The 72089-nt window shown below is 40.4% G+C and overlaps 2 protein-coding genes across 3 annotated transcripts; both read right to left on the reverse strand.

Moving 5' to 3' along the window:
• Positions 1-24597: 24597 nt before the first annotated feature.
• LOC141948644 (DGAT1/2-independent enzyme synthesizing storage lipids-like) lies at positions 24598-46595 on the reverse strand. 2 transcript variants are annotated; one of them, XM_074881371.1, is made up of 7 exons: positions 46343-46595; positions 41581-41911; positions 39031-39195; positions 32973-33166; positions 30820-30880; positions 28878-29017; positions 24598-26857 (listed from the first exon to the last, which is right to left on the reverse strand). In XM_074881371.1, the coding sequence occupies exons 2-7, from the start codon at positions 41906-41908 to the stop codon at positions 26753-26755; spliced, it is 993 nt and encodes a 330-aa protein (XP_074737472.1). In that variant the 5' UTR covers positions 41909-41911; positions 46343-46595; the 3' UTR covers positions 24598-26752. The 2 variants fall into 2 exon arrangements, with proteins under 2 accessions (XP_074737472.1, XP_074737482.1); XM_074881381.1 differs by lacking the exon at positions 46343-46595 and adding an exon at positions 43382-45779.
• Positions 46596-50858: 4263 nt separating this feature from the next.
• Positions 50859-64100, reverse strand: LOC141954322 (DGAT1/2-independent enzyme synthesizing storage lipids-like). The gene is made up of 6 exons (XM_074893713.1): positions 63776-64100; positions 62062-62226; positions 58686-58879; positions 53707-53767; positions 53168-53307; positions 50859-51295 (listed from the first exon to the last, which is right to left on the reverse strand). The coding sequence occupies exons 1-6, from the start codon at positions 64059-64061 to the stop codon at positions 51191-51193; spliced, it is 951 nt and encodes a 316-aa protein (XP_074749814.1). The 5' UTR covers positions 64062-64100; the 3' UTR covers positions 50859-51190.
• Between the last annotated feature and the right edge of the window lie 7989 nt (positions 64101-72089).

Genomic DNA, 72089 nt, shown 5'->3' on the forward strand with positions numbered 1-72089 from the left:
CAAGATGCTGAGGAAAAAGTCCTCTTCGGCACATTTATGGGGTGATTTGCATGAGCTAGAGAGGTAAAAGAGAAGCTTGTGTATAATTACAACAGAGTTATGGATGCTGTATTCATTGGCAGAGATTTACAAGAAATTGTGAGATACGCGGCCAACTATTAGAAAGATCAAACCTAAACTTCTACATGCAAGGCACCATAAAATAAAAACAGCCAAGAAACTTCAAAGTGTAGCCAAAAACATTGTTTCCAGGAATGGTTGGGTTAAACATAAAAATGTAATGGATTTGTCAATGTAACTAGATGCTACGTTCATAGAAAGAAAGACATGACTGCTATGAAAACAAACATTTTTTGTATCTATAGATTTCAGCGTCTTATTTCGGATATCTTTGGAAGCAATTGCTTCTGGATCTTACTTCTGAGCATGCTTTAGCTGTAGGCATGCTAGCAGGCTTTTCTACACAAGATCTGTTCTGCTGTAGGAAAGTCCACATCCTTTTAACAAAATGTTGGGTTTGGGTCTTTTTTGCACTGAACTAAACCTCACAAAAGCATATCTAGTGTGAAATAGGTGTGTCCATTCAGCCACCTAGTGTGTAAAAGGTACTGCAAAACAGAATTTCACCAATAAGTTATTTCCTTGAGGTAAAAAAGCTGCTAGTTGAATGTCTAGAAAAGCTGTCAAAGTGGTGACATAGTGCTAAGGCAAGATGTAGGCTGTGTTTGGGTGCTATGAGTCCGCTCAGGGCAAGGCCTGGTCATAGTCCAGCAATCTCTCCCCCACTTCATGCACCAAAGAGCCCACAGAGAGGAAAACAACGTGCATGGGCTGGACAAAAGCCACAGCACACGGGGACCAGATACCTGGCATGCTGCAGCACACATGCAGAGGTCAGCGCAGACACATCAGGGTCCTCAGGCTAATACTGTGATCCTCCAAACTGCACTAACCAGGAGCTCCTGAACTTTCTATGCTAGACGTCCAAGCACCGAAAATTCGGCTCCTGGACTTGGTGAGAAGCACCTCGGTCTTCACAGCACAGAGTAGCTCAGCTCCTATCTCCCACCTAAGCCTGCCATGACCTCCTGAGCAAGTATTCTTCTGCCCATCTTACCTGAAGGACTTGAGTCCTCTGGGGTGCTATCAGATGGAGCTTTGCGCAGAAACACTCATGACTGCTTTTCCAGCAGTAGATTTGTGGTAATCAGAGACCAAGGGGAGAACCAGGCTCAGTTATCAATTCAGCTAGCAATGATTCATATCTCTAGCTACTATCTCTCAGGGGAAGGCTATAGGGCTGCACACTACTGAGGAGAAGGGCATGCTCCCTCCCTCTTATTTTGAGGCTGTTCTTCCTCTATGTGGAAAACATAAAGGTTATCCTGTGCAATGTGAACATACTTCTAGTATTTTGATGTATTCGGTCCCCTTAGTGTTGAGGACTCTGAAGTTGTTGCACATGTCCAGTGCCATTGCTGTGTCCAGCCAGAGTAATGTCTACAGTAAAAATGTGGGGCAGATGCAAAATCACTCTGCTCACCTTCCAACCTGACCAAAAGCTGTATGAACATGGTTAGCACTGTGACAAAGCCTGAATCTCTACGCACTGCCTTGAATCAGGTCTATTAATGCACTGTGTGCTACTCTGGCCACGCTCACCTGGTTTCTCGTTGGAGCTCAGGCAGACTTTGTGTGTGCACCAGAGCTACACCATGCAGCTTATCCATAGTTCCCTGAGCCCATGGTGCACTCCCTTTGTGACCCCAGTTCTTTTTGCCAAACAAAGATCAATTTGGGCTGAACAAAGGGCAAACAGGCTCTATGCTGTGTAGTGAAGCAAATGGTGCAGACAGGGTTTCTCTGGACAGTGCATTTGAGCCACAGTTGTGTGCAAATTGCCCAGGTTATGGTGAATGCAAGAAGTTCAGTGCCCACAGTTTGAAGCATGCTATAAAGAATAATCTTCATGACAGTGTTTGTTTTTCTCATGATAAAAATAGTAGGGTCATGTCTCATATTTGGGAGCAAGATTACAGTATCAAATGCATTTCTATATATATATATATGTGTGTGTGTATGTGTGTGTGTGTATACACATGACAATGAGTCCTGAGATTCTATTAGGATTTAATCTTATAGTTCATTTAAATTCTAAGCCTAAAAAAAAAAGCATCAGGAGCATCATCATCAAAGATAATCAAGTGATGACTGCAAAAAAAGAACATTATTGGAAAACACATTCCGGTCATTATTAGAGACAGCTTTGCAATGTATTATGCCAGTACTTTAATGAAAAGTCATGGAGAAAATATGTCTAATGCTTTATTTCATTATCTTAAATATTTTGGTAAAAGAATAGAGTGGGAAAGAAAAAAAAGGTTTGTACAAAATAAATAAGGATTTAGCACATTTAGTTAATCAAGGAAAAAATAGACAAATAGCAAAGGGATCAATTAAACCTTTGTTTCACTTAATGTTGTTTGTATTTGTTTCACTGACTATCAGTTATTAATGTCAGTAGTTTATGAAGTAAATAGCCTGCAATAATTAGGATGGTTTACTTGAATTTTGACTGAAGAACACTAGAGTATTATCAAACACATATGTGGTTGCCTGATACAGGAAAGATTTGCCAGTTCATGGATTATGTACTGAAGATAAATTTCGAATGCATGTATGTGAAAACAATACCCTTGTCAATTTAAATGTACCATGCAAACACAGTAGCTATTTCTGAAATTTTAACTACTGCTGCTTTTTTCAGTATGTGTTCTGCATTATTATCTGTGTATCCCAGATTGTTTGTTAGACAATGTTTGATAAGAATTCATTTTAAATTTTATGAAGTTGAGGAAAAGATTACTAGCCAGTGAAGACACTTGCTGCACTGAATTTCAGGTATATGTCTTGAGTTCCTGACCTAAGTCACCATTTGGCATTAAGGATAATGTTTAAAAAATATAGTGACTTTCCAACAGGATCTGACTGATGGACAGATATATATTGTTGCAGTGATTAGGTCAGACAACAGCAGTAGCTACAGAAGCTAAAATTCAAAAGTAGTCACTAATGACTCCTAACATCGTTCCCTGCATTTCCATTTTGGGACACACATAGCCCTTCCTGTCGGCCAGCATCTGCACATGCTGCGGATCGGTCCCGGTGCCAGCTTAGTGGGCATTCACTCTTGCTTAAAGGGAAGACAAAGTAGGCAGTTTGTTTCCAGCCCCAGTTTCCCCTGGGTTATCGGGCTAGCCCACAGCAGATATTTCTCTGAGAATACTTTAGCCATCAGTGAGACTGCCACACCAATCTGCGCAGAATTTAGCCTTTAAACAACACTGTATGGACAATGAAAAATTTTCCTTTGTCAGCAGAGAGGGCAGCTGTCACTATTTATAGTCACAAAGTGCCAGCATATTGTCATGTATTTGTGGCTGCTATCGATTCCTCCTTTTTTATTTTATTGGAACAGCTTGGAACTTGTCAAGCTTTGCTTAGGTTGATTTGCAGCTAATTAATTCAACAGACATTTTTAATCTTGCAAATTTGTGACTTGTAATACAGTAATCAAGCTCCCGTGAGCAAACATTAATCAGTTAGGGAGAAAAAAAGAAAGCCGTTGTTAGCTGTGTTCTGCATGGTGCCCACACTGGAAAGAGAGATTTAGAAGAAATGCAACATTAGTAAATTCATCCTAGCTAAGCTTTCATCATTCATCTTATGAATCATTCATCTATTTGATTTGTTTTGTACGTGCAAGGAGTTGTATTTAAAAGAGGATTGCTGGGATTGAGACAGCACTAGTTACTGTCAGTGGAGAACTGGCCAGATTTCCTTCTGGTCCTCTATTTCCTTATTAACCAAAAAGTCATTCTACCCAGCAGCAGTGCAAATTCATTTTTGGTTGTGGAACAGTTTATCCTGGAGAAATGACTGTAACAAAACACATACTGCATTTAGCAACAGTACTAAGAACTGCGTGAATGAGTGGAGAAAATATTTTATTCATTGCTTTTAACACACCGGTGGACTCTAGCTACTTTGACATGAAGCAAAAGGGAAAAAAAAATATAATATTGCCCATATCGAACCTGATCTCTGAATAAAGAAAGGCTTGTGATCAGCAAAGCATTTAAGTCCTTTCATAAGCAGGAAGGATGTAGGTTAGTACACTTGCAGTTTACAAAAATCAGTGGGAATGAGTGGGTGGTTTAATATTTAACCTAAGTCTGGTACTTGGAGGAACACAGTCACAGCAACATGGGACTCAGCAAGAGCTCACAGCTTGTCTGTATCCCCTCCTGGTACAGAGTTTTCAAGCAGGGTGCTGTCACAGCCCCCTCCGGACCATCTGCACAGGGTGCACATGTATGTGCGTCAATGAGTAATCTGTACATACGTCTTATTGTGGAAGCATCTCCACTGGTAACCTTAGCAGGGAGGCCAGAGATCAAAAACACATGAAAGCAAAGAAATGATTCCTCTAGTCAGGATTAAGACATGTTTGTGAAACACTGTGGAAAAGCTGCCCCTGCTGTTTCAGTGGATAAAGGGAGGAGCAGAGTCTTTTAACAGCAAAAAAAAAAAAAAAGCAACAAACCTTAATGCCAAAATACTATTTATGGTGCAATTACTCTCTCCTCTAGGAAAGATGTTGACTGAGAAAATTCTAGATATGTTACAAACTAACTGGAACACACAGGGAGACAGTGAAAGATACTTCTTAGATATAACTTCGTTGCTATTGACAGGAGTTGTTTATTAGCAATAAGATACAAAGGTGTCTCAAACTAAGGCCTGGGAGACAAGGATTTTGTATGGCTGTTATGCCAGTGATTGTTACATTTTGAAATCATAGATCTTTATAATATATTATAGATCAAAGAACTGTTTTTTTATTATTTTCTTTACAGAGGATAAATCTCAAATGGCTTCCACAGAAAACATAAGGTTTAAAATGGCTCAGTAGATGGGCTTTTCTGTATATGAAATATTATAGGCTTGGTGTTGTTCAAGTGCTTGTGCATTTTCTCATGCTCTCAGTTTCTCATGCAGTACATCCATAAGCAAATAGTGGATCTGCAGGTACATGATCCTTTAGTGCTAATAGTCCTCACATCAACTTGTTCATGCACAGCTGAAGAGCACATACACGAGGAGGTGTGCACTTGTAAAGGTGTAGAGCAGGAAAAAAATAGAGAAGATGAAGATCAGTAGATTATGTGGTAGAAGCCTTTTTATAATTAGGGAACAGCTGTGAATCTTTAGAGTAAGTGAGCCCTCATAGTATTTGTCCATGCTCAGGTATTCTGTCATTCAGCTAATCATGGAAACTAATGCTGAAGGACTTTCCAGTGTATTAGAAGTTATCATCAATTCTTGCTCGTTTAGAAGCAAGAACAGTATCATCCTGATGTCAGCAGAAATCACTATGGAGTCATCCATAGCCTCATGCATGATCTGTTAAGTGTAGCATGTCATGACAGGTCTGTTTTCTTCAAAGATTCGCTCAAACAAGTTTGGAAAATTTACTAGATACTGTTCCGATCTTTTTCTTTGCTTACATTTTCCTTCTGTGCTTGAGTCTCATATGCAAACCCCACAAATGAGAGAAGACAACACTCGGGTTATCTGACAGACTTTCTTTTCTCACCTCATAGTATAAAACTCAAAAATTCCTTTGCGTAACACCTGGCTATTGAGATAATTTCTATGGTTAGAGAAGGAAAAACAAGTTAAAGATGCAAATACTGAAGTAATTTTATCTAGTGCAAAGCAGGAACATTTTTAAAGATAGTTGTCATATTTTGCTGCTTAACTGATCTTACTTCATAATTCCAAAGATTTGTTATATGCCTATAACAACCAAGAAATAGCTATCTTTTGTTTCTGAGATTATTTCTGATTCCCAGAACAGCCACTAACTGGAGATCACATGGCATTAGCAAGCAAAGACCCACCATCCCACTGCAGTTCTTTAACAGGACTGCAGATCCTTTAAATCAATTTCCATTTGATTCTCAAGGGCAGAAACTGTCCCCTGCATAATTTGTTCTACTTGAGGGGACAGATATTTTGCTGTCTATTCTTTGAGTTGTGTATTATTAACAAGCTAATGTTTATTCTAACAAATGAGCATCACTATTTTCCTGCAGGTGCCATTCCATGCATAAGGCTGTCTCAACAGTGGAACCTGGCTCTGTTCTTCTTTCCATGCTTGCTTACCTTCCTCTTTAATCAAGTGCTAACTTAACAATTGCTATTTCTTATGATGCAGAGCCATGCAAAACCCAGTTTGACTTCTGGATTTGACCCGTAGCACTAGCAAATGGGAGACTCATCTTCTCACTGTAAGCTGAGTGCATTGAAAATGGTACCCACTGGGACGCAATAACCATGGTTCCTTACCATGCTGATTTTATAGTAATTTTCCAGAGTACAGCTGTGCTTTAAAACTTTGTGCAGCTCTCTGTAATCTTCTTGTATTAAAAAAAAAAAAAAAAAGGGAAAGAAAAAGAGACAATAAAATCAACTTTAATTGTTCTTCCTCAGTATACATTGTTCTCTTGAAATTTGCGATGTGCAGGGAGCATGTCAGTTAATTCACATTGGACATTCCAAATGGATGGATTCCTACAAAAACTATTGATAAACCCAATAGTAATTAAAAAGAGCATATTCTCCAATCATTACAGCAAAATGTATACTCAGATAAGGCTAACTAATTTCTGTGTGCTTCCACCCTTCATCTCTTGAAATAAAGAACTCAAAGTTTGTTTTCAGATTGACTGGTGAATTTGATTTCTTTTTGGGAAATGTGTGCAAAAGTGTTTCTAGGCTATTAGTAAAACAGATGAGCCTTCCAAAGCAACTTCATGTGAGGCAAGTGATCCTAAAATACAGACTTGATAACAGTCATGCTTACAAAACCTTCTTGAATGATCTACAGCTAAGCAAAAAAAAAAAAAAAAAAAAAAACAAACCAAAAGACACTCTTAAAAGGCTGATAGAGAAATTCTGCGTGGTGAACGTGTCAATAAGTCATACTTACACCAGCACTCTGGACAGAAGCGTTTATTATACTGGGATTTGCTTTGATTACAGGCAGTTTATAATCATAAAGGGCTTCCCTGAAGGTCCACCGTAGCAAATGGATTACTTTCTTTTGACTTTAATGGAGTCCAGTAGGCCCCAGGAGTAAGCATGTGGGCATTTTGCTTTTAAATTTCACAATGCCTCTCTAAGTAAAATTTATTTTTAAGGAATCTCTTTAATAACTATTTTACAGCTCACTTGAACATTACTATCAAGAGAAACTGTCAGTCATTGTGCACCCAATACCGATTAGGCTAAGTCAATGAAAATGTCTGCAGAAGGAATATCAGGCTTTGTATCAAAAAACAGTCCACTGGAAACAATACTAAAGCGTTTCTAGGTCTTCCAGTTCTGTTAGTCACTGGATGAGGCCAAGATAGCAGGCTAGATTGCAGGATAAATTAAATTAGCTGTTTAAATTTTCAGATGACTTAATATATTAATTATATCTTAATATTTTCTATTGCAAAAAGTATCCTTTAAGTGATACATTTCAATTTCAAGAAAAATCTACATCTCTCTATAAAGCCTAAGTTACTGGGCTCTAGGACAGCAGGGGAAAAATTGGACAAGTTGAGGAGGTGAAATTTTACCCTAAGCTCAAGCAAGAGTCCTCCTGCTTTCCCTGCTAGCCTGCCACCCCAGCCCTCCATGATACTTGCCTGCCATGCTTCACCACTGAAACCCCTGAAAATGGATCTAGGATTTGGATCCTGAGAAACCTCATCTCAGTATTTAGTGCTGGGTCACACAGGAAGGGGGTGGAGGCACCTCGATGGCACAAGGGGAGGATCATGCAGGTGCAGGTACATCTTTTCTTCCAGTTCCTCCAATGGCTACCACTGACACAGCTGAACTGGTGATGAGGAGAGGGACTGCTTCTTCTTGGGGCAGATGTTGTCTGTGAGTACTGAGACTCGGGGGTATTATTTGTAGCGTGCCTCTGTGAAAAGAAAAGGTGGCGAATAAAAGTTATGATGTGGTGAAGAGGACGCCTACGTATGTCAAATACCCACAATGCCAAAACACTGAAACCTCAAGCTGGATGCGTAGGCCATGGAGGTTACTGCTATGAACACATACAAGTTTATTAGCTGGTGCAGTGCTGTCCTCAGAGATGCAGTTTGTAGTTTTCTGTCCTTTGCAAACTGATATGCATAGGGAAAAACAAAGGATTGCCTTTACTGTTGTTTCACATGAAGAAAAAGGTTTTTACATCCATTTCAAAGGTGTGCCTTTTAGCATCTTTGTGTTTTATGAAATAAGGCCTGAAAAATACTTCTCTCCCCATCAAAATCAGAATATCTTTTTCTGCTTAGGTTTACATAAAACTATAAAGCCTTGACTTCTCTGAGAAACTGAGATTCTCACAGCCCCACTCCCTCCCTGCCCAGACAAGTATTTTGGGGAAAGCTGCAATACTGCACCATGCCAAGAAATCTTACACTCCAGTTTTCTAGTTTTCCACTTAGTTCTGTGGCAAGAGCAAGAAAAATTAAAGACCACGGCATGCAGGATGTGCAAGTGCAATTGGCAATTACCAGTGGCTCTGCCACCATAGATTCAGCACACTCTGAATATGAGTGACTCCTCATTTTAGGCTGCCAGAAATGAAGTTGGTCGAAACCACACATAACTTTTGAAGATCATAATCAAAATACAAGGAGCTTAAAAAGGTAAAATTAAGCAAAAAAAAAAAAAAAAGAACTTCAGGATTTCCTTGTTTGATAGAAAACAAAACTGAAAGAAGGCACAAATACATTTTTCTCTTTCATAAATTATATGTAAACCATATGCACACACTTCAGAAGTACAAAACCTATGTTTTCACAGGCCAATCAAAAAAAACAAATCACCAAAACCATTTCAGTTTATGATGCTCCCTGCTGTGATTTCTTCAAGCCACGTGTCTAGTGAAGAAGTCATGATACCAAATTGCATGTACTCATGTTGTGACCATCAGTAGTGGGATCTAACAGTAGGAGTCAGAAGAGCCAGCACATTGCACATTCAGTAATGGGATGTATTAGGTTGTTGCTACTGAGGACAGGAGCACATCTCCAAATTTGTCTGTCTCCTAGGAGTAGGCTTTTTTTGTGGAATTCATTCCAGAACCTGAAGTCTTTTATTGCACCTGCGTACTCAAGTTGTGCATTTTGATAGAATAAAATGCCTGCTCCTCTTCCTAGGCAGGAATGGAAGGGAAAGCTGGGGCTGCCTCTGTGCCAGGGGCTGTTAGCTGGAGCTCTGGGACCATGATATGAGCCCAAATCCCAGCTCATCCTGAGTGGACTCAAGCCAACACTTTCTTGGAGACTGCCCTGTCTGCAGGAGGAGGAACATCATCCCTCTCTCCAGATGAGAAAAGGTCACCTGAGGTCTGAAATGCAATGGTGCTGGGTGCAGGCAGGAAGGCCCAAGAGGAGCTGTGTCTCTGTGGTCCAAGGTGGAGGCTGATCCTCTCTTTGGGGACTGCTCAGTATGCAGAGCCTATGCCTGGGCTGGGTGTGTACACACAGGCTCTACAGGAACATCATGTGGGGGATCCCCACCACATGGGCACATCCCGCATGGATCAAGATGTGTGGGTACATCCCAGGTTGGCCCCCAGGACATCTGTCCAATCAGTCCCCAGGAGACATAGGCACAGGACCTCTGGCCCTGTGACTCTCAGGTGGCCTTGGGGAAGGATGGGTGTGTAGAAGTTCACCCAAGCAGAGATGGTGGTGCCTCTGGGCACACGTGATGGTGCATCTTCAGGCACTTGCAGTGTATTTCTGCCTTCTAGGAGCTGCAGTCCCAGAGGGCAACCATATCTCATGTGATGCCTGATAAAAAATAAATGACTTCCTAATACTATAAAAAGTCTGTAAAAAAATGCACATGCAAATAGACTCAAATACTTGAAATTCAAATTCCAGTAGTATATTCTGTGTTGATTCCTATGTTATTGTTACTAATTTTTTTTTTTCAGAAATCATAAAGTTTCCTGCTTTAAGTTGTTGCATGATATGAAATTAATTCCAAACAAGTGGATTTTTACTGTATATGTCCTGGGTTTAGTTTTTCAGTTATTTTTCATAAATACATTTTACATCTAACTACCTCAGCTGCCTTTTGTTTTGTTTTGGCGCATATGAAGTCATGCACTTTCTATATTTGGGGATTTGAGGGGGGGGTTCTTTCCATTTTGAATAACCAGGTTCAAAGCCATGTTGATCAATTTATAGAGGAGATCAATTTAACAAGACATAATTGTTGACAGTTGCAGAACATACATTTTATTTTTAGGTTCTGTTGGGGTACAGTTTAACAAAAAACACCATAAGCTGCTTATTAATTTGCCTTAAAAAATGTGTGCTCTTTCCTATTCAAGTTGTGTTATTTAACTCTTCTCTTGTACACAATTTATGTGACAAAGACTAACGTAACAGTTGGCAGTTAAACAGCAAATTGAACAGAATGGACCAATAGTTTCTCAGTTCTCTGTTGTAAACTGTTGCATTATACACTGATTGTGCTAAAATAATTGTTACTGTGCTTATACTCCTTAGTCACCATTGCAGAAATAAAGTGATGGAAGGTCACATTTGTGTTTATGGAACAGTGTAGATATCCCCCCAGTACAAGCACAGTGACTTGAGGTGAATGATAATCATTGCAGAACTTGTGCTTTGACTTGTAAACATTGTAAAAATGTATTTGGTATTTTATTTAAAATGAAGAATCAAAATAGTTATTAAAAAAAAGAAATCTTCCTGTAAATATATATATTCTGAATCCATGTATACAAACATTCCTTTAGAGTTCAGATTGTGAAGAGTGTCTTTATTGGCTAGAAACCGCTGCCTCCCGCGGCAGAGGTTACATGTGCTATAGTAAAGAACACAGTGTGTGAAGTATTTGATGTACTGCAGTACCATAGTTCTTTTGGTCTGTTAAGTAAGTTGCAATTTGTGATGAAATGAAGTTGAAAGTAGTGCTTCATACTAACAAATTTCCTTGGTTACAACTTGATTTTTCTTGTAAAACTTAAAAGGAAAACTTGAAAATTTTATATATTTGGATTTTGTAGATTTTTTTTATTTTATTGCAACACAAGGTACCAAAATCATTAAATAAAGTACACTGTGGTCATTTTACCATGGCTCTAGAGTTTTTTCTAAAACTCTTTTATTCTGGTGGATCAGCAAAAGATGTTAACTTTTGAGCTTCTGAAATTATTATTGAACAAGGCAAAAGTTGCCCATCTTAGACAGCAGTTTGGGACAGATGATCTCCAGAGATCCTTTCCACCATTTTATGATTCTAGGCAGTATTATCACAGGAGCTCCCATCCTCAAGCACAGGAGTGATGCAAGTGCCTCCCAGGCTACCCCTGTGACTGGGAGAAGACTTGACCTGGGACTTGAACAACCTTACAAGTGTTGTCCCTGTAGGGACCACCAGGAAACCACCAGATACCCCAACAGGGACCTCACCCAGAACAGCAGAACAGGGTGCTCTGGCCACCATGGCTGAGGCCCTGAGTGCTGTCTTGAATGGAGACCTCCAAAAAAGCTGCCTTTGCCCATGGAGCAGGCCAGCAGATCCTCCCTGCTACTTGGCCCTCAGAGCCAAAGTGCTCTCTGACATGGGGCCACACTCCCCATCTGCCCACACAGCCAGCACACAGCACCAAGGAGAGCAGAAGCAAGAGGAGCCTGACCCTGCCACCAGAAAGTGGGTTTTCTGGGCTCTGCTCTCAGGGCTGTCAGGGGAGTGCAGAAGCCCAGCACTCCTCCATCACCTGAGAAGGACCCTGCTCGCAGGGGACAGAAGAAGGTGCTTTGTTGCTTTTCCCCCTTCAGACTCCTGAAAACATCTCCATTCAGTGATCCCCACTGAGTAGTGGGGAAGGAAGAGCTGAGCCTCACCCCAGTCTTGTCCTGAGCCCAATAATTAGGAAAAACTCCAGGGAAGATGCAGCTGCTTCTTTGATCGTACTGTGTTCAATACCCCTCTGGTTGAGGAGGGTTTTGTTTCTTCTACTTCTGCCTCCTGGGCAAGTGCTTTAATCATTAAACTATTACACAAGATGTTGCTGTCTTTGGCAGCATCTCCAGTGGCCTTAGTAGCCCTCTTGGACTGCATTGGCACATTTGTGTATGCAATGTCATTCCAAGCAGCACCCAAAGTTTGTGCAACGAAGACCAGTGCCCAGATCTCTCAGCCTTTCTGTCCCATAGCCATGCTTCCACTTCTTCTTAGATGTTGCTTCTTGGCCTCTCTCAGGTGATCAAGAAAGGGGAAAACAACACCCCAAACAACTAAATAATTAGCCTGAGTTCAAAGAGAGGAAAGAATATATATCTATATATCTTGGCTAAGTGAATTTGACTGCAAATAGGAATGATACGTGACTGATAGATTCTTCAAAATTTGGTATTTCACATGTATCTTGTTCTTTGGCTAAGGGAACGACAGGAGAAGTTTGTTATTGTAGCTTGACAAAGCGTAATGGAGGGAGCAGCAGCCCAGCAACATGAGTCGTAAATCCTCAGTCCCTGTAACCCTGTGACTCCCCAGCAAAGGCTCAGAAACCAAAAAGCAAGTGACAGAAGCACTCTAATTTTCTTAATCATTCATGTGAATCAGGGAACAGAAGATATCAAAGCCACAATCTTGAGCACGATAAAGTCATTTGATGACACCCCATAAGTAGATAATCTGTGAGGTGAAACATCATCGCCCAGAAAGGCAGCACAAGGAGCATTTCTGATCTTTGCTGAGCTGGACAGTCCCATACCCCTAGAGGAACACTTGCTTTGAGCAAAATGGGACGACTGGGGTGACCAGCCTTTACGAAGCCAGGAGTCTCCACCTTAAGGTCTTGTCCTTGCGTTTAGGTATCTCTGAAAGGAGCTGGAGACTTCTAACACAGCTTCCTACTCCTCTCCCCGAATGTGTAGGTTCATGGGACACATAAACTGGGTGGGTACCTACCACAGTGTGGGACTAGCTATCTTGGGGTAAAAGGGATTTACTTTGCACGTTTTTAGGCAAATTATTAACCTCTGGAACAAGAGCTTTCTTCAGGAGGCTTTTAATGTAAACTTTCTGCATGAAAGAAAGAAAGCAGTTTCCTTTTAGTCTGAACTAAGGCAGCAGGCAGTTTAATTAGATTCTTAACAAAGGAGTGAGAGAAAATTTTTGCAAGTGGTTTGAAAAGTGTTTCTTGTCAGAGCACTTCTTGTCTCTCTTGCTTTAAAAGAAGACAGAAATATGTATAGTTCCAGAAAAAACATGCTGAAAAACTAAATACAGGGACTTGGTAATACAAGCCCCAAGTGTCTTGGCAAAATTATTCAAGCAGGGTTTTTCTCCTACTTTACTTAGCTTGGGAGCTGGTAAGAGGCTTGATTTAATACTGCTAATAATGCACCTAGAGACCTGTGTGCATGGGAAGGAGCAGTGTCTTCCTTCCACAGCAATGGGAAACTTGGAAAGGGAGATTAGAGATGAGAAGTTATTCCTCTTCTCCTGAATGTGGCACAGGTATAAAAATGCATTTGTTCAGTGACTTCAGAAATGAAGCTGAAAAGTAGGAAAGTATTGTATAGTATTTTTGCTGTGGGAGCATTTCAGACCCATGGTCAAGGACAAAACCACAGGTGAATTTGATGTGAAGATGGGTTGGAAACCTTCGCTCTTGCATGTTTTTGGCTGAGTGAACTGTAAAGTACACTATGTTGTCCACAGAATAATGAATATTTTAACCAGTTTACATTAACGTTATTCTCATGTGCTCATGTGCTCTTCTTTTCACTGGGCAAGGGGGAGAGAGCTCAATTTGCTGACAAAAGTTCCAGAGTATGTAGAGCCAGACTGACTGGAAGAAGTGGTTTTAGCTGCTTTTGCTGTCACCTAGCACACGGGGCCATGCATATCATAGGCTTCACATCTGTTCTTAAGCAGTAGGTTTTTCCAAGATGGAAAGATTTCTCATTCACAGGAGGCTACACAAAAAAACTAAGGAAGGGATGCTCATACTTATTGTGTCTTCCAGTAACCAAGTAATTTATTTTTAATTGGGTTCTTGTTAACTGCTGTGAGCATGAACTGTTCTGCCACGATCACACCCAAGAAATACACGGTGTTTCCTGCTGCTGTGTGGCTGTTACATGCGCTCATAGGACTCACATTATTAACCAAGTAGACCAGTTTATGGAAAGCAAGATCACTGATAATGTCCCAAAACATAGAATCACAGAATCATAGAATGGTTCGGGTTGGAAGGGACCTTAAAGATCACCTAGTTCCTACCCCCCCACCATGGGCAGGGATACCTTCCACTAGATCAGGTTGCCCAAAGCTCAATCTAACTTGGTCTTGAACATGTCCAGGGAGGGAGTATCCACAACCTCTTTGGGTAAACTGTTCCAGTGTCTCATCACCCTCACAGTAAAGAATTTCTTCCTTGTATCTAATCTAAATCTACTCTTTCAGTTTAAAACCATTACTCCTTGTTCTATCACTGCGTGCCCTTGTAAAAAGTCCCTCCCCAACTTTCCTGTAGGTCCCTTTTAAGTACTGGAAGGCCGCTATAAGGTCTCCCTGGAGCCTTCTCTTCTCCAGGCTGAACAACCCCAACTCTCTCAGCCTGTCCTCATAAGGGAGGTGATCCAGCCCCCTGATCATCTTTGTGGCCCTCCTCTTCACTTGCTCCAACAGGTCCGTGTCCTTCTTATGTTGGGGGCTCCAAAGCTGAATGCAGTACTCCAGGTGGGGTCTCACCACATGGAAAGATAAGCTTAAGTACATTACCATTATAAATATTGGAATTGAGCTAATGGATTATTACTGATATTGTGGACTGCTGCAGATCATCTCCAACATATCTCATAGTTTTAAACAAGTTAATCTCATATTAACTTTAAATTTCCTGTGCCTGTAAAGACTATAGCAGTCCAGATTTGGAATTTGATCAATTCATTAAACTCCAAAGGTCATTTAGGTGCTGACCTAACTTCATTTTTAACATCTGTGACTAGTGGGGTTCTGGCAGTATTCACTATTAGCAGTTCCTCTGTATCTTCACTAGCATTGGCCCTACTTTATCCCATCTGTTAGCTTTGTGCACTCTTTTGCCATGTCAGTGGATCCACCATTAGAGTGAGATGAATACAGTTTATCTTTCCTGGGCCAGTGTGAGACAAGAGGCACCATGATCAGCTTCAGCTTAGTCACCTACTGCAAACCAGCTATTTCACAACATGTAGTTGCATGAGAGTAAGCGGGAATATCTGGAGGCTCCTTCTGACTGAGGAGGCAGCATTATGCAACTCAGCCCTTCCTTATTGCACATTTGTCCCTACTGATGTTTTTTTCTCTTGTCTGATGATTTTGTAACTCTTCCAAGAGTCTCCCTTTAAGGCATTTTCTTTTTGTGTTTATTTGTGCATTTATTTTAAACACCCATTTGTCTCTGATACTTGTTTTTGTGCTTTCCTTTGGGGATTTGTTTTTGCTTTAGGCTGTGCTTGCTATCTGTGATGTTTGAGGCTACATTTCAAATTCTGTCACCTTTTTGTGCCAGTTTTGATTCCAGCCAACCATGTTGGTGCAGCAGTGGGAGACAAGCTGTGTGGTTACGTTACAGGTATGTGACATTTTGTCAGAGGTCTGATGTCCTGAGGAATGTCCTAACAATACCCTGGTAAAAGCAGGAAAATTAACTCATCTCTCAAGGTCTCTGACTGATAAGTGTTCTGTTAGGTACCCTGTGCCATCTCCTGCCTACAGTTTCACCCCAGGATCCATTGTGCTGACTTGGAATTTCTTTGACGTCTATGTGTGACTCCACCTAGCCCATATTTTAAAATCTAAACACACACCTTCCCCCCCCAAAATAAGGACACCCTGCCTTAGCTGGGCCATAATGTCCCAGAGCACTCATCATTTCCAAGGAATGCAAATAATTGCCATGTGCTTAAACTCTGCTCTAGCATAAAGCATATAGCATGCCTTAATCATTTCCTTTAATGAACATCTCCAAATACCACACTCATGTGAGCAGCATACATGGTGCAGTGTATTCTGTGTTTATAAAGGAAAAATGAGGTTGAAGCTTAAGTTCCGTGTTACGGTATAAAGACAGAAATGGGCTGGTTTGCCTGCCGTGAGAAGCACTGGTGCTCACACAGGTGTTACAGCTCCCCCCTCTCTGCCCCAACTGATAGCAAGCAGGACATTATTGGCAATTAAGAATAAATATGCCTCATGGTTATATCTTTCTTTAAAGTGACATGAACTCCTACATGTAACTTGTAACTAATAATGAATCAAGTTTTGCCTTTAGATGGACTTTTGCTTCTGTATCTGATCCATCTGATCTTTAAAGTTATAATTATCCAACTCTATTCTATTTATGTAGTTAGCAGTATTTTACATTTGGGCATATCACCTTATCCCAAACTGTTACTCCATGATGGTAAGTCATGAGATTTTAGTGTTAATGGCTTCTTCAGCTCCCTAATGGGACAAGATTTCATTAAAGTCGTGTATTATCTAGCTTATAAAATTAATTTACCTTGCCTATAGGGCACCTCTGTGAGGTTTTGTTTCAGAAAGAATTACAGAATGAAACTTCTGTCTTTGATTTCCATGTACAGATTTCTAGAATCAGACATCTTCAGAAAATATGCAATTAAATGAGAAATGTTCTTGGAAATTTGGGGATCCAAAGACTGCTCTCCTCATGATTCATTCTCTGTGCTGAGCTGGACCTCTGACACACCATTTGCTTTTCCTCATCATGGTGAGACTTTAAAACGTGAGCTGAGGAGCAGGGAACTGAAAGGACTATTTCTGCTCCTGCCCAATCCTGTTACCCAGCCATCTACATGATGTCACCTGTGGCTTCTGCCCGTTTAAAAGTTTCTTGTGCCTCCTTCTCAGTACAGGGGCATTGCCGCTTGGTCTGGATTGGTCTCACCCGTCACATAGCCCTGTGGATTTGCACAAGGGCAAGCTGGCAGAAATTTGCCAGCCTCACCAGTGCATGCCTTGGTTTAGATGGCAATATGGGCTAATGATCTGATCCAGTATGGCACATCCTCTCACTGAGTGGTGGCTGAGAAGTAACTGCACTGTATTGCCAATCAGGTATGCCATTCCCCCGACAGTGCATGCAAGTAGGACATGAGAAACCTCAATTTTAAATTTAATTTCTTTCACCATTGTTTTGAATACAGATCTTATAAAACTTTTTCTTTAATTAACTTTTCCTGCACAGATAATTCATTTTTGCCAGCATCCTATGCCACAGGATGCTTCTGACTGTGCGTAGAGATGATATACGCTTTTTCTATTTCTGCCTGAAGCAGAATTAAAATAGGAAGGGAAGTGTTTGGTTGCACTTTTATCCTTCGGAGTACTTTTACTTGTGTGCACACGTGCAACATCTTTTGAGATCATAGCTCTCATATTTCCTAAAGGAAGAGGAGGAAAAAACAGGGCGGCCTTAGAGAAAAACAAAAAATCTTGGAAGAACATAAAAGCCTTGTGTTCATTACAGTGTGCCTTGAAGACTTTATCTGACATTTCTCTGAAACCTGAGTTATCAGAAGCAGTAATTTGCTCTGCATTATCTACTACCTCAATTCAAAAGAAGTACTAAAGAGGTGCCATTGGAATTCATACAGGAAGCCAGATCTCAAGGGAGATGCTCTGCCTCTTATGAAGGCAGCCGGTATAAGGGGAAGAAAGCAGAGAAGCTTCTGGGCTCAGTTATCTTGCAACTGCCTGGGACAAATATAGAAAGATGCTGTGCCTAGGTGTCAAGGTGTAAGTGTACACATCAGATCGTGTAGCAGGAGCAGGCAGAGCCAGTGAGAAGATACAGACAGTCAGACATGGTAGGGACAGCGAGTAACGGAGCCGGGCACTGTTGCCTGCTGCCTTGCCGGAGCTGAGCTTTTATCCATGGTAGGGCAGCGCTTCACATCCTGGCACTTTCCAGGTCCCACATGTCTACTTTATAAGCAGAGGCTGCAAAGAGGACTTTTTCATACTGGCTTTTTCGGCCCACATCAGGCTACATGAATAACTCGCTCCCTATGTGCTGTCTTGCATTGCTGCTGTTTTAGACAGTACACAGCGCTGAGCTGAGCTCTGCCTGCAGGCTGTCAGGATGTGGATGCAGGATTTGGTGTGAGTGCTCAGAGATGCTCAGCTGAAGTGTTCAGAGGTACCACCTCTGCTTCAGCAATGTGGTTTTCCACTTGTGCCAAGGCAGCAGTGCTTTTGAATTCCCTATGCCCTTATTGATTCTGACATCAGAAACACTGGCTTCAAACTTCCAGCCAATATGCCTGGGGGGAAAAAATGAAAAACACAGGCCAAAATGTTAGCAAACCATCCCTTTCCACACTGTAATTTCCCCATGCAAAGATCCTTCCTTCACTTGCCCTCAGATGCCAGCAGAGGTGATGCAATATTTGACTTTTTCCACACTATGTGCTATGGCATCTGTAAGCATAAAACAAGCAGACCTAACTCCAAGGGGTGGGCAGGCAGGGCTCCTTTCAGGCTGGCCAGGGCAAACATCCTTGGGGATCAGGCATCTAAAAAATTTTCATCTTAAAAATGGGAATAACTGCACTATCTGAGCCATGCTGAGCCACCTTGCATTTTGACAGCTTTTCTAACTTAAGACAATCTGCCTTGCTAAATATTAATCCATCTCTGTCCTGAAGGCAGTTAAATTGGTGATTTTTTAATTAGGATGGTTGTAATGGAGCAGCACTGCTCACTAAACAAAGGGGCAAAATGTGTATAATGAAAAGGGAAAAAAAGAAAACAGCCCAGCACCCTGTGCAGGATCAAATGTTTCCATTCCAGATGGGCTGTTATAAAAGAAGTGGATTCCTGGGAGAAATAAACCTTCAGCTTTTCTCCTGAAATATAAGGTAAATCTAGCACACACACAGAGAAGTATGGGATGCCAGGAAGGGAAACTTGTGTCCTGGGCCTATGAATTACCTGGAGCCAGTCATGTTTTCTTCATCTGATTTATTCATTTCTTTCACCCAGATGCCAACACTTGCTGCACCTCTTAAAATTGACTTTGCCCCACCCCAGCAGTGGCACATTTACCTTGGGATGAATCACCACCACCTTCTCCCTACGCAGCCTGCCTGTGCTCAGCCAAATGTCTTTTCCTCTCCCCAGTTGCAAAATAGTAGCTGTTGCCAGCACCTGAGTATTAAATCTGATTAAATTTGATGGAAGCAGGTCTTCATTCTGTCCCAAAAGAGCCAATACTACAGGCTTATGTGTCTCTTGCCTGGCGAGCTGCCAGGACAGGTGGAGGGACCGTCGAAACAGGACAGCTTGCCAAAAAATAAAACTCCTTCCGAAGGACAGCCCCAATATTTCAGTCTTTTTCAGGAGGTCCCCCCTCTACAGGTGAAATTCCACCTTTATATTTGAGTGTATCAGTTTCCCTCATCATCAAACCTGCTAGTCCTCTGTGTTTTACTCTGGAGCTCAGGAATATTGGTTTGCAAATATTTGTTCAGGTGGCAATGCTATTCTAGAACTTGAGCTTTCTGGCTTTATTTGCCCCTATGTGAGCATGCTGCTAACACAGATGGTGTCTCCTATTTTAGGCATTAGAAATCCTCAGAGGTGGGCAAATTCCTCGTTGATGAAAATGTTCCTATTGACTTAGTTCCTACATTTAGAGAAATCTGCATTAAAATCAGGAGCTCGGGCTCCGGAAATCATTATTTGCTTTCTGTCCATGTTTTACTTCATGATTTGAAGACACGATCTGTTAGAAATCAGCACATCTACAGAAACTACTTGGTTCACCAGCTAATAAAAAATGATTAAGCATAATAATGACAAAGCAAGCATGAACGATATCATCTTGACATTTATAAAGCTCAGGTGTATTGAATAATAATGGTCTGCTATTTGCCTTGCAACAGCCGCTGAAGTAGGTTCCATGCTCCTGTTTATGGCAAAGAAACGGCATCATGCATACACACACGTACACACACCTATGCTGCTGTGTAAATAATAGTCAGATGGTATCTGGTCCTGTAGCCATTAATGGTCAGAAGGTGTTAAGAAACTAAAGAAAGATGGATTAATGCATTCCAACGACTGAGATTTTCCAGTTGCCTTTTTAGGTCAGCTCTCTACTCCTATTGCTCCTTGGAGTGTTTTTGGGCACTCATGGGTGCTTAGCCACGCACATGCCAAGTTCTCCTGACTCACCTTGCTGCAGACAGCAACAAAAGCCATCCTCCAATTTTAAATGCTTGCCAAACTGTACATCCACTGGCTCATGAGGAGAGCTTTGCAAATGAGGCACTGGGCATGGAGTAACCAAATCAACTTGGAAGTGGTGTGTTCAACCACAACTTCGGATCTATGTACAACCCAGTTGCTGCACCAGAAGGGTGGAATAAATTGCATAGTATAAGAGTGTCTGTTGGTTCATTTATTACAGCTGCTATGCAGAAAGCTTATTGCCTCCCAGAAATGGTATTTGTGGATACTGTACATATGACAGAAAAATACCAGAGGCTCTTTATATAAAGCTTTCTCACCTGTTAGAACAGCAGTTTGCTCTCTATAGGGATCTTAAAGGTGGTGGTCAGATGTGCACAAAGACCAGAACTTAATCATGTTAGCTCCTCAGCTCTAACTTCTTGTGTCTCTGGCCACGCCTGAGACAGCCCTGGGCTGAACAAGATATTTCAGGGCACTTGAGGCACTGAAAACAGGGTGGCTGGGCCAGCCCGACTGCTGCTCCTGCCTCTGCCTGCCCTGCAAAGGCAGCCCTGCCGCAGCACAGCACCAAGCACTGCCCTTACTGCACGGTGAACCTCAGCATTGCATCTGCAGGTGCTCGAGCTTGCTTCACTCCCCTGCAAAGGCAAAGCTGTGATTAAAGCCTTGTCCTGAACGATCCTGGGTATCATCATGGGGACCAGGGGAGTCTGCAGGAAAGAATACAGACAAGACTAGTGACAGAGAGAGGAACTGGGTAGCAAGCATGATTGCTAACTTGCTTTTGAAAGGAAATAGCAACCCTTAATGTGCTGCTACCTGATGAGCAAGTCTACTAGAGTTGACTACTAGATACCTTCCACTAGTCTACTGGCTTATAGTTTGCTACAGACAAGCCCCAAAGGCTGTTGAGGCCTTCTGAGGCTGCTGCGCGCAAACAAGCACCCCGCCGCTGCCCAACTCAGATGGCAACTTTGGTCCTGGAAACACCATCAGAGCTGCTATGCTTCTGCACTGGTGCTAGGTCTTTGCAAGGAGAAAAAGGAGCCAGGAAGTTTTTTTGTTTCTAAAAACATGACTCAAGATTGTCCAGAACTAGGATTCCAAAACTAGTTTGAGGTTTGTGTGTGCTTGTTTTGGTTGTGGGGCTTGGTTTATATTTTTATTAATGCCCTCAGGGACTGAGTCAAGTTGCAGGCAGCCTTTTCCCTCAATCTTGTTCGCATAAAGCAAGATCAAGATACCAAAAACTCTGTCCGGAATGTGGAAATCTATGGCAAAAAATCAACCAGGAAAGTCTGCAACTGCTGTGCCAGCTAGTTAAGAAAATTAATCCACTGCATGATGGGCAAAAGAAAATTAATCCACTTCCAAATGGACAGGACACTTCAAAAGCTTTGGTGGATCTGTCAGGAGAGTAGATTTTATATGGTAAGGAGAAATCTGATCATTAAAGAAGTGTCTGCAGAGGTGGCAGCTCCATCACAGCAGTTGAAATAGGAGCTCAGAAATGTTTCTAGGTAGCTTTGGTAGACTTCAAATCGATCAAAGAGAATCAATGTTTATTGGAGTCTCCATTTCTGTTACAACTTAAGAAGTAACTGAAGGAAGACTGGAGCTGCTTTGAGCACAGTGTAGACCTGACCATAAGAAAACACCATTGGAAGAAAAAGAAAAGCAAACCCCAGTCTGGAATATATGAAGATCAGCCACATCTACCACAGGATTCATCCCTATTCATCTGCCACAAATTCCCTGTAAAGATGACACAAAATTGTAAGTTCCTACTCTCCCTGATGCATATTCTGTTTTCCATTAAAAGGAATTAGGTAAAAATGGTTCCATTTCTTCCCTTTTTTTTTTTTAAAGATCTTCTCTGAACAATACAATACTTCCCTCTGTATTTTGTTAGAACTTTGGCATCTCATGTTTACAGAGCACACAGTGGGTTTAGCTAGAAAACAGGAGCCAAAGGTGATTTGAAGAATCATGCTGCGCTCTCTCATTATAGTAACTAGTATGGACAGCAGGGAGTGGTGGGCTTTCTCTCGTGTGATGGCTGCAACACAAGACCTGGTAGAATATGATCTGCTTTACAATAGCTGACTCAGCTCTATGGTGGGGAAAAAAATATTGGGTCTGCCTTATATAAGCAGCATAATGTTAACTCCAAATGGTATCTTACCTTCTTGTAAGGTTTCAGACACATACACACACACAAGCGAAAAGTATGAGCAAACACTTCTGTTTTTAAAAAAATTATCCCTACAGTTCAAAAGTTTATTACACTTTTGTAACCAATCTTCTGACATGAAGAGATTATAACAATTTAAAAATGTTTCAGGAAGCAACATATGGGTATGCACTCACTGTATGTTGTGACAAAATTCAAGGTAGTAAGTGGTAAATTTGCAACCATCTGTGCAGAACAAAATTACCCAAAAAAAGCAGACAAGCAAATACTGCAAATAACCCATGATGAGAAAAGTATCATAGGATCATAGAATGGTTTGGGTTGGAAGGGATCTTAAAGATCATCTCATTCTAACCCCACCCCTGCCATGGGCAGGGACACCTTCCACTAGACCAGGTTTCTCAAAGCCCCATCCAACCTGGCCTTGAACACTTCCAGGGAGGGGGCACCCACAGCTTCTCTGGGCAACCTGTGGCAGTGCCTCACCACCCTCACAGTAAAGAATTTCTTCCTTATATCTAATTTAAATCTACCCTCTTCCAGTTTAAAACTGTTACTCCTTGTCCTATCACTACATTCCCCGACAAAAAGTCCCTCCCCACCTTTCCTGTAGGCCCCCTTTAAGCACTGGAAGGCTGCTATGAGGTCTCCCTGGAGCCTTCTCTTCTCCAGGCTGAACAACCCCAACTCTCTCAGCCTGTCCTCACAGGAGAGGTGCTCCAGCCCCCTGATCATCTTCATAATTTGTGTTGAGACTACCATTCATTTTGCCTATCTGTGAATTAATATATATATATACACAAACAGGCATTAGCATCATTGATCTGTATTGTAGAAACACATTTTGTTGCTGGCAAGGACCTTCACAGACATGAAGTGAAGTGGATAGAACTAAGAAAGTGACATCAGATTGCCTCATAAAGTTTCAGCAGACATGTTTTAGAGGATTATCTTACTTAACATGTATTTTCCATGCTACTACACTCATGTAGCAATTCCATGCACTTCCGTGTTTACTTCTGGTACCGTAATTTTTTGGTGCAAAAATAACACACAAAAAAGCAGTCTAGTGTCTATGACGGGCTTAATAGGGATTAAGCACCGTAGAGCTAACACATTAAGTGTCACCATAGCTGTATCTTTCTCTACAGTAATAGGATGAAGCAACGTAATGGCATACTTGTACAGCAAACTCAATACCGGATGAACCACACAATTGTGTTGACAATGCTGATTAACTGCTCTACCTTGCATTTGCAGTGATTAATTTCATATGAAAGCATCCTAATAATAGATGTTCAGACTGAGCTCTGCTATTACACAACAGGACAGTAAATTGGCCAGTAGGAGGTTTGGGTCTTGCTGAGAGATAATGACAAATATCTGTCAGTACAGCAGTCGGTCCATTTCTACTTCCAAACAACCTAAAATTGCATATCCTGGTTATGCTCTTCGCATGGAGAAACCTGGAATGTCTTCAGCGAACCCAAAGGCTAACCTTTGGATTAATCAGTGGTCTAGTCTAATGCCGCTAAAATTTCCTTTAAATACTTCTGTTTGATGCACGGTAAACCAAATCAGCTAAAGCCTGGTCTATAGCCTTACTTGTAATAGTCTCTCTCCAGGCCTGCCCCCTTTTTCAATGAAACAAAGTAGGTAATCATTCACACACCAAATATGTATAAACCTTACTAGTCAGACATATTTTCTGTTGTGGAATCTTAAATGTAACTGAAGTGGTATTGCAGTGCCTGTTAAGGCCTCCTGCAGCGCTGATTACAACTCTTAAAACTTGGACCTTATGGTTTATGTGACTTTTGTCCTCTATTCCACTGTTGTCTGAATTATTTTTCCTTTAATTCATTCCTTCTGGGGCTTTGATCCCTCCACTCCTATTCAGACACTAGGCAAGAGCTTCTCAAGGGTATTATGTGCTGCTCAAAACCACTGAAGGTTCAGCAGGGCAGGCCATGTATAATTTCATTTAGCTCAAACACAACACAAAACTTCAGAAGCCTGTTCCAGTTGTCAATTTTATTCTAAAGGTGTCTTCTATACATTGTTTTATATAGAGAAATAAATATGAAAGGCCTATACAAATATGAACACTTGAAGAATACCAACACTGCCCTTCATTTTTTTTTTATACTCATCTTTCAATACTTAAAGGGACAAAACTGCATCAAACAGCCCACATATTTAGTAAAATAAATTTTACAAACTCTCAGATCACAAATGTCTGTTCATGTTTAACGAACATTTTTAACGAACACTTTTAGACTGAGTTTTCTTTTACATATACGCAACCTCAACACAAAATATGTTCAGCTGCCTTTGAGAATGTCACAATATAGACTGATGCACATTTTCCTCACAATGGACAGTAAAAACAAAGCCATACTTAAGTTAATACTCCAATGTAAGAATTTGGCATTATCGCTTTTAATGACATAGTGTTAACATAATATTTTTTAAAAACATTCTGATAAATTAAAAAGAACACAATCTTGCCTTGAAATAAAACCCAAGTAATTTAAAAAAACTTCAGAATGGGAATTTGCTTTTATATGTTTCTTCCCCAAGCTTTAAAAGATTTAATTCAACACCACATAAAATGCTTTTGATATAAAATAACTTCATAAAATGAGCTTTTTGCAAGCCATAATTTATAGACTCTTTCCCATAAAGTGATATTTTTCTAACATAGGGAATCATCCCCATTCATTTACATAATCTCACTAATTTACACATTTAAAAGAGTATAAAGCAAAGCATGTGCTTAAACAGTGGGAGAAATGGATACTAAATTAAATAAAACTGCTCCTTCAAAAGTTGGGGGGGGTTTGTTGTTTTGGGGGTTTTTTTAAAGGTCAAACCCCAACAATACTGAAAGGAGATCACATAATACAGCAAAAACCTCTTTTGTCTTTCCTTAAGGAATTTGTCCTCATCCCAAAACTAAAGAGGTCCCAGATGTTAATCTAAGAACTGTAGATTAAACTTGCTGGCATTCAGAAGAAATATTTCAGACATTTCCTATTTGGACAATAAAAGCATAGGCTTTAGTTCAGAAAAAATATAAGAATATAATTTACTGTAAGTGCACAAAAGCCCAATCCTGCAACTCTTTCCTGTTCATTCAATCATTTTCACTTAAGGAAAGCATATAGGATTTCCCTCTCACCCCCAATTTAGTAACTTACGTAAATAACTGTGTTTGAAGAATATGGATGTTTAACAGTTTACACATATACTAGATTTAAAGGGTATTTGGGAATGTCTATCCTGTTTTTCAAAAGAACTACTACTTTTAAAAGGAGTGTTGTACTATTTTTTTTTTCTTTCCTTCAAAATAAACCTTTATGAGCTCATTACTAAAACAATACTTTCATTTCCACATCTTAAAGTTCAAATGCTTGGCTAATTCTTTTAAAGGAAATTTGCAGATTCACTGAGAAGTATACGGGACAGCTTTCTACTCAAGGGCAGATACGCAAAATGGCTTGGCTTGGCATAGCAGCTGTGTTGTAGGGCATCAGAGTGGTTTCCATAACAAACTTCCTTGGTTCACTGCAGTTCTCTAATAAATTTTGACTCCTCCAAACTTCTTCTGAGCTTACCCAGTAAAACTAAACACCATAGGTTTTGCAGGCATAGCTGGAGGTTCTGCAGGCCACAGAATGTGTTTTCCAGCAGGGCAAGAGTAACAACCTAAAGAAAGCTTTCATAAATGCTGAACAGCATTAATCTTGCCTGCAAAATCTAGTTACAGCGATGATGATCAAGACAGTAAGACTCTAGCTCTAACATTCATGTTAAAGAGCAACCAGGGGGTAGTGGGGGTAGGAAGAACAAAACAAACAAACAAACAAACAAACAAGAGACCATGTACATAAACACTTGCAGTGTCATTTTTTGAAAAAAAAAAAAAAAAACACTTTCAAGGTAGGAATGCATTTATCAAAAACTAAGCTTTGCCCCATCATGGATTATTTGAAGTATGGGTTCCTGAGCTTGATACTGGACAGGGGGAAGGGCAAGGGAAAGTGTCTTAAATTACACAGCAGTATCATTAGGACCGTATTTAAAAACCTATTATTAGAAGAATTAATAAATTACAAACATGACTTTAAGAATATTGTAACTAAATAGTAGTTTATTCAGAAGACCTTAATCTTCTTTCTTTTGTGTTTGAAATCGTTCCATTAAAGCCCTAAATATATTTCCTGGTATTTTCTGATGTTTTTCTATTAGAGCTTGGAGTGCTGCTTTTGTCTGTAGGGAAAGAGAAAAGTTTTTGGTCAGATTAAGTCATCTTTATATTGTTCATACATTAACACAATTTCTAGGCTCTTTTTCATCCTTTTAAAATGTTGCAGAACTACTGCAAGTTCAAACTACTATTTTCCCATGTTTAAGCCCACAGGAGTGTTTGTGGGATCACTGCCAAGAAACAGACCAATAAACTAGTATCTTTTATCTCTGGTAGCTGTGTTCACAAGCTCTATTAGTGATACGCAATAGTAAAATGACAATGGAGTAAATTAATGAAGAGACCTAGATCTATAAAGCATGTCAGCGCCTGCACACTGTACTGCAACTCAGAAACTTCTGCCTATGCCCAGGTTTGCATCAGTAACACTCTTCCAGCACGCAAGAGCTTTGCTTCTACACATGCTCAGAAGCAACACTGGAACAACACAATTGTGTCTCAGCACGTTTGGCTCGTACAAAGTAATTATCCGGGCACCCAAGTCCCCTAAAGGATCTGGTCCTGTAAAGCACACTTAGACCACACCTAAAATACTGCATATGACAGCAGCATTCACTTTCACTCAAAAACACAGCAGGCCAAGAAGTTAATAGCAGCCATTCTTATTATATAAAAGCTCTTTGGGGAACATTCAAAACCAGAGCAATATGCAAAAGCTATGGTGAGGACATGCTGTAACCTTGCTATTCTGCCTAGAGAAGCACAGGCTGCTGAATTCTTAAGGCCAGAGACAGAACACAGAACTATTTGCCTTTGTAAACCAGTGGTCAGCAAGGGGAAACGTGATTCTTGGTTCAGTTCCCACTGTTTATATGAAGTGTGATTAATTGTTAAGTCCTGGAAGAAGGTTCCTGCCCACATCTCTTTATAGATCTAGTCCTAAGTGTCTCTACAGATCTAAAATTTCTATTAGGTAAAAAATTTGAGCTTCATTTTTAATTAATTTCAATGGGAAAATGCATACTGTGCCATAGGCCGAAACATGAGATACAACTTTAAAATCACTCTAACTAGGATTCTAGGGGATTCACATTCTAGAGCCTTTATCTAGCAGAATTTGCACTTAAGCCAGAAGCAAGTGAGGGCTGGCACTAATGTAGATGCCAAAGCATGTTTGAAAGTCATTTAAACAGACATTCTCTCCTGAAAGCAAACAGTTCTGAAGTCCTGGCAGACTGAACCCCCAAAAGAAACAATCAGTTTTCCATAACCAGGGCATAAGAAAATGCAGATCAACATTTTAAGATGTCATTTTGCAGAGATCTAATCAGAAGGTAAACAGATGAGGAGAGACAACCAAAATGACACCTGCACGGTCAAGAAGAAAAATGTCTTTCTCTCAAGTGAAGTTTTCAGAATGCTAAAAGTGACCATCTGTGGAGCTTTCAGAAATGGCTATTTCAGCTCCCTCCATCTGACTGCTCCATCACTTAACTGTTTTATGTCTCTGCACTGTGAAACCTATTAATAAACTGAATGAACATGAGGACCTGACAATCCTTTCTATAAACCACCTAAATCTGAACTAGGGGAACATTCAGAAGTTAATTTGTTGGGTGAGAAGCTAGAGGAAATAGAAATGGAAACACACTGTACAAAGCAGTGAAATGATTTACCTTATTTTTTTATGGTATGGAATTTCAATAGTTTGTAAACACAGATGTGCTATATTTGAAAGGCTTCATTAGTATCTTTCTGAAAAGACCAAGAACCAGAACAATTTCTCTGGGTGAAGTGCTTATGTCTTTATCAACCCAGGGCAGTCTTATCTGACTGAATTTCTTCAGTCCCTAAAGCAAATAATAGGGTGTAGTACTGACTTTAAAAGGCCTAGAACATCTGCAAGTAGTAATAAAAAGACAGCACTTAAGAAGGGCATTCAGTTAAGCAAGTCCAAAGCTTACCATGATTCCACCAACTTCTGTAACTAGCCCCAAGGCAGAAATCACTTAATAAGAATATTCCAGTGTTTTCTATCACAACAGTCAATATATTAAATATATATATGAATATCTATCTTACCTTTGCAGTTAGTTCCTCAGCAGTTATATTTGGTTCGTATGGAATGGGTTCTCCAATAAATGTACGAAGCTTAACTGGAAATCCACCGTACATAGGAACTACTGGCAACCTAATACGTTCATATAGTGACCTAAATATTTCTAATGTGAAAAAATTTAGGGGGAAAGGGGAAAGCAGCAGAAGGAGAGAGAGGGTGGGGAGGAGAGAAAGAGAAAAAAAAAAAAGAGAGACTGAGATTATTCTGTAAATTTTTTTCACCGCTAAGTCTTAAAACTAAAACTATCTTGTCAAGTAATCCAGCCCCTGACCCAGATTCTCAAACAATGTGTCATCTCAAGTGCTATTCTACCCTCAACTTTCATTTCCTAAAAGCTGTGTTAATGCTAACATCAGACTTGTTTCCACCCTAACTTGGTGTGAAATCTCTCCTCCAAAGAGTAGCTGCAAAGAGAAGGAAGAAGAGGAAAAAAATCCAGTAGCTGCCTCTCTGGAGAGGAAGGGAATGCTACACAATACAGGTTATAGTTCAGCTAATTTTACAGGTTAGCATAAGAAACTAGTACTGGAAGACTGTTCTGTTCAGTCCTGCTGAGGTCTGGAGGATCAGAAATAGCATGACTGGCCTTTAGACAGATAAAACTAAAACACTGAATTGCTCTTTCAGATCACACACTGGTTGCAGTGAAACGGTATGAAGAGAGAGAAAAAACAGCTATTTCTATCAGCTCTAAGAGGACTCATCTTCCCCACATGCCACCTTCTAAGCATCTAGCCCAAACGCAACCAGAAAAATTCCTTGCAGAATGGGTGCTAATATTCTCTCTCTCAATTTTAGAGAAGAAATTCCTTTAATTGAGGTGTGGGCATAAGAAAATCCTTACTGACCAAGATATGGAATTTTCTGTACACAACCTGTAAGAACAAAGAATATTCCAAAACTATTGAAATTAGAGTAACACCTCCAGTGATCAACAGAATTCAATTCCTCTAGCAGCTCTGCTGTAGAATATAAGTAGCATGAATGATTTTGGCTTAAATTTCTGCTTGTTTGGGAAGATTCTCCTGAACACAGCACCAATTAATTGCTGTTTATTTTTGTACAACCTGACGAATGTGTGAATTATTCTGCATGTCTACATCAGATGCCTTGGCTTTCTCAGTGCAATATATAGCTTTTAATCAGAGGGGGAGAGAAACACAATTGTTTTGCCTGCAATCCTCTGATGAAGATGATGATGCCATACTTGAGGCAGAACATGCAGCATGGAGAAGACTCTTCAGGCCCTTTCTGCTAGATAGTAAATTGGAGAATATAAAAAAAGGGGGTTTAACACTAGCAGATCAGCGGAAATGTGGGCATCATCCCAGAGGTGGACCCTTCAGGCATACCCCCATCTATTCATGTGCTGGCTCCGAGTCCCACAAAGATGAGAAAAGAGACCAGGCAAATGCAAGGTACTGTGAAGAACCACAGGTTTAGTGCTGAATAGTAAACCAACTACAGATTAAATATATTTCAAACTATTCGAAGTTTAAGTACAGGTAAAGGTGTAAGCACAGAGTTTTAGGAGGACATTTAAAGAAATTACATGTCAGTTGCAAACCTCTGTGGTACTTTGCTTCTTAACAGACAGAAAACCTAGAGTTGGCCTAGCAGATATAAGCAGAGAAAAAAAGTGCTCTAAATCTATCTGCCTTTTTCTGGCTCCTTTCTCCTACTGCTTCTGTGAAGGCACACTGTCATGTGGAGAATAACTTAGACGAGCCACTACCACATCTAATGCTGATATTAAATCCTCATAACACCTCTGAACTTTACTGGAGAACAAAGCTCCAGAAATAACGCTGTGTCAAATCTCAAATTTATATGGGGATTATTTCTACAGAGATAGGCTAAACACATATGGAAAAATAAACTACAAAAAAATAGAAAATATCTTACTTATTCCTCCTAATGTCCTAATGCCTTCTCGAACATTTTGTGTAAACATAGGAATGATGGGCTAGGAGGGAAAAAAAATAATTAAGAATTTAATGAAGATAGCACTATCTAAAAAACTTCTACCTCACTTAAATCCAACAATTAATTTCAGAAGTGTTTCTCAGACAAGGACATATAGAGAGCAAAACAAGTATTCTTAAGTTCTTCTGCAAACTCCTGCTATAAGGTTTTAAGCTGGAGAATACCACGAAACTTCAGTATCACTGTTTTAGCAAGTCCATTTTCCTCAAAACAGTCCAGGATTTCATAACCTATGGAGCATTTAAGCCTCCCCTCAACTAGCAGCGTTTGCACAGTTGTGACTTAAGCTATTAAACCTCTTAGCTAATTTGTAGTTATGCTTAAAGGGAAGAATTCACAGGATTGGGACACTAAACTCATCTGATTCGTCTCTGCTATGCTGATTGTATTAGTTCACACATGATGGGTCATATTCAATACATGTCCATGATTTATTTCTGCTGATGAATATTTGGAACGGTGTCGAATATTTCAAGTTTTTATTGCTGTGTTTGAACTTGCAAACAGCTGTCGGGGGTTGACTACTACATAAAGCTTTTTAATATCACTCTATAGTATGTACTCACTGCACAGAGTATCCATCAGAAATACAGAACTCTTCATGGGATTTTCAAATGTTCAGATTTTTTTTTTTTTTTTTTTTAAACAAGCATGGAGATGACCTAGTAAATGAAACTTTTCAGACAGGTATCAAGTTTTAGGTTTTGGGGGCTGGGGTGGGGAGTCTGTAAATAATCCAGTGCAACTACAGAGAATGAAAAGAAGTGCAGTTGCCTAAACTGAATGGCAACAAACTTCTTTATTTTAGAACCATCTTATTTGGAACATCTTACTTTTGACATAGAGGTAGAGATTTTTGTATGTACCAAGTTGATTTATATGACAAAAATTCTGGCAAACTGCTGAAATGAGACAACTTCAAGAAGTTGAAAGTCCCAGTTTTAGACACATTTTTCTTTCCATGAGGAGTTCTGCTCATGATTAAAGGTGACTTAAAGGTAATCTTTAATCTAAAGAGATTTTCCCCACTTTCAGACTGCCTAGGACACTATTCCTTTTCTACTGCACCTCTCAGGTTTTTTTTGAAGGGGGGGATGAACCTGCAAGACCTGTGTGAGTGCGTAAAGGGAACTGAACACACATTCAATAAAGTAAATATAATTAGTACAACCATCGTTGAATCCCAAGTATGGCCTTTCATATGCTATTACAATACATTAGTAAAATCTAAACCTCTCAAAAATATCCTGTTTAAACAGTGTTATTTTCCTCTTGAGAAAAGTGACGTACACTTAAAATTGGGTCTTAAAAGCATTCTATTTCTGTATAAAATCAGAGATTTTTAACTAGTCTTTGACAGTACCTAAATATAAAACTCTTGGTGTAAGACTTCCCTTCAAATTAGGTATATGCAGACCTATGGACATATGCACACATCTTTCAAGTACAAATATAGAATGAGAGGGACTCTGAAATGATTATTAAAATAGTTACAATTCAAATATATCATACACTTATGCACCTTTCAATAATTACCTGCCTGCTGACCAAGCACAATGATATATATTAGAATTGAAGAGACAGTTCACACTAGTGAACAGCATCTCCTGCTGCTGCTGTATGCCCCAGGCATTCCTTACTACCATAAAATGCCAATGCAGTACATATTGCCAGTGAGACTATACTGTGCTGGATACTTGAGCGATAGGGGAAACAGAAATATTGATGCACGGTTGCTTCTGAACCATTCTGATCAGGGGTTGGGCCATCACAATCCTGACCAGGTATGTGCAAAACAGCACAAGCTTGTAATGTAGAAACCATCCTGGATTTCACCTCTCATTCTTTTAAACGCTGGATTTTCTGACCACACTATTCTTAGCTGACTCCAAAGCCTTCTTATCGAAAGGAACAAAAAGAGTCTTGAAATGTAGGTATGAGAGCAAGTAGACCACACTCACAACATTCACCAATGTAACACCAAATACATAATAACCAAAAGAGATTTCCCTGGAAGAAAGTACTAATAAGTTAGCATTCTTTGTTTCTCTTCTGTGATCTGTCATACTTACCACTTTTGCATCAATGGCCACCTGAGCAAAGCCCTTCCGATTACCCCAGATAATTGTATACATTTCATCACTAAAGAGTGCTTCCCGAACTCCACCTGGGGCAATGGCTATCAGGTAGCCCTTCTTCAGAGCCGTGACACATTCTTCTTTTGGTCCATGCATAACTCCATGTACATCAAGCAATATTTTAAAACCTGTAGGGTAAGATAATATTAATTGAGAAAATGTTAATTCATACTACCACTGAGTACAGATTCCCAACACAGAACAGAATGGCTAAAACTTACTTGTTTAATAACCTGTAACCCCAAATCAAAGATGTTTCTAGAGAGACTGAAGCATTAAGTCCTGCTTATAAATTTTGGTCTAAGTAGGTGAAGATTTAGGGTTTTCAGTGGCTTTTTGTCATAGTAAAGTCAGGTGCTATCTCACAATCAGGACTAAACTGGAAAAAACTGGCAAGCACTCTGTGACATGTGTCCCTTCAAAGGAGTTGTCAAGTCGGCCCCAGGACACTGGCTCTTTGCCCAAGCTCTACTTTTCAAATGTAGTACAGTCCTAATAAAGGGCAACAAGAGAAAATACCAGCAAATTGTTGTGATTGGCAAACAAAGAGCAGTCTGTGCACAAGAAGGAGAATGACAAAGAAAATGCAGCATTCTCTGTGTTACAGATCACTGCAGGAATTGACTCCCTGGTTCAGTCTGTGAGTACCTGGACAGCTGTCACACAGAGAATCATCAGGAAAGACTGGATTGGGTATATTCATCTTCGGTTAAGATTTTTCATTTACTGAAGTTTTTAACTGTAAAGTTATGTAAACTCCTCATATCAACTTGAATTTGAAATGTCACACTGACCCTACTCTTCAAGAAACAGCAGAACATCAAAAATTTGCTTACAAGCACCAAATGGGCGCGTATCCAATCCATTTAGCCAACTAGTCTAATATGAAAGAACATAACTAGCATAAACCTCCGTTTGCAGGAAATCAATCATGTTCACTTGATTCAATAAATCTTAAATTTATACAGTATTTATGAATACTGCATACCAAAATAGGAACTTTAGATGACTGAGCAGTATGGGAAAGATTACTTCTCTTTCCTGAAGTTTCCCATTGAGGCAAACAACCTTATCAGTCATAGACAAGGACACAGAACTGCTCTAGTGAAGTTTGCCCCTGAATAACAGATCTTAATATTTTAACCTCATATTAACAAATGAATAGTTGTTACTATGAACACACATTTGTTACATACACGCACGCACACACACGCAGAAGAGGTGTCCAAATATAATCAAGATGACAGAGATCTGTCTTCTCTTACAGCCCGCATAAACTAAGGTCTTGGGAAGGAGACCATGAGACAGCCTATCATTAGTTTATTCTTGACTAAACTCTGATTTCTAACTAGTCTTTGTAGGTGGTGTGAGTATAATTACTCCTGATTTGTATCTATACACAATAAGGAAGGATCTGTCCATAAACATGACAACAGAACACAAGCTGCCTTACACCTGTCTCATTCTGCTGTGCCTGCCTTGCACACTGCTGACAACCCTAGCAGTCTTCATCTAGTAGCATTTGCACAGAGGACAGCTGAAATAGAGTTTTCCTAAAGTAATTTAATTTCTGTCATGTGCTTTGTGGGATCTTCAATAGCTGGTTTTTACGTTTTACATTCCCAAACTAATTAAAGCTCTCTGTAATGTACCTGGTGGTAGGAAGCTGCCTGTCTCTAAGACCTTTCTGTCAGTGAGTTCAGGAGAGAGAGAGACAAGAGTCATGAGAGGGGTTGAGCCAAGCAGGAAAGGAGACTTGAAGGAAGCAGAAGCTGTTAAAGTAGTTTTCCTTTCTGCGTTTGAGATGCTGAGGAAGGGGGGAGTGTGTGACAGAGCAACACCATAAGTCCAGTTCATAGGTCAGAAAAAAAAAAAAAAAAAAGAACAGACTATAGACAGCATACAGGCAAAAATTTGTAATACAGAATAGTGGTGGGGTTTCAAGTCTTCACAAAATTTCTCAGCCGTATTTCCCCCCTTGACTTTTAGTATAAGTCTGATATTCTGAGCTGTATCTCATATCCTAGCCAGCAGATCACACATTACTATCAATATCTCTAATCCAGTAGTAAAGAGGAAGAATCTGGCTCCGTTGGAGCAGCAGAGAGACAGGAACTAGTGTAGTGGTCCTGAAGGGACAGCCAAGGTACTCTGTGCTCAAGGCAAAGATCATCATGGAGTCAAAAGAAACACTGGGGTAGTACCTGACTGATGCATGAAATGACCAAGAATCTATTTTTCCACTTTAAACAACAAAACAACTCTCAAAACTACCTAAACACAGGTTTTTCACCTTCCAGACCATGAAGGAATGCTAATTTTTCCAAATACCAAGAAGTCCAAAACTAATTTTATTCCACAGTTCAATCTGAACTCTGCCCTTTGCCCCAGAACACTCTTTTCTATTTTCCACATCAATGTGTCCACAACAATGTTTGAAAATGGAGAGTACCCAGTAATGCATTTAACACTTATCTCAATAAGTGCTCTATATACATTTCTCTAACTTAGTCCCAGTGACTCTAATATAGAGGCTGTCAACTACCAGGTAGCAAGATGGCAAGGATGTCATCTTTTTCCTATGGTTGACCTTTAGGACCAGAGAGGAATAATTTTAGACCACTGAATCCAACCTTCCACAATTGTAGGTAACTGTATGCTAGGTAATACGTATGTTATGTAGGTATCTGTATCTGCAGAACATCTAGTCCACAAGACACTCTGCAATGCCTTTTGTACGTAACAGACAAGAAGCCACAGCTCCTTTCCTCTGGGGCGTTACAGGAGATGGACTGTCTTAGATCCCTAAAATAGCAGGCAACCTTTTAAAGAGGAGTCCCAGATGACACTAGGAAGCAGACATGGCCTATACTATATAGGAGAGGTTGATGGAGAAGAACACAAGTGAAATCTCAGTCCTCACTGCACTTTTTGAGAAAAGATTTTCTCTTAATTCAACCTGAGAGAAATCAATGTATACCTGAGCATTACACAGCTAAGAATCTAAAAGAACCAGAAACCATTGGAATTTTGAGACTAACCTCTCTTAATTGAAAGAAAAAGGAAAAAAAGAAGCCACAGGACTACATTTCATATGCTTCTGCCCCAAAATGCAAGCAACAGAAGCATACATAGTATTGATACAGTATAAATTGAGACAGTGAAACAATTTCCTTTTGCACTGATGTGAAAGAAAGATGCATTAGGCAATGTTCAGTAGGAATCTCCTGATATCTGTAGAACTCCTATTAGGTTAGATTCCCTTCCATAAGTTATCAAGCTGTATCTTTCAAGACTAAGCAGTAGGGAGAGGCACATTTGACCCCTTGCAGGCTCATGCATCCCTTAAGAGGCACAGCAACATTTTACAAACACACTCCAGTTAATTGCAGTTAATCCAGGACAGCAGTGCCCAACACAGAGGATGCAATGAGCCTGCGTACTGGCAACTGCATACTGTCATGGACCTGAGATGCAGATTCACGGGACAAGCCATTCCTCGCAGCTATTCATAGTAAGTTCAGTAATCATAAAAACAGAAGGATCATTAAATCATCTAATCTAAGTGTGTCTAACAGCCTACAGACTCCTCAAACACACCCCCCACCCACCCTGACATTTCTCCTGCATTGAGGAGAATGACTTTTGGTTAACTAAAACATCTTCTGAAAAGGCAACCAATTTAATCTGAAGACTTAATCAAGATCTTAGTACTAGGATAAAATTACAGCGGTCTTTCTGGTTTGATTCACAAGAGAAGTGGCATCTATCTGGGTTGCCAGTCATAGATTATTGTGCAGATTTTGAAACATAATCCGAAACATTATCTGGGCTCTTTGGGTTTGTCTTCCCTGAATAGCCTTAATTCATTCACAGAACCAGAGAATTATGTAGGTTGGAAGGGACCTCTGAAGGTCATCTAGGCCAACCTCCCACTCAAAGCAGGTCCAACTATACCAGGCTGCTCAGAGCCTCACCCAGCAGAGTTTTGAAAGTCCCAGGAATGGAGATTCCCTAACTTGTCCAGGCAATCTGCTCAAGTGTCTGATCACCCTCATGGTAAAATACCTTTCCACACATCTAATCTAAATTTCCTGTGTTGCAACTTGTCTCTGTTGCTTCTCATTCTATCACCGGGCACCTGTGAGAAGAGTGTGACTTGTTCTTCTCTGCACCCTCTCATTAGGTCACTGAAGACAGCAATATCTTCCCCCACTCTTGCCTGGTACAGACCAAACAAATCCAGTTCTCTCAGACTCTCCTCGAGCACTGTGTGCTCCAGGCCCCCATCATCCACTGAACACGCTCTAGTGTGTCAATATCTGTCTCGTACTGGGGAGTCCAAAACTGGACACCATATTGCAAGATGTGCTGGCACAGGTGCCAAGCCAAGGGAAAAAAACTCTTGACTCAACCTGCTAGCTGCATGCTTGCTAAAAAAAGGTCAGCATGCAGTTCATCTTTGCTGCAAGGGCACACCACTGACTCACGTTCAGCTTGTTGTCCACTAGAATGCCAAAGTCTTTTCCTGCAAAGCCACCTTCTACCCAGGGTACTGTTGCATGGGATTGCTCCATCCTAGATGCACAACTTTACATTTGCCTTTGCTGAACTTCGTGATGTTTCTCCCAGTTCATTTTTGTGAAGGCATTCTGAATACCAGCTCTAACCCCCAGTGTATCAACTGCTCTCCCAGTCTGGTATCGTCAGTGAACTTCCCATGAGCGTGCTCCAACCCCTCATGTAGGTGTGCAATAAAAACATCAGGCAGTGCTAGTCCACATATCAATCCCTGAAGAATGCCTGTAGAAACCAGCTGTTAGCTAGACATCGTACTGCTGAACCCAATTCGTTGAGACCAGCCATTCAGCCAGATATCTCTGCAGTGCTACTAAATCATATCTGGGGCACTCATAAGTATACTCACATTTAGAACCTTATTTTAAAGCATAAATGGAGAAAACCAAAATAATCTCCCATTTGATAAACAACTGTGCATAAGTATTAATAGATATAATATGGAGCTAAATCTAAATTACAAAATAAGTTACATTAGTCAGCTGTATGCAGAAGATTTGATAATCAACTGACAAATCCTACTCTGTGGGCAAAAGCAGTTGCAGAGGCAAAGCCATGTTGTTATCAGTATGAAAAAGTTCCGTTTTCAGGGATTAAGGCTGAAATAAAACTATACTGGCAAAAGGAAAGTTTTCTGATACAAGCTGTTTCTGCTAAAAGCATCAGTACACTACAGAACACTATTGTAAATTCACAAAATTAATTACGAGGTTTATAGTCACAAACTGAACTTGAGAAAAGAACTGGGTACCACTGTACTTCACACACACAAAAACCAAACCATTCATGTGGTTTCACAAATCAGCACTGTTTTTCACTACGCTGTCCAGCCAAAATCTTGCCCTAAATGTATTTTTCATTTTCTTCATGCTTCACCTCATGTTTCACACAAATTTGTTGGACATTCCTACAGCTTTTCTCAAAAAGAGATTCTATTTGGAACTGTCTTGCTGTGGACAGGCTCCACTGCCCACCATACTAAACTGGGTGGGATACGAAAATACATGGTCTCCCCAGACTAATACTGTCAACTTCAAGGGCACTGCTTATGTTACACCACTCATTCTACCTATATTAACAAAATGAGAAACGTCTTATTGAAGTCTTTGATACTGATTAATACAGAGACATCTGTTTCTCCTATGATCTCCTTCTCTTTGTTTCTAAATACCCTAGAGTCTTTGGAAGGTGTTGCCCAGCCAGAAATATGACCCATCCTTGCATAGGCCAGTCTCAAACTCATTCGTGTTTGTAAAGAACATGTTAGAGACAGCTGTACTTCAACACTTTCACTAAATTTGTCTGAAGTCTGTTCTGAGAGCTGTGTTCCTGTGGCACAATATTTATTAATTACACCTAAAAAAAAAAAAAAATTAGAGTTCTCAAACTGATTGTTTATAATGAAGTATGTTACCTGGCAATCTAAAGACGAAATGATCAGCTACTACGTGGCAGTATCTCTTCCTTTGTATAAGAAGTCTAGCCATGAAGTAGACATAGTCAGCAGGAGTAGCTCCATGATAGAACACAATAAGCCCTGGTCCTTCAGGAATATTTTCGGCACCATGAAGCTCATAACCTGTCAGGAGTTAAAGGCACAACAGATGTCAAAGTCTGATACAATTCTATTCAAAGAAACTACCTTGTGGCAAGTTGGCAAACTGAAACCAATAGGCATTGAGAAGTTGTAAGAGCAAAGTGACTGCTAAAAAGTCAAGAGGTGACTTGCAGTATTTACGAAGTTGCTTTCACAGGAAACAGAAGTTTCATTAAAGCAAAAGAGCCACATTTAAGAAAGAAAAAACAACAAAACACGCACCCTGGAAACAAAACACCCAGTCTCACTGTAATGAACTATATAATTTTTCCTTACTTTTTCAGTTCACTGTCTTCAAGGCTGCAGAGGCCTCTGAATCAATCATTCACGATAAATCACAATAAGGATTGCATAGGAGTGGTGAAACAACTATTTCAAGCTATTATTTACATTTCAAAGTTCACTGCCACCAGTAACTGTTTAAGAAGATTTGATGTGACAACATCCATTTACATGTGTCCTTTTACTCGAGGGTATGAAACTTATCTTTGTTATTTCTCTCAATTATACTTGCTCCATTTTTCCATCACTAAGTACTAAAAGCTATTTGGGCCTTTATATGCTTAATTCAAACATACATAAACACACACAAGTTTGCTACTGAACTTACATTTCTAATTAATTTAACAGTGCAGAATATATTCAGTTAACACAAAGTATCAAAACACATTTCAGTTAATATTGAGTAGTATTGTTACAGTAGCTTTTTTGTGGTTTTTTTAAAAAGCAAACAAAAAACCAACAAAAACCCAAACCCTGTCACTTCTTCCAAAGTTAATCAGGTCTGCAATTCCCATACTATTAATTCTTGGTTTAATTCTGAAGGTACTCTTGGCTCTTCTCCCTCTATTTTACTTTTACAGCTGTGAAGCTGCAACATATTGGAAACATATCATCTGTACCATCCCAAGGGACCACTAACTGTGCTCCATGCCAGCCAGTCATAACCAAAATGATACCTACATCTAGCATTTGCATAATATATGTAAAGTTACAGGTATCACACGCCAGTTTTGGGTTTTGGTCTTGGTGGTTTGGGTTGTGGGGTTGGTTTTTTGGTTTGTTTTTCTTCCAATGCTGTGAGATTTCAGGATGACAAGTTCTTCCCATGATATATTGATTAATCAAGTGAGGGAAAAAAATAACCCCAAAACATTTCATTCTTTAGCAAGAGAAGTGTATAGAGAACATGGAAGCAGTTGGCAGGACAGAAAAAAGTCACAATGGTCAATGACAGACTGAATAAGAATCTTTTCTGCGCAAATAAAAAGTTAGACCTTATAAAAAGTTACTGAGGATGAAAGAAGCCAAGGCCTTAAAAAAATCATTTTCTTATGAAAAAAGTAAATAGCTTTTTATTGTGAAGTGAGCATTTTAAGCTCTTTGATGTAGCTGTTGATTTTGATCTAGTGTACTTTCCTAGATTTGAAAGTTACATCTTAGTCTTACAAAGCCTATCTGATACAGCCGCTGCACCATCTGGTTATCAATGCCTTGAAAACCCGCTTCCCTTTGACTAGAGAACAAATAGAGATGATTTTCAAGGAGGATTTGTTCTTTATGTAAATTGCTCTTAAACGTCTCTTTCTCCTTTAGCTGCATCTAGACTGAATGGTTCTGAAAGAGGCTTATGATTTCCTTAGAAAGAAAAGCCAAATCATTTATTAAGTCTGTCTTTATAAAAGAAATAAGAGTAGAAGGACAAGGAACAGAGCCCTTAGTTTTGACATTCTAGTAGCGAAAGTAGTTGTCAAAAATACACAGAAAATTTAAAGAGTAGGGTTCCGTAACACTTCTGGGCTCTAAAGTCAATCTGAAGTAGCAACAAGTGAGTGAACTGACACTAAGTGCTCCTTTTAGCCATCATTTGGCATTACATGTAAAAGACCGGTTAAGTGCAATTAAATTATGCTAACATGCTGACATACTAGCTATCAGGGAACTGGCATTTAACTTCCAGCGTTCATATACTGATGCTTAAATAATATAGTTAATTGATCTAATTTTTAACATAGGTCCTTCTGGAATGAGGAAACCCAGGAGTAGTTATAAAAAGTACAAATAAAAAAAAAATTAAACCATTTTTAAAAATTGCACATATATTCAACTGGATGAAAGATCTCATTTTGTAGCAGCAAAGGAATAAATGTATAAGACATAAAATTTTACATCCAAAAAAAGTCTCAATGGCTTTTTTTTTCTCCCCAAGCACCACTGGCAATCATTGATCAAACAGGAAAAAAAATTGGCCTGAATTTTAGATTTCATGCAACAGCAGAAACAATCACATATATATTGATAATCATGAAAGGTAAACCAGGAATAAGAGCTTCAACACTTGTTAATGAGAGGTCAGATCTCACTTACCATGCCATATTCTTCCATGTCCATCCCATAGGGTAGCCAACATTTGTTTTGCACCATCCCAAAAATCATTGGAATAAGCTTCCTTTAGTTCATTCTTCCTTTTATAAATATGAAGAAGGAGAATGGAAACATAGAAGAGGATGACGATAACTCCCGGAAGTAGAAAAACTACTGCGAGTGGAAAAAGCACCCATAAAAGGTAGACTGCATAACTCAGATAATCTTCAATATGCTCCACGCCAGTCCATTCTCCCAGAATGTAAGTCAGGCAGGTTAAGTAGGAAATAGGAATCGGTCCTGCAGTACAGGATTCATTTCCACCTATCATCTCCTGTTTAATTAAAAAATAAAGGCAGATGAATAAATCCTCAAAAAGGTAGACCTGCCTATACTGTTTAATCACACAAAAAAACCCGCTCTGATGCATTTTATTCATATACCATTTACCCCACATCCCAGCAGCACCTATTAGAAACATAATGGTTCATACAGCAAAACTTTTACTTAATTTTTTCAGTCCTTTTCTTTCGTGTAGTCAAAATGCTGACAATTCTAATGGAGAAAGATAGTACAATTCCTTAATGTCAGGCTAAGATTTTATCTCATTAAAAACCGTTCAACTTATGCAGATCCAAAATATTTATACTGTTACCAATATCAATTTATACTGTATTTTAAATTTTCAGAAAGCTGTATGTATTAGTCTAATTTATTGTTCTACACAATACCCAGTACACTCAAAACCTTCTCCCAAGCACTTATTACAACAGGCAACAGCACAATCTCAACTTCAGTGGTATTAAAAAAACCTACTGAACACTCCCACTATCCACAAGCATACGATGACTCAGGAAAAAGACGGTCTCAAATAAGCAAGTCTCACTCCTGTAGAGACCTTTAACTGTACCTGGAAATTTACAGATTGTGAAACACCAAGTTCCAGAGAGGCAGAGAAAGGACAAGGAAAAAAAGATTGCAAAAAGTCCTCTAAAAGTTTTAGCTGTTCTGGCTTTACTGTGTCTATATATAAGAATCTCTCTTCTCCAGTGCCAGCTCCTAAGAAGTTTCAGGGCTAGACCTCTCTGGGCTGATATTTCAGGCTTTCTATAAACTCTGGTGCAACGTTTTTTTCTTAGCTTTGTACGATTTAGGGAAAAACTTGCTATTCACTTCATCTTACAAACATGAGACAAGCTGTATGCTTGGCCATCCTAGCTACCGTTCTAGAACAACATAAATAATACTTGGGGGAAAAGTTATCCTTGTCTGGAATATAAAGTTTTGGTCAAGGCTTGAAGCAATTGTTAGTCAGGACCAAGAAGAAAAACATGTTGCAAGTATAATGTAGACTTGTAGAGAGAAACAGATTAAGAACAATAATTTGTGAAAGAATCTAAGCTTGGGGTTTTTCTATCAAAATGTGACTTACAGCATGTATGATTGCAGAGTTCCTATGCCTAGATAGATATACGTCTCCTTTACTCTTCCTCTGTTTTTGCAAGCAACAAGTGAGTGAAATTCATAAGATAATTTTGCTAATACTAACAGAACCCCAATAACAATGAAAACTATGAAACAGACCAGTTTTACTCCACATTTGCTGAGATGTTGAAACGTGTACTAGAACAGAGCTTATCTCACTTATTTCCTGGTCTCAAATTTTCCTCCCATTCTGATAAAGCAAGGATGTTCCTTTTCCTTCTGTTTTGAAATTGGTCTCTACCCACATTGCTCAAGATAATTCCTATTAACAAGAAGAAAGCTGATCTCATGACAAGGACTTTGCTCTCATGATCCATGCCTGTTCCACTAATTCAGGCTTACAACATTTTGCTCCTCAGCATGTTCTTGAGGGCAATGTGACAAGCAGCTCACTCCTCTTCAGCGATGTATAAGCACGTAGCATTAGTGACATGCACTTTCCTGATTTCATGCATGTGTGTTTGGGGGTGTGAATTAGGGAGAAAGGAGAGAAGAGAGAGAGCACATGTGGGAGAGCAAGAGAAAGCTCTTTCTCATTCCAGATACCAGAGCCGAACTCCAGAACCTGTCAGGCAGCAAACACCCACAGCAAGTACAAGAAACACAACTTGTGAGACCAAGCAGGATTTAGGAGTAGCATTCAACACTATCAGATTGTTATGCCTGAACTTCTCCAGTAGTTTCACCTATTAGCTAGAGAACAATACGGTGCATGGGTTATGGCACATTTTTCAAAACTCAAGAGGTGATTATATAGCTTTAAAGATTACTTAAGTTATACTCTCCCACCTATTATATTTTTTATTGTTTATGGCTTTCTCCAGACACAAAATCCTCAAGTGAATTTAAAGTCCTGTCCACAGGTCAGCCTCGCAAAGTATTATTGGATTTTTGCCTGTAATGTTAGATGTAATATCTCAGATGCAATCACTGCAGTTTTATAAATTTACTTGCAGATCCATGCACTATCCTGTAATAGAAATTAAAATCTGACATTTTTGCTTCCAGCTGCAGAGCTTAACATCTAAAGTACTGCCTTCTCTTAGGGACAGTCAACTGTACTCTGAACAATGTTGTTTCCTCATCTTGAGAACAATCACAGAATAATTTATATGGGAAAGACTCATTGGACAGCACTTGCACAACTCTTGCTAAGGAGTTAGATCAGGTTGCTCAGGGCTGTGTCCAGTCCGGTTTGTAGTATCTCCATGAATGGAGATCCCACTGCTTCTCTGGAGCCCCTAATCCAGTGCCTGACCACGCTCATGGTAAATGTTTTTCCTTATTGTACTTAGAATTCCCCTTGCTGCAATTCATGCCTGTTGCCTCCTGTGTCTTTGCTGAGAAGAGTCAACCTCTCCCCTCTCTATAACCACTCATTAAGAGCAGCAGTAAGATCCCCTTTAAGCCCCTCTCTTCTTCAGGCTAAACACACGCAGCTCCCTTAGCCTCTCCACACACTCCATATGCTCCAGCCACCTAACAATGTCAGTGGCCCTTCTCTGCACCCCTTCCAGTTCACTGGCATCTTTTTTGTGTTGTGGGGCTCTAAACTGGACTTGTGGTCTCAGAAGTGCTGAAAAGAGGGTAACAAATACCTACTCGATTTAATGACTAAGGCCTTGCTAACATAGCCCAAAATGTAGACAGCCATCCTCACTCATACTTGACATCCACCAGATCAAGGCCTTCTCCAGGCCTTTATCTCCTGTAACTTTGCTCCCCCTGTAACAAGTCCAGCATCTGTTCTGATCACACATGGTACGTCCACAAAAATACTCTGTATCCAAGCCCAAGTGTGATTTACATTACCACCACACTGAACACGCTGCCAAAGGCAATGGCAGTGAAGAAGGGAAGACAGATTCTGTCTCCGTGATCAAAAAAAGCACAGGATGCTCCACACTGAATAAAGGTCCAACATAGCTCATATATGCTACTAATGGATAATGTAATTTTGGTCTGTTTCAACTTTACAGCTCTCTGCTCTGTGACTGCCCAGAGGAGTTAAAATTACAAGATAAAGCACACTGTCTTCTAGAAACACCAGCAATGTCACTCTGATTAGGACCCCATTCAAACAGAGACTATCCTGCCCTCCTTATCAGAGGTTTTCTGACATCTGCCACCATCCAAACCTAAAAACTACAACGGGGTACAGTACTAAGTCTCACCCTTAACCAACTTACAGGCAGAATCGCTCTGTAATATGAGCATACCCTTAAAGGTCTTCTTATTTCAACCAACATCACTAACACATTTCCTGTTGTGCAGTTCAAACTCGGTATTTTTAATTTGTCTGACTTCCTAATAGAGCACCTTATATATATATTTTCACTAGATGAAAGAGATGCAATTTCTCATTTGACTAATGACAGTGTATGCTGACTTATGCTTATGCGTAAGGCTTTATGTTGACAGTGAAATGGAAACAAGGTTAACATACAATTCCTTTCACTGAGTTCTAGCATATGACCCAGAAAAGTCTTTAGCTAAACTACAACAGTGGTCTTCAGCTGTAGTCAGCAGAGACGGGGTTCACTGAGACCCTACTGATCATGCTGGAAGAAGCAATTACGGAAAGCAACTTATAGCGCTGTAAAACCACACACAGCATGATTTCAGCATGTATATGAAATGTGTAAGTGGAACCTCTGGAGAACATACGAGTATCTCCACAAATACTGCAGAGCAACAGCCACAACGTGCCCCTGCCAACAGAAATACACCACTTTACGCTGCATCACTCAGTTATGGGGATTATTTCTAACAGAATTAGCAATGCCACCATAAACACAAAAAAAAAAAAACCAAAAAACCAGAAGACCCTGATAGTCCTGCTAATGCCATCTGCAACTGGAGAGATCCTACAAGTCAGAGGGTGTTTTCGTCCATGTTTTGAACCAAGAACTGGCCTGCTTCTTGTTTCCGTGACAGCAGGACAGTGCATCCTTCTGCAGGCGGCTGGAGGCGGGTCGAGCTTCTTTCCCCTGACGAGAGGGACGCAAGCCCAGCCTGGCTGCCCCCGGCAGGCTCCCCCCGGCCTCCCCGCCTCCCGCGGCGGCCCTCGCACCGTCCCGCACCGCGCCCCGGCCGCAGTCCCCGTCCCGACGGTAACTACGGCAAGGCCCCAAGCTCGGGGGTGGCCGACAGGAGCCACCTCCCGCCCGGGGACCTACGGGGCCGCGGCGGGGGCCAGGTCCGGGACGGGACGGGGACGCTCCCCGGGGGCCAGGTCCGGGACGGGGGCCCCCCAGCCCGCCCGGCAGCGCCCGCTCACCTTCCCCTGGCAGCGGCGGCTCCGGCTCCAGCCCCACGTCCCTGCCGGGGCCTGGTTTTACTTCTCCGCCCGCCGCCCCCGCGGAGGCCGGGTGCCCGCGGGGCGGCCAGGATAGGGCGGCTCCCCGCAGCGGGGCGGAGGTGGGAGGGCACCGTGCCGCCGGCGGGCGGGAGCGGCGGGGGCGGCGGAGAGAACGAGGGCGGCGGCGGCTACGGAGGGGAGGGGGAACTCCGCGCCACCGGGGGCGCGGGAGCCGCCCGGACGGCGTCCGGCACGCACCGCCCGGCGCTTCCGGCGGGGGAGGAGCGGGCGCCGCCAGGGGGCGCGCGTTCCCCGCCGGCGGGGGGGGGGCGGGTTGGCGGGAGGTGCCCGGCGCCGCCCGGGTGGGGGTCGCAGCTGGACGGGGCTGGCAGCGGCCGCGGGCCCAGAGCGGGCCGGACCGGGCCGGGCTCGGCAGGACCGGCCCCCTTTGGTGTCCCTGCCTCGTCTGCCGCCCTAAATCTTCCGCTGGAGCAGCGCCCTTCACGGCCTCTCGCCCGGTGCGCAGCCGCTCAGCTTGGGGCGGACGGGCTCCCCGCAATCACCGGTGCTGCCTTTGTCACCCGGTTACCGCCGAACCGCCTCCCCACCAGCGGCAAGCGCTACACCCGGGGTTTAGCTGCCCTTTTCCAGCCGCCCCAGATGCCTGCAAGGGCCGCAGCAGCAGTCATACTCTTGTCCGAAAAGCGGATTCATCACCGGGTGTGCAGTAGGTCAGTAATCACTCACCCGGGAGAGACGTGGCTTACTGATTTTAGGACTGCGCGAGCCTAGGTGCTCGGTGGTTTCCCACAAATCAGGCATACCAACGGGACTTTTTGTGCTATATTTATACACAAAACTTGCAGAGTTAGTAATTTTCCAAGGCCATCCTCTCTATGACAGTTGTTTAGTAATTTACATGTAACACTGCTGACAATACTTCACTTGGGCAAGGGTCTTCTTGACCTATAGGCGTGATTTTTAGTATTATAATGAGGATAGTTCAGCTAAGGATACACGGACCTTGAGTTTGCTTGCCAAGTTGGCAATATATCCTCTTCGAGGTCTAATTGTTCCAGGATGTCCTTGCTCAAAGAAGTCTATCCCCTTGTTCTTTTGATTAGGGATGCTTTTGCCTTTAACATACACAAAGAACATCTTTCTTGACTTAAGCATAATATTGCTATGTTGTTCTAAAAGTTTAACCTTCAACAATACTGCTCCAGTTCTGGTACCCGAGTGCTGAGTTGTGCCCAGCAGCGCCACAGCCACTACCAGCGTTTAGTTGTTCCCAACGCTTTGCCACTTGGACATGACATTCTGAGCACTGTAACGGTATTTCTGACTGGCCTGCAGCCTCGGATATGATTCCTGGATCTATGTGTAAAGAAGAAAAATAAAAATCAATCTAAGAAATAAGGGGTATTCCGGGTACACCAGGCGTGGCTCCAGACCCCGGTTCGTGTAGCTACACTAGCAGCTGGAAGGAAATGTAACAACACCATGAACCGTGCCCCCGACCTCAGGTGAGATCAACCCAGCCAGAACTGGCTGGAAGCTCTTTCAGGCTGTCTTTTATATTTACATAATCTGCCTGTTCAACTGCTGTGGTTGTTCAGTTGTGCGTTTGTATAACTATATTTGCACTGTTCTCCAATTAATTTATTTTTCCACTAGAATGGTTTTCCCCAATGCAAAATCTTTTAGTTTGAGCTGGATAAACCTTATATGCAAAAAGTTCAAGAAACAGGATTACTTTGCATTGTTCATTAGGCAAGCTATACCCAAAAAGATTCATAAATGCTGTTTATATTTTGAGGCAGGCACGGGGCATTTGCATTTGCTGGTCTTCATTTCTTTTTTGTTGTATGATGAAGAGGCTAGAAAGTATGTGTAGCAATGGAGTGATTTGATCCACAATTACAATTTTATTTGTATGAAAAGAAACTAGTTTCTGCTAGTTTCTATAACACTGCTCTAAAAAGAGTAAAACTTTAGAGGGCACCTCTAAAATAATATTATAATAACTGCTCTTTATTAGAGCAGTATTATAATGTTTCTGGAAAAAATGGTTTAAATTTTCTTCGTTGGAAAAATCACTGTCTTATACATCATTCAAAACCACTCACATCTCCCAATAATAGTTTTTTCTATCACCTTGAGGCCCTAGAAAATATTCTTAAGACAACCGTAACAGAAGACAACTAATAGAAATTATTTTTTACTCCAGCTCACTTCAGCTAAGCTGCAGAAAATACAGGGATGTTGCTGCAGGATGAAATAGCCCAAGAAAAAATTTTGAATTTTGTTAGCAAACTGTTAACAGCTGTCTGAGATATAGGAGATACAGGCCGAAATCTCTGCTTTGAAAGATAAGCAGTGCTCTTCTTACATATCCCCTATCCAAGGCTAGTGCTTTGTTCTGAGTTGCAGCACAACCCCTAGAATCAGGTATCAGAGGGCATGGGGTTTAAAAGGTCATGCAAATTCAGATGACTAAAGTGTTTTAATTGATCATAGAATCTTAGAACCGTTTAGGTTGGAAAAGACCTTTAAGATCATCAAGTCTAACGATTAACCTAACACTGCCAAGTCCACCACTACACCATGTCCCTAAGCACCACATCTACACATTTTTCAAATACCTCCAGGGATGGGGACTCCACCACTTCCCTGGGCAGCCTGTTCCAATGCTTGACAACCCTTTCAGTGAAGAGATTTTTCCTAATATCCAATCTAAACCTCCCCTGGTGCAACTTGAGGCCATTTCCTCTCATCCTATCACTTGTTACTTGGGAAAAGAGACCGACACCCACCTCGCTACAACCTCCTTTCAGGTAGTTGTAGACAGCAATAAGGTCTCCCCTGAGGCTTCTTTTCTCCAGGCTAAACAACCCTGGTTTCCTCAGCTGGTCCTCACAGGACTTGTTCTCTAGACCCTTCACCAGCTTTGTTGCTCTTCTTTCAACACCCTCCATGATGATGCTAATGTGCTTGAAAAATAGGATAGGATAGTCAGAGAATGATGCTGTCTAGTCCTTCAACATAGTTTCTTCGATACAAAGAATGCTTTCAGATCCTAGTTACTCTTAATTCCTATTTCTTCTTCATCTGTGTCCATTTAAGTATTTCATGGCCCTTTCTATGAATTCCTTTTCTCACTCGACTTAAGCTCAGGCTTTGAGTTTTAGCTTATATTGCTGGAGTGCACTATGCAAGACCATGGTTTGAATTCCTGTTCATGTTCAAGCACATCAGTCAGCATCTTGATTTGCTCTAGTTTATCATCTCCTATTCATGTTGAGTCTTCTGCTGGGAGAAAAATCCTTCTGCCTGTATAGAGCAATTACAGTTAAGGTGTTCAAGTAAACATTCCTATGTCTTAGGACAGATTTGAGATTTTTTTCAGGACAGGATTCTTGTCTTCTTGCTCCAGGGAAATAACTCACCTGTCTATCCTGCTCCCTTCTTCAGATGTGCAAAAAAGATTTGTGGAGATGCAGCATGGGAAGAGGAAGAGCTTATTTTAATTCAAAGTTTAGCTTTTAGTTTAGATTTATTTTTCTAGTGAAAATGGGCAAACATTGCATATATTTCCTTAGATGCTACTTAAAGTTTTAGGATGTTGAGGGGAAAGATTATATAGGTACAGAAAGTACAAGAAGGAGAAACGAGGCACAAAAATCACTTTTCTTGGTGTTTGAAGTTAACAGACTTGGCTGCATTTAATGGCATATTGGACAGATCACACAAAATTCTCCCACTCCTACCAGTAACAACATCCCACAGCTTGTAAAAACACATTCTGCTTTGTAGCAAGTTTCAGTATTCTGCAAGTTGTATTAGGAAGACAACGCTGCCTATGTCCACCCTTCCAAACACACATTTAGGTTCAATCCATATGGAGACGGCAGTGTTGCACTGCTGCATTTTTAGGCAAACAACCAGTGAAGATAAGCCTCAGGGCTGCATTACCTAAGAAGGCTCCCCCCAGCCCCCTCCCTGCTCACCAGGAGGTTCAGGGTGAGTACAGCACATCCATACTGCAAACACACTGTGATGCAGGGATTCTCAGGCTGGGGGTAGCCTCATCCACTAAACCAGTATTGTATGGTGCAATAATAAACAAATGCACCAGCTCAGACTTGAAACTACTTTCTACGTGTATTTGCATAGTGCTACACTTAGCTAAAGCTTTTTTTCTCTAAGAGACTTTTTTCTGTTGGGGCAAAGTCTTGGATGTAGCATTCCTACTTTCCAGGGTACCAAGCCACTAAGCTGATCTGTTTGTAGGATTCGAATATCTGGTTTAATGGGATTGTTTCTCTTTGTATACCTTCTCTAGAAAAATGGCATAAGTAGCAGATCATTAGCTAAAGCAAGACAGTTTCTCTTCTGACACCGTCTTGCGTGGGGTCCAACAGGGAAGGTGCCCACTGAGGGGTGGACTCTGGTGGGACAACACCAACTCTGAAGCTCTACTCTGAAACTGGACCATGAACCGCTCAAAACATAAAATCACAGAGCTAGACAAAACTGAGGCTCTCAGATACTTGGTTTAGAAACCAGGCAAATCCTGGCTACATGATTTCCTTTGGGGGAATTTAGCTGTTGCATTGCTATTATACATAAGTTTTCTTCTTCAGTCTTTCTGACTTCAGAATATCCTCAAAGACACAGGGGAACCTTCAGGAGGTTAATTGTTTTCTTCTGTTGAATCTGTAGGAACTTGTAAATTAAACTGGTTGAACACCAATTATTAGTCATCATTGCCGTAGGACATTGTTTTTTACTGTATGTAAAAACAATGAAATAAAGATAAGCATTCTAATCACTTTTACGACGTTTATCAAATCGCTCCAGTAAAGCCTTCCATATGCTGCCTGGGATTGTTTGGTGCTTGCTTATGAGAGCCTGGACGGCAGTCTTTGTCTGAAAAGAGAAGAGAAAGTTGCCTTTACAGACCTGCTTATGCAAGGAAGAACAGTATAATCACTGACTACTCAAAGCTTCAAGAGGTATTAGGAAATTGATATATAAATTCTACTTTAAAATAAAAGTAGTCTTTTGTATCAGCTACTTGTCCTATCAACACTTTCCTTGGAGACGAAAGGAATAGAAACGTTGATTGCAGTTTGGATAGGCTCAAATTATTGAGATTTATCAAACCTGGACATTACTAAGTCAAAGTAGCCTTTAACACGTGCAAACATTAAGTTTGTGTGATCTCTGTCCCTGAAGGTTTTCATCAAAAGCACTGGATAAAGCCCGAGTAACCTTGTCTGATCTCATCTGGTCCTGACCTTGCTGGGACCAGGAATTTGGAGTAGGGACCTCCATCGGTCCTTCCCAACATGAATTCTTCCATAATTGTATCATATACAGCATGCACGTAATAAGAATATTCGTATCTAAATTCTGTTCATTTTTACTTTACATGACATTCAAATACAGGTTTGTGACGAGAATGCATAAAATATCTGTATTTCTACTAGGGATAAGAAATAATCTCCCTTAGTTTTTCCTCATGTACTTAAACTTGAAATAAGGGTAGCTACATACTCTGGTCATCTACCCCAGAGTGATGACAGAATATCACTGGGAATGTAAGAAAAGAGTAGCCAAACCTTTCTTGACAGATTCATATCCTGACTCCCTTCCAGGGCAAGATTAGATAGAGGTCAGCCAGGCCACTGCTCATCTCAAACCCCATGTAAGTTGGGTTTTAACTAATACGAGCCACAGAAGACCTAACCATACTCCCACTGAAGTGGCTGGTCAAAGGCCTGACTTAGTAAAGCAAATCATGGGAAATTTCAATTTCAGTTTTGCAGGTACAAAAGATACTGTTCTCCCAAAATACAAGAATATGGATAACCATAAGGGCAGTCTTAGCACTAATAGTGCTTCCAGCCTCCTAAACCTGCTAAGACTAAACTCCACAGCTTGCTGGGGCAGTTCCCTTGCAACAGACCAAACCTGTCTTTCTGGTTTCACTGCTGTGAAGCCCAGAACAATCTGCAGTAGATCCTTAAAAAAGTCGGGGGGGGGGGGGAGATAAAAAGAAAGAAAAACCAGCCTTCTTGCATCTTTTTGGGGGCAGCAAGGTGTTTTTTACATCAGTGATTCCTAAGAGCTTTGATCTTTGTATTCCTAGGCCACAGCAGATTTTTTTTTTCCATAAGGCTCTCCTTTCATCTTCTGTGAAAAATTTTTAAAAGTGCATTTTCTGTATAGATTAGTATTTTGAAAAATGCCTAATCCCTGGATCTATAAACGATTTTATGCTCCTGGGCACATCTGATTTCCCTAAACTATAGGTACTAAAAATATTTTTATATTTTGGATGCAAATTATTTTTTTTACATTTTCCTTTTGACAATGACACTGAAGCTCTTGTGGAATTTTGTTTCTAGAGACCTATGTTATTTAGAGAAAATTCTCAAAGGTATTTGTTATACATGAAATTTATTTTCCGAATTACTGAAAACTGAACTTAAAACATAGTTTACATCATTTCAGTTATCAAAGTTATCAAAGGCATGGAAGAAAAAGTTAGCATCCCAAGAAGACGGAGCTCACATATTCTTAAAGGATGAGGGCATCCCAATCAACTATTACTATGTCAATACTTACTTGTAGGTATTTGTACATTAAATAATCCTGGAGCTCAACGGTCCGTTGCTTTAACAAGCTAGCAAAAGTATATTTGTCTTTATCCAAGCATATAAAAAACTAGTTTCAAGAGCATATATAATAGAGGGTGAAGTATGTAGTTCAATATTGCAAGGAGAGCTAACTTACCTTTTCAACTAATTCCTCTGTAGTTATATTTGGATCGTAAGGGATTGGCTCCCCAATGTATGTGCGAAATTTAACTGGAAGTCCTCCATATGGAGGAGTAAACGGCAATCGAGTACTTTCATACAACTGTCTAAAAAATCCTGAAATAGTTTGAGGGAGGAAAAAATGAGATTATAGTCACAGAAAACATAATCCAAACTTAAAATCTGATTAATATGGAAGACTTCTTAAAAATGCATGCTTTATCTGACAGTCAAGAAAAAATTACAGGATTTAGGTAACTGTCCACTAAACAAAGCTTGATAGACTTAATAGATCACTGAAATAAGACTGCTTTAAAGAACCAAATCACACAGCACAAACCAGTTACACACAAGCTATTTCCATATCTGAGATACCTCTGACCCACAGCAAGCACGTTAGAGAATCCAAAGTAAGCAGAAGTCTGAAAAGCAAAATCTAAGAGGAAAGTGGGAGAAATCTGAGAGGAAAGTGGAGAAAACACTACAAGTACTTAAAATATATTTTAAAGTTCTTACTTCTTTCTTTAAACATCCTATATCCTTCCCGGACATTTTGAGTATACATTGGAATGATGGGCTATGGAATCACAAAAAACCAAAAAGGTGGAAATGTTATATCAGGTTTGAATTTATGTTTTAATGCCTGTTAATGCAGATAATGATAAGGAAATCACTTGAATATAGAGGATAATTATCAGTTAAGTAGAAAACAAGGCATCTTGTTATAAAAAATAAACTTCAGAATATCAGTAAAATTCTGTTTCTCAGCTCCCACAAACATTGCTGCTTTAAAAAGTCCTCATCTGTAAGGAAAATGACTGACATTGTATTAGAGGTTTATACCTTTCATTTTGAATGTACATTATAAAAGTTAACTGAGATTCTAAAAAAATCCAACTTGTATGTTAAATATTTATTGCAATATCGCTGACTGAAACATAAAGTTTTGCAGTTTCTCTGTCTAAAGCTTACATCATGTGTGGTGAATAGAAAAGTATTCGGTTCATGAAGTCTTGCAGAAAACAAGTAGACATTCACATTTGGCTCATCTCATCTGTTTCTCAAAGTAAGGTCTCACTGAAGTGGTAATATTTGGGTAATACCCCACTGGAAAAAACTGCAGATCCCTTGGATAAATAAGGCAATTGTATGTCCTCACTGACCTGGACTACACACCTTCTGGAGGGCAGATCCTTAGGCTGTTAAAGTTCACTTCATTATTCTGACTAAAAAGAAAAACACTTGAGATACCTGAACCTGAAACAGTCATGTCTTACAGCCTGAGGTAAGATTTCAGTTTGTAGACAAACTAACAGTGATTGTATCCATACATACACTGACTTTTTTCCCCTCTACTGTCCCTTTTCATTTTTTTTGAAACCATATTTTGAGCCTGTTGTTGGAATTACTTGTCCACAAGGTAACAACAGAACACATTTATGCTGTTAAGAGTCACTACCACAGAACAGAAACCACAGGATGAGAAAAAAACAAGCAAGAACCTAACCTAACTAGAGCCTAAGAAAGAACTCAAAGTGACGGAAACCATTTAAAGGAAAAACACCCTGACAGATAACAAAAATATCAAACACGTAAAGTTGTAATAGTAAACCCTTCAGAATGAGAAATTATTGGAAATTGTTAGAAATAAAAAGTAATTAGTAACGTCTTTTAAAAGCATGTAACTACAAATACCACACATCTTCAGCTATTGATTGAATAATGTATGTCTAACATTTCAAATGTTTGAAACCCACCTATCATAGGGACAAAACACTTTAAATTTTAGGAATAGGGCAAGAGAAACATATCTAAGCCTATAAAGAAATCTGGCAATTACAAAAGTTACTCACATACAATGGTCAGCCAATGAAGTACAGAGCGGGTAGCAGCGTTCATTCCCTAAGCTGATAAAAATGGGTACGCACATAAAAGCTTGCATCCATAAAACAGCACAGTCAGATCTGCAGTAACCCACAGATTTAGATTTGCTGTGCTGGAACTGAGCTGGATCACACCCAGTCAGCTTGAAAATCACAGAATCACAGGATAGTTGAGGTTAGAGGGGGCCTCTGGAGATCATCTAGTCCAAACCCCTTGCAGATACGTAAGAATTTTATAAACCGTAGTCCCTGTTTATCTTTTACCTAACTAGACTTGAACCAATTTTTCAGCACAGATAAAATGCAGGGATCTTCAAAAACGATGATTCCTCCCCATTAGCCTGTCAAACTCCAGACATAGGCAGAGGGTATTTCCGAAGCTCAGGTCCCTGGCATAGATAAATTCAACTGAAACAAATATATGTCCCAGAAGTTCATTGAGTCAGAACATTAAATAGTAACACTCTCCTTCTCTGACCCCAAGTAAGCAGAGTAGTTATACAAGATGAAGTGCAAACTGAATGTCAAAACCTGCAGGCAAGGACTGAGGGGAAAACTATGTTCCTTGTTTGCTTTTCTTCAACTTTTTCAGTGGAAGAACTGTTGAACTTCCACAACGTTATAAGAAGAATGGGAACATCTATTCATATATAAAGTTCTTTTTGCCTTGAAATCCCCGTTCAAGTCATCTGTGACAGGTTATGAACCACCATGTAGTCATTTTTAATATTGTAAAGTGTGTGTGGTTCTTTGTTTGATGGCTACACTGTACGTAGAATAAATTCAAAAAAGGCACACATAGATCTATTTTGCCTTCATCCAGGATGCAAATAAGTATTAGCAAAACGTATATGAATTGCTATGTTATAGAGCAAGTTCTGATAGTTTAGATGAGTCTACCCCCAGTCTTCAGTCAACCGACAAGGCTGGTTTGGCCAGTATTGAAAAGGATGCAGCAAGAACAAACATAAACAAGCAAAGTGCAAATTTGTAAAAAGGTGGAATACAGTTACTACTATAGGTCTAACTGTATATAAGGTTAATATTGCCCCCTCTACTGTTAAATGCACAGCACTTGTTTTTTAAGTGTTTAGTTACCTAATGTGTGCCTGCTCACGGATTTCCAGAGAAATACCAAAGATGCCCAAAAATTCAGTGGCGCCTGCAAGCTAATTACAGTGATCCCCACTATACTGGGATCCTGTCAGACTTCCTGATCATAAAAAAAAAAAAACCCAAAACTGAATGAGTGCAATAATAAGTGATACAAGAGCCAGCAACACTGCAAAGGTGAGTTCAGGGTAGTAGGTGTCAAAGGAGAAAATATTCTTTCTGCCCTCAAGGTAACAGATAATCCTATGTAGTGTCTGTTTTACCAAACATGTTATACAAATGCCCACAAGAACCTTTCACACTGCAAGAACCTTATCCTCAATGAATACCCAATTCATTAAATAAAAAGCCCACAAACCCTGTCAATAGAAGGTGATAGCAACTTTAGGTATTTCCATATGCTTCTAAATTATGGAAGACTGGAAGGATTAAGAGGATTACTAGCAGATTTTCATGGTGTGTTTTGATCAAGGTGGCACTTTCTATTAAGGACACTCAGTTTTTCAATTCAATTTTTATTTAAAAAAACAACTTATTACATTGTAGAATTACACTCTAAAATTCCAAGTGAAGAGAAAACATCTGGCAAAAGATTGTTCAAATGTTTGAAGTAGCTTGAAAGACAGATATGAAAGCAAAATTATTAGAAATCACTCAAGTTGTTAAAGTGACACCTCTTTCTGGCTGTTTGAATATATTATTAAATTAATACATAAGAGGAAAGACTATAAGGGAATTCAAAATGCCCATATGAATTCAACTGGGTTTATCCTATTCACATTCTGATATTTTCCTAGTAGTGGTGATGTACAGGCCCACACAATATATGAAGTATTGTGACACATCTACCAGCCCATGCTTTTGAGAAAAAGGACAGGAAAGGGAACAGAAGCACATAAAACATGACTTTTAAAAGGCCATATAACAAGGCAAACAAAGAGGTAGAAATAGGATTCCCAGCCTAAGATTACTTCATCTATTGGGTAAATGCCCCTAAATTTATTCTAGTGTTTAGTTATCTCCCCACAACATTTCAGAGATAAGTAAAGTTATGAAGAAATATTAACCCGAAGCATGCATTTTGCAACCCTAGGTACTTCACAGTAAGAGCTATAGCACAAGAGACTAAAGCAAAGTCTGAGAAGCAAAAATTGGATGAGACAGAACTGCACAAAAGCCTGAAAGGTGTGGTAAGAAATTCAAGCTTCATGGGGAGAACTCAACTCCCTGTACAGATTCTCCTATAGAGACAGAAGAGGATTACGTTTATGTGGAAGGCCAAAGAAGAGCACCGCAATTGACGAGATATTCATAAGAATTTAAAGAAAAATGATGGTTGTGTAATTCATGAGAAAGCAACAGAAAGCTTATGGCAGAACATGAAGCCTGGATGGGTACCAGTATTGTCAGACAGAGAGTGCTACGTATGCTAAGTCTAAATGAAGACAGAAAACTCAGCTCTAGTGGTGATGATGATGAGAAGTGGCAGTTAGGAAAAGGACAGGGTTGCTGCTCTTTCAGCTCTATGCCATCCCAAATAAAATTACTTCCCAGAGACTGTATCAGAGAAACAGTCTCACATTTGGAATTAGATGGAAGAAGTCAGAGCGAGTAGTAGAAGTTTGTATTTATACATCATCATCCATATGGAAAATATAACTGAAACTGGCCATGTATATATTAATGGAGTGCAAACCAGTAGAAGGATAGAAGAATCCTAGAGGATACTGAGGCTCTGACATCAACACATTTCAGTGCTCTGTTTTTATGTAGAACTAATTCTTGTCTGGTATCATTGACTGAACGCCCATTTGCAACTGGAGAGTATTAGGTCCCACTTCTGGTTTAGTTTCAGACAAAAGGAATGCCGCTCAAGTATTCTAACACATTCAATGATGTGAATGAAAGCACGGTAAGTGAGGGAGATGTAAAAACTGCTTCAAAAGTGCACACATGATTCAAACTCAGACACTGATGTAGACACACCTTGTATTAGTTGATGCAATCTTTCACAAACATGAAGAAAAGTAAGGGTAAGAACAAAATCCTGGACACTCCCAGAATAAATGAGAAGAAAGAAAGATGAGGATAATACATTAAAGAGCCATAAGAAAATGTCTGGGTATGTAGAAGTAAGATAAAGATATGTCTAGTAGGATGAGAAAAAAGAATAAAACCTTATGGCAATATGGAGAAGGACCACAGTGAAGATTCCTAAAATACAGTCAAGACAAGAAATTGGATGCCTGCATGATGGAAGTGTAGACATGGAACTGTAGATATGGACACCTTGCAACAGTCAAGAAAAAGCTGTACAGTTCCGTGCTCCCTATGGATTAATGTGCTTGCGAAAAATGGTGGGAAAAGGAAAAGAAAACTTTACTCCCAAACCTCTTCTTCTGTCTGGAAGATTTTCCAACAAACACTCCTAAACTGCATTTTATAATGAAGCATGTATGCAATAAGCATAAACTGGGAATGGTAACATATAATACTCACCACTTTTGCATCCAGAGCGACCTGAGCAAAGCCTTTTCGATTTCCCCACATGAGTTGATAACTTTCATCACTGAATAGTGCTTCTCTGACTCCACCTGGTGAGATGGACACCAAGTGTCCATTCTTCAGTGCAGTGAGACACTCCTCCCTTGTACCTGGCATAACACCCGTCACTTCCAATAATAATTTAAGTCCTGTAATAAATAAGTATCACAAATACTGTTTGCATGTAGGAAAAAGATTACAGCTAAATGAAAATCTAATAGCTATATATTTAGACTAAGGCAAATTTGTATGAAGGAAGTAAAATACCTACAGAGTAAATATTAGCAAAATTACAAGTACATGACAGTGTTTCTGCCCAAATGTTACAAAGATGAACCAGCTTATCAGGAGGATCTTAATAAACTAATGCCTCTACATGCTATTTTCCATAATTATCAAAACACCAGCCATGCAACTGAAACTTGTGCATCATAGCTAGAAATCTGAAAATAAACATCTATTCCTCCCTCCTTTTTAAATATAGAAAAAAAATATTTCAGTACAATAAAGATTACTACAAAAACAAATAGTTGACAAGCAACTATTTTTAGTATTCTTTTAAAATGTGGTGTTTAAGATTTTAAACGTTGAGGTTTTGGCTTGTTAAATCGAGTATTTTATGGTTAAATTGCAAACTACATAGATCGAATTGGACTGCTGCTGTATGACTCAGGATGCATGAATGGCAGAAGTTAGCAGGGCAGTTTCAGCACTGCATGAACTGTTAGGTGAATCTTCTTCCTTTGTTTCTGTAACTGGGATTTCTCCAACAGACAGATTGAGAACCACAGAAGCACTCTATGCTTGCTTATATTATCTTCACATTTTAAATCTATCAGTTCAGAACTCCCATAGAGAGCAAATGAGAGTTTCCCCAATCTTCAAATTCACTGTTCCAACAGCATGGTTTGAAAATAAATTGTTTACATTAATAAATGTAAACAACAACTATGAACTGCCAGAACTGGTGTATAGCACTGCAACTTTGACAAAGGTCTGCAACAGAAACTTTGGAAGACACTGGAAAACACAGTGCCGCATCTTGTAATTGAATTGTATTTAATCTTATTCAAGGCATCATACTTTATAGATCTTTCTGTCAAAGACAGATGTTGACTTTGTTTAATCCCTTTGTGAACTCACGTATTCCTGTTTTATACTGCAGCCAGAAATGCCATATCCTTATTAAGTGAATATGTACTTCCTTTGCTTGGCTTCAAAACTTTTGCCTGTTAAGAATTCTGATGTATCTATCACATGAACATATTATAACTTCTTATTCCCCTTTTCCAGGTCACAGAATTTTATAGCCCTCAGTCATGCAAGACTTCTGTCCTATGTACTAGCTCTTCAAAGGAAGCCATGCCAGGTTTCTGATCATCCTTGTCCCTTTTTGTATCTTTATTACTTAGCAGCTTTTCTGAGATGGGGAGATGAGAATTCCACGCAGTATTCAAGCTGTGGGCACCATATGCATTTTGAGTACATAATGGTATTTTCTGTTTCTTCTTCATGGCAACTGCTGAGACTTGAACTGACATATTCCTAAAGTAATCTAGAAAATTTGAAGCATAATTACATGATTATGTGTTTAGACTTGCTTTTCTTTCATTCTGCACTGCATTATAACTAATACCGAGTTTCATGTGCAATTTAATCAGCCAGTGATTCAGTATTGGTAGATAACTGTATTCTCTGTGAGGGCTTTTACTGCCTTGAAAAGCAAATGGCCAGTACAAAGCTTTGTCACCTCACTACTGATCTAGATTATGATTATTTTGAACAGTATAGGTGCCAGCACTGATCTTCATTGGTATACCTGGTGAATTCTGCTTCTTTGTGAAAATAAGCTATATCTTTCTACCCTTTATTTCCTACCTTTCATCCAGTTATTCATTCACAAGAAGACTTCTCCCATAACTGTAATTAATCCAACAGATTGAGGTTCAGCATATGCTCATGAGCATTCTTTAAAGAACCAATCTGCGAAGTGCAACATTTCTCTGCAAAAAGCAGGTAAGTATGGTAGAGCAGGAGAAGGCTAGGGAGAAGTTTCACTCAATTACTTTTAGCCACATTTTCTACTAATGCAGCAAATGCAGAGGCCTAATCTCCATTATTTGTGATCTTTTTTACCAGATGCCTTGTTGGTAGCCTTTTTATAGGTTGACACCATATTTGTCACTTTCTGTTCCTCTAGCATGAACAGAATTCAAGCAATATGTTATGTACACATCAGCAGTCCAGAAATTGCACAGCTGAGAGTGTTGCTTGGTCCTGATAATAGCTTGCTATACATTTGTAATAAGAATCTGTGCTACGGACACTTCAATTTGAAACAGTACCCTCTCATTTACCTCTTAAAAAAGAAGGCTCCTTTGCAACATTCTGCTAAGCTTTATCTTCCTTCAGGGGTCCTCTTAAAAGCCAATCATTTCTTGATGACTTCATGCTTCTGGTGTATTTAGTACTACACAGTATTTATTACGTATGCCTTCAGCAAATTCTTCCTTGTCATCTTTCTAGCGGCCCCTTAATATGTTCTTGCATCAAACTTGCTTGAGTTTATGGTCTTTGTTTCCAGTGTTTGGATACAACTTCCTTTTCTGAAGAATGTCCTTTAACGTTTAAATGGCTTCCTTTGCTCTTCAGTATTATAATAATTTTTAATATAAGTGGTATAAAAGTGCTTTAAATAATCTGTCTGATATTCCTTCTGGATGCTCCTTCTTTATGCCTTGCTTTTCTTAAAATTAATGAGATTTGCTTTTCCATATCTTCTCCTTTTTACAAGGGAATTATTTATTTCTCAGTCTACACTGTGTTCATTGTATTGTATTACAGAGCTCTCTGCAACAGTAGAATCTTCAAAGAAGTTTTGTGTCCTACTCCAGGCTTTGATCAAAAGATAGATTTGATGTCATACCCCACTGCAATGGCTACCCAGTGTAGAGGTCAAGTAGGTAACTGGTATCCATTTACTGGGCTCTTCTGCACTCATAGCCCATTGCTGACCAGCCAGCACTAGGTCAACAATATAGTCCTATCCTACACTTTCTATTGAGGCATGACATTTCATCCCAAAGGGATTATATAATGTCTGCTTGTTGGCTTTGGAGGGTCTACCAGTGTTTTTATGACCTTTCACTTAAAAGACGGGATATTCTACCCTGTTTGCCCTTCTGCATCCACCAGCTTTTAGTTTAAAAGTCTAAAATCAGTCTTTTAGTTTAAAAGCGCTCTCAAAAGTGTAATAAATGTAAATTTCACCAAAACCAGCAACAGGTTGAGTGAATCCAGGATGCTTAAATACAAGAGAACATGTTCTTACCTGGTAAACGAAAGACAAAATGATCAGCTACTGACAGACAAAGTCTTTTCTTCCAGAGAAACAGCCTAGACAAAAAGTAAAGGTAGTCTACAGGAATAGCTCCATGGTAATACACAAGAATACCCGGTCCTTCTGGTAGGTTTTCCACACCATGAAGCTCATAACCTGTTTGGGATGGAAAGCAATACACCTACAATGATAACTGTAAATCATCTGGCGATTTAAAGAAAACTGTTTACTATCCTTGTTAAAGAGAGTTGTGAAAGCCCCTGCAGTAGCTTTTAAAAGAATTAAGTTCTGGATGGAGCTTTTGGTCAATAGCAAAGAGAAAGCCCCTCAAACACCACAGGTTATCAGTAAACTAATATGTTGCTCAGTTTAATCACTAGATCAAACCTGAACCTGACATTTTCCCCAGTGAGGGGACTAAATTAATTATTTCCCATTAGGAACTTTTCCCAGTCCAAAGTACAACAACTTAAAAGAAAATTACTATCCTGGTGTGAAACCACTTCATCAGCAGAATGGGACAAACAAGCAGTCGGGATGCTTTCCTGAAATATGGAAGTGTGAATCTTCATTCTGTGTCAGGCAGAATGAAAAGTTTGGGATTTTACAGAATAAAAAGTTTCTCTGGTTGAGATGTTTAAGTCCAAACCAGAATCTGTAAGAATCCCAAAGAGAGGTTCTCCACAAGAGTTAAATGTATTCACTTCACAGTAGAAGGGAATTTCCTCACAGACATGGACTTCTGTAAATCCCTCTCCTGGATCTTCCTACATTTGATTTAGGTTTTTAGGTGGAGCCAGACCAGGAGGTTAATGTATACAAAGGCTTGGGAAAGCCACAGATACCACCTAAGAGCTCTGTTCCACCTTGTCTGCCTTCACCTCCATGCCCGCTACAGCTCCTATCATGAGCCGTTTGGGGAGAAGGATGGGGATGGAGCAGGCAGAGTCCTAGGAAGAGGTGGAGAAAGTTTTATACTGCAGGATGTTCAAAGATTAAAGGAAAAAGCTGTGAGGAAGGATAGCAACATAAATAACAACCTGTTATTCTTCATCCTTAGGGCAGCAAAGTTAAGCCTTGCTGGTAGCCTTAAACTACATCTGTGGGAAGAACAAGAGCCTAGCATGTGGCTGAGGATTTTCCTAGGGAGCAGGGTGTGTTGGAAGTATCTGAAGGTTGAGTGTAACAAAACTAAAAAATCAGGTTACTTTTAAATTCTGCCACAGTACAAACTTAAATGGGGTATCTAATAATTATTTGTCCATACAGCTCTTAAAATTATTTTGATTGTCATAACACAATGTAGGTTTTGCCAACTAAAAATACACTAATCACATTTCCAGCTAGTAGTGTTTTGACCCTTTACTAAGTGGGTTTTAAGCAGCTACTAAAGTTAAAAAAAACCAAAAAAACCCACACACATCTCTCTTGGAGTTACATTACTAGAACTAACATTAACACTGCGCTTCACTGATACTATATACAGATAAATGCACCTATATAAACTAATTTCTGCCTTTCATTCTGCTTATTCTATATTGCAGTTAGTCTTGGAGGCAGAAGCTTTTAGGTTAGATGCCATACAAAGTATAGTAAATGTTATTTCTTTGAATCCATTTGAAAGAAGTAAAAAAACCCCACAAAACTTATGCGTATTTACTATTTATCACAATTCAAAGTTTCAGACGAGTCATGTCATACTTACCATGCCATATTCTTGCATATATATCCCAAAAGCTTGCTATAGTTTTCCTTGCACTATCCCAGACATCACTCAAGGGATCTGCTTTTACCTCACCATTCCTCTGATATATTAAAAGTAAAATATTAGTAAGATAAATGAAAAAGAGGATTGTTAAAGGAACTATAAAAAAAACTAATATTGCACTCATTGTCAGTGAGACAATGACCATATGAAAAAGGTATTTCTTCAGATAGTCCACAACAGTCCATTCTTCCAGTACATAGGCAAGGCAGCTTAGGTCAGTCATCAGTATCTGTCCTGAAGCGCAGAAATCTTTTCTACCTATCATGTCCTGCATGGAGGAGAAAAAAAAAAACAGCTCTGATTTCTCTAATCATGGCAATTTCTCAGTTTAGGAAAAAAGTTTTCTGTAGATATACCTGATGCCTATTTTGGTACAGCACAGAGTCAAACATTTTTGTCTCTCTCTGTCATGCTAAGATAGCTGCTGGCAATTGCCATCCACTACTGCCTGTAAGGGGTGATGAGATTATCCTACATATTTATGGACCTTTGTTATTCAGCCAGATAATTAGGGCTGAAAGGACAAGCGCTGGAGTCCAAGGAAGCCTCAGGATCCATGCAACGTGGCTGATCAGATGATTTCTCTGTATAAGTATGGCTTACTTTTTAGAAGCTCAAAAAAGGGTAAGTGGTAAGTATTTTTGGCAGCATTAGCCAAGAAGACTGCTACCAGAGGTCTGGGCTCTCCCGATCCTCTGCAGAGAGTCCAACCTGGGCTTCTGGTCTCTCTCTCTCAGTTTGGCAGCAGCCAGCAGTGAAGAGAACAAACAGCGGAGTGAGCAGCTGAAGAGCTGGCAAGCAAAACCTGGGCAGCCATGGCTCCTTCCTGAGACCTGGAGGTGCCTGGGGAAAGCAACTCTTCCCCCCTCATCTACACAGCCATGCCAACACAAGTTTCTTTCAGATTTTCCAGCCCTGGCAAAGGCCAGGTGGGCTTCATGGCCCTAGTGATATGTTTGCCACCTGCAGCTCCCTAGTTAGTCTGTTCCTACAGCTGACCCTGCCTGCCTACAGCAAGTAGTGGTTTCTCTGGAATGCAAGAGCACTCCAGCATTGCTGGCTGATCTTAAGATTTTTAGCATTAGCCAGAGATTTAAACGCTAAAATCAGTATTCAGTAATCCATAACTGAATACAGCTTTTATTGGCCTCAATCAGGTTACTACTTGTTTAATGAGTAAATTTTTCTTCTCCAGCACCAGAACAAGTACCTACAAGAAACAAATCATAATTGCCATAGTCAGTGCCAAGATCATAAAGTACAGCAAGTCCAGACTTTTCTGACTTTATATATTCAGCTGTGTACTTATATGAGCAAACCTTTTATACACTACCCACTACACTTTTGTTTTCCTTCTTTGAAGCACTGGGTAGAATATAGGGGTGGACTGGTGTAAAGCACAGCTCTGCTCAGAATTATGGATGACAAGGAGTACAGTAAAAAGCAAATGCCAAAAGCAGACATGAGCAAGCACTAGACTCTAACACGCAGTAAGGCAAGCAGGCCCCATGGCAAGCTCTGCCGATGTAACACCTATAGATTTGGTCTCACACACTCCAGTCAAATCTGTCCTTATCTCAAACCCTTCAAACTCCATGCTGGGCACCAAAAAGGACTGTCATGGTTTAATCCCAGTAGGCAGCTGAGCACCACACAGCCGCTTGCTCACTCCCCCCTGCAGTGGGATGGAGGAGAGAATCGGAAGGGTGAAAATGCAAAAACTCATGGGTTGAAATAAAGACAGTTTCATAGGTGGAGCCCAAGCTGGAAGGATAGTAAACTAGGAGCTCAAAGGAAGCAAGCACTGTATTAAATGTTGCTCAGCATGGCACAAACAAACGAAACCAATGTGACGAAGAACATCATGAGAATTAATATAGAATTGTTTATATCCTGATGACTGGTGCCTGACTAAGATACAGGGAAATCTGGAAATTGTCACTGAAAAGAGATTTTATTGATAACATGAAAGAAATGAAAGAAATAGTCTGCACGATTCAGATACTAAAATCCCTGCTTAGAAGGTGCGTAAGAAGGACAAAGCTGATGGTGTCATGCTAGTCTGTATAAAAAAGTTATTAATTGTCAAAAGTTGCTGATAAGAGCAAGGACGACAAATCCTCAATGCCTGAGAAGCATGCTGCGCTGACAGAGGCCAGGAGAAGGCCATGTTAAGGGCTTCCCTCAGGCTACTGAATCAGAAACAATGAGCAGTACTTGGAATAATTCGTTCAGCCTCCAACACAGGGTAAAGGAAATGAGTGGATTTTGCATCATTACGGGGGCTTCAGACTGGGAACACAGACTACTACAGCCAGTAGAAAAACTGGTTTGAAATTGGAGATAAAATGTCAATACCCATAGTAAATGTGCCAATAATAACCCCCACATGATATGGGGATTAATTTGGATATATTGATCACTGACAGGTACCTGATGATCAAGAGATTGTATCATCTACCAACATTTTTAAGGTTAACAAGCCAGATATCACCTTGTACCTAACATTCTTTAAAAAAACACCTGAAATTCCCTCTGGCCTCTGGATAGTCATTTTCAGTAACTCTTGAAAGACTAGGGAAATCCAGAGGACTGGAAGAGATTTAAGATTATTCAAATTCCCCAAACACAAGCAACTGCACACTCAGCAGCCAGATAAATTGCTGGCAAGATTACTGAAAAGCTGACATGTGATTAAGGTAACTGATGCCACTCATTATTCTGTGGGAAATGGACCTTGTAAACAAATGCATCTCCATTCTTTGAGGAAAATAGAGGCTTAATAGCTTGTGCAGGTGTCATGCATATACAGTTTTACTAAGGGCTTGTCAAAGAGTCACTTTAAACCACGTGTGAGCTGCTATCTGGAATTTACCCTTCCTCCAGCCCCTCACCGTATGTTCTCACCACCAGCCTGGTCTCCAAGGACCAGGTGGCTCCCCACTAACAGGGAGGATCAGCTGGCTCCCTGCTAACAGAATGACTGTGAAAATTCTGGCACAAGCAAAAACATTCTTGGCCCAAACTTAAGTTGGCCCACGGGGATTATGAAAGTATATTACCAATGCCACTTAACATTTTGATTAAAAAATAAAGCTCTTTCAAGTGAAGCACATATGAAATGAATGATGTCATCAACTGACATGACAAAAAAAAGTATCCATCAGTGGTGGAATCCCTGTCAAATGAGAACTGAGTCTATGTCCTACATGATTCAGAATTTTCTCCTAATAGGATGTTTACATTGATCAAGGTAAACATTGTAACATCCCACTGATACCTCTTCCTCCATCCCCATTTTTATGTAACAGAAAATTATTTGCTGGCTGGAAAACCACTACATTTAACATTGTTGGCTCACAGACTACAGTATAAACGAATATAGTTAACTTATTCATTTCTGATTTTAAGTTCAATGTAGACACTAAAAAAAAGGCTTTAGAAAGAAATTAAAATACATAAATGCGCAAAAGTATTTTTTTTAGAAACCTCCAAAACAGGTATTAACAGTACAGATTTGACTAAGGACATATGAAAGTCATTGGGTACCCATGGAGTGGGTGGGATACAAGCTAATTCAGCATCACTGCAGTTGAATCCAAGCCAGAGTGGAGAAAGAGTAAATGATCGACCAATTGAGGAAAAACTAGAAGCAGCATGGCTTTTTCTGGAAGTTGTGTGCTCACCCAGGTTTCAGTTCTTGCTCCCACAGTTCAGTTATACACTACCCCCAACATTTCATAAGGACAGAATGAACTCTGATCACTGAACCCTGACCCTGGTTTTTGGACCATATGAGTCCAAAATAGTCCAACACGGTAAATGCATCCATCTGTACTGCCAGTATAACATCAACGGACTACAACAGAACAGAACTTCTACTTTTGCCATGTTCTACTGGCTATCTCTCACCAGGCCCTTGCTGAGACCACAAACACAATTTTGAAGCATCCTTTCTATCAAACACTGTATAGAAAATTATTACATAACTATTTGAATTACTATTGTAAGGCTGTTACTAAGGCCCTGCTTGATTATGCGCTGGAAGACAATGCAAGAGTGTTACTGCAACATGTTTACTCTTAACTGCTCTGGTTTGCCCCAAGTCTCAAAATTTAAGACAGAAATTTCTCTTCTGCTTTTATCAAATCTGAGCCAAGAGCAGCTCCCATGTTCCTCAATACTGAATATCCCATAAAAGGTTAACAAGCGAGCATAGTGTTTTGTGAACAAACATTTTTTAAATTGTCTATATTTTTCTCATCTCATCTAGTGATGGACTTGAAGCGTTACTGTTCTGAGTGATTTCATTGGTCTTCTACAGAAACATCTGTGTTGACACGCGAAATGTTTGTTTGGGCTCCACCTATAAAGCATATCGAATTCCAGAGTAATAGGTGTATCTACAGTGTAAAATTACAGGTGATGTCAGAGGGAAACAGAACTAATGTCTCCCTAGTTAAAGGGGAGCTCCCCTTCCAACAGAAGCCTCCTGTACTACAAGTCACTCAGATCCTGAGCTCTTGCTGAAGCATCATTTGTTGATAAGGAGAATCTTATCAACACTATAATTCCAGGGAACGGAAGTGCAACAAAAACTGTCACAAGAGACCTATGGCATCAAAACTCAAACCTTGTAGTTGACTTTTCAACCGTGACTAAAGAATGGATAGTCTTGGTCTTGATTTTCACCTGCTTGTTCTTGGCAGTAGGTTTATCATAGTGGGAAGATGAGTGTAAAATAGCTGGAAACTCTTCTACAAAGTATTTTTTGACATCTGCTTTCTTGTGGCTGGCTCCTACTTTCTCTTCTGTCAAATTCAACTGCTCTGTTTCACAAGGGGAGTGATCTAACAGTTACAACTCTGCATCTTGCCTTTCAATGTAAATGAAATTCCAATTTTACATTTCCCAGATTTTTTTGTGGCACTTTCACAGAAAATTACTTTCTTTCTGGTCTCACACTGTCACCACCTCCATAAATCCGCCCATCGTGTACAGTGCTATGTTTCTACAGCTTGCCCTACCTTCATGGAGTAAGCACGCCCCGTCCCCCAGCTTTCCGTGGCTATTCCCCCTTTCGCACACACCGAGGGTACCCAACCCCAAGTGTTATTTCCCATTTATTCTCTTACAGCCTCAGCAGATACGACTGACTGAATTCCCACTCGGGTTTGTTTCACCACGTGGAAATGAGGAACCCTCCGCGGCCGCACATCAGCGCTCAGCTCGGCTTCCAGAAACGCGACAGGTAAGAGCTGGAAGAGGGGCCATGGAGAGCGGGACCCGCCCTCCGTGGTGGCACCCCTCACGGTCAAGCACAAGTGAGATACACGGGGAAACACAGCGAGTGCCCGACACCGACATCTCTCCCCTTTCTTCACCTGGAAACGTCATCAGCATTCTCAAACGTCATTACTGCGAAAACTCTGGGGTCTTCCTCAGTTCCTGGCGCTAAGGGGCCCGGACACGGGATCGTTGTTGAAGCACACGGGTACCGCAACGCCGCCGGCTTCCCGGGGGGGGAAACAGCCTCCGCCACCCCCACCGCCACCCGCTACCCGCTACCGGCGTGACGTCACGGCCGCCCCCCGCCCCGCCTCCGCCGCGCGCCCCCCGGCCCCGCTCACCTGCCCGCGGCGGCGGCGGGCGGCACAAGGACCCCGCGGCCGCGGCCCCGGCCCGGGATAAGCGCGGTGCCGCCCCCGCGCCCGACCGGGGGGCGGGGCTGGGCCTGGCGGCCCCGCTGGGTTCCGCGCCCAAACCGCCCTTTTTAATTCTTCGACGATAAAAATCGCGGGAGGGGCGGCGGTGGCCCCTCACAAGGAGGAGGCTCTGGCACGGGAAGACCGGACTTAAGGGCGCGCTGCCGCTTCGGCTGGGGCTGCGGGTGGAGGTCTGGGGCTTAGCCTGGAGGGATGAAGTGTGTTCTATCCAGCTACTTCGAAATTACAGGCGGTTCAGTCAGTATGTCCTACGGGTAGGTGGGATTTAAAACAGCTGCAGGTAGTGGATTTCTGTATTTGCACGACTTCCGACCCGGATTCCATGGGTGGTCACAAGGCAGGAGTACCCCCACTCTGCATGGAAGAAAGAAGCCTCCCCCAGAACATCCCTCCAGTCAATTCGTGTGGATGTTAGTTAAGGAAGCTTTCAGGCAGCGGCGTTGACTACGGAGTTGGGAATGTGCAGTGGTTTTGCAAAGGAAAGAATGCCCATAAAAAGCCTAGGAGAACTGGGTGACACACATAATTGGGGTATAATTAAATAGAAGGCAGCTAGACCGTGCTATTATGGCTAAATTAAGTGGAGGAATCCTGAAACGTAATACCTAGTTTAATACCTGAAACATTTTCACCCTATGGCTAATATGACAAAGGTCATATTTAGACTGTTAAGACCAATAGGTACCAATTTTAAAGTTCAGACAAGGATTAATCTGACCTAAGACAGGTGATAGAATTTCATTGATTTGATTTGCTACGGAACAAGAAATTGAGGAATAACAGCAATTTGCCAATGAAGAGGAGAGAAAGCTAGAATCTAGTTTCCTAGGTGAAGACCAGAAAAATGTATGTATTAATGGATTACAGTCAACTTCTTAAGAATTAAAAGGCTTCTGAGAGAGAACTTGGAGTTTGTCTCTTCCAGGATACACCACACCGATTCAGGACTGAAACAGGTCCTGAAGGAAGGCAGAGTTGTCCACCAACTGCTTGCTGTTCACAGCGTGACACTGCTTTAAGAAAGATTCACCCAAACTTGAAAATGCTTAGGGGTCTAAGAGAGCATATTCAGTAACACTGTAAAAAGGGGCTTTGCAATAATTGTCCAGTAGCTTTTATTCTCAAAGAGGATTTTTCAACAGCTAGACTCCCTCCAAACTTTTGAGTCTTGATTCAGCTGACACAAGCAGATTGGCTTGCCACCTGCTCTTCGGAAGATGCAGAGGATAGCAAGCAGTGCTCTGATATGAGCATCTCCTCTTCTATCCACATCCATCCTAGCTGCGGCACTTGTGACTCCCATGAAAAAAAATGCATGGCTGCAGTACATTCTTCCAGCGCATACATTGTGCTGTAGCTGTGCTTCAGGGGAAGTAGTCACAAATCTGCAAAAAAGCATCCACTAGTGATGCTTTTCTGCTGGCTTTTGGCTTTTCTGGCTCAAGGCAGACTTGTTCAATAACAGCTTTTCTTGTGAGGGAAGACATTTAGGAAAAACTTGGTATTTTTTGCTTAGCATGAAGCAGCAAAATCATTGGGAAAGTGCTTTTGCTAGTAGAGAGGTCAACAGAATGCAGATGTAAAGCTTTTAAGTGGCAAAAATACATTTAGATGATCAGTGCAGATAGAAGAGGGTTGTACATAATGCTTACTGGCCAACACCAAAAGTAGCTGAAATAAACTATTTTGGTTTGCATGTGTTTTGTTTCCTTGTATTTGCATGATGGTGTACTATCATGCAGAAAATCTGGATAGAAATGAAAGAACTAAAACTTCTATTGAAGAACAGAACTATAATGAAATAGCAATCATGGTAACATGGATATTGAAAAATTCATTGGAATAAAGAGTATTGAGTAGCATTTTATAAGAATTGCATTGCTCTCTTTGCTTTTCCTTCTCACTTTTTTCTTTAGAGTCATCTTGAAGAAGAGTACTATGAGGCTTTTTCAGAGAATACCAGGAATCTGGTATGGGCCTCCAGCAGCAGATTTGGATATGAAGGGAGATTTCTAATGATGGATAAAACTACTCTGAGGAATCTATGTCATTACATGAAATCAGAATTTAGGCATGTGAATCTCGAGGACTGGGCAATATATTAGAGATGCAAATTATAACAGTCTGGAATTTTTAAATGAAATAATGGGCAAAAATTTTAGAAGGTTCCAAAATAATTGTACAAATATGTAATGTACAATTGTGTATTATCATTAATATAAAGATTCCATGAGAAACAGAGCAAAAGGAACTGATTGGTTTAATAAACTGTGTCTTGTAAATCAGGAGCATATGTCAAATGGGAAAAAAAGTAACAGTCAAGATTTTCTACCTTCAGATAAAAATGAAAGTAGCAACCAATGAAGGTGAGATAGAAATAAAAAATTAATAGGGCTGAAAAAAGTACTTTGCTCTAATTTTGAATAAAGGCAGTGAGATGGAGCATTGGCAGATTGATAATAAAGATGAAGAAGCAGAAATTACAAAGTTAGAATGAAAAATCAAGGTTCAGAAATTGTAAGGAT

This window comes from Strix uralensis, chromosome 1 (assembly GCF_047716275.1).
Source record: "Strix uralensis isolate ZFMK-TIS-50842 chromosome 1, bStrUra1, whole genome shotgun sequence".
NCBI lineage: Eukaryota > Metazoa > Chordata > Aves > Strigiformes > Strigidae > Strix > Strix uralensis.

Bases quoted from the DNA above. Each gene is read 5' to 3' on its own strand.
- LOC141948644 (XM_074881371.1), bottom strand. From the start codon at position 41,908: ATGATAGGTGGAAATGAATCCTGTACTGCAGGACCGATTCCTATTTCC. The intron at 33,167-39,030 runs GTAACATACTTC...CTTACCCTACAG, and splicing joins TTTCGTCTTTAGATTGCCAG to GTTTTAAAATATTGCTTGAT. The intron at 26,858-28,877 runs GTAAGATAGATA...CTTTCCCTACAG, and splicing joins CTGAGGAACTAACTGCAAAG to ACAAAAGCAGCACTCCAAGC.
- LOC141954322 (XM_074893713.1), bottom strand. From the start codon at position 64,061: ATGACTGACCTAAGCTGCCTTGCCTATGTACTGGAAGAATGGACTGTT. The intron at 62,227-63,775 runs GTAAGTATGACA...CATCCCAAACAG, and splicing joins ATATGCAAGAATATGGCATG to GTTATGAGCTTCATGGTGTG. The intron at 51,296-53,167 runs GTAAGTTAGCTC...TTCTCTTTTCAG, and splicing joins CAGAGGAATTAGTTGAAAAG to ACAAAGACTGCCGTCCAGGC.